The following is a 51,828-nucleotide window of genomic DNA, read 5'->3' as shown; positions in this document are numbered from 1 at the left end:
TATATCATATCTACTATATGTATTCTTATGTTTGCATAAATATTTATTCACAGTTTATTCAGTAATTCATTCAACCAATTGTGAACTCGTTAATTTGTTCATTTGTTTGTACGCTTTTTAATTCATTAATTCCTTTTTTAAACAATTCATTGTTTATCCATCCATTCATTTCTTCATATAGTCTTTGATTGATTGAATCGTTCATTCATTCATTCAATTTTTATTCATTCATTTATTCATTCTTTTGTTTCATTCATTCATTCAATCAGTATAATGTACCTGCTAATTTACACTAAGTATTACATATTTTCATGTTCACAAATACACATATAAAAGCACTTTATTTCAAAATTTGTTAAAAAAATTATTTTTTAATTATAAAACCGTTTAAAACGTAGAACTCAAAAATTTAATAAAATAATCTTTGTCAATAAATCAAATAATTCAAGAATTTAATAAAATCATTCATTATTAAGGTTAACAAAATATGAAAATTTTAAAACCAAGCTAGAGAGCTAGGATACTGGTGGTCCATTATTTTGTAGTGGTTAAAACACACATGCCAGTCTACTAAACCACTTTAAACTTCCTTATGCTTCATGTTTTAGTAAAAAGAATTAAAAATTAAATTAAAATAAAATGATTTATCCATAACTAAAAACGAAAATGTATTTTTTCAACTTATCAAATATAAAATCAATCCCTATCTTCTCCAGTACATATAGGCGATAAATTCCGGGTTATAAATATTCTTCGGAACCTCGTAAAATTTTAGTATAAAAAACATGGATATAAATCTAAATTGTGATTGCATATTTATGTGTGTATATGTGTGTGTGTAGTTGTGTGTGTGTGTGTGCAAATACAATGTTGTTTTGTATGTGTATGTGATTTTTTTTGTGTGTTCAAGTATATCGGGTCATTTTATTTCTATTAAGGTTGGTCATTCATTTATTTAAGATTTCTGTAATATGTCATTATTATTTTAATTCATTCCATTTGTTATTATGCTCTTTATAAACTTATTTGGAATTTCTATTTTAGGTAAATCACTCAGGCCCTAGAAACCAAGCTTATAAATTAAATTCAAATGGAATATTCAAAAAACGGAGATCATCGTCTTCATCATAATAATTCTTTTTCATTTCTTCAACGAATTTGATGCGAATTTTGCGATAACCAACCACTGATAGATTTGACCGCATTAATTCCATTGATTATCCTTTGCTTGGTAGATAGAACCTCGTGCAAACTTAGGTTTTTATATTCCTCAGGTAGGCAATACCACGATTCTTTATTTTCTGATATGCTTGCTAATTTAAAAATATAATTTACTTGTTTTTGAAACCATCTTCATGGAACTTAATTTATAAGTTTGGCTTCGAGGGCCTGATTTATTTAAAATAACACAATACTCTTATTATAACACACACACACACACACACACACACACACATTACACACACATACGAACACCCACACAAACAAACAAACACACACACACACGCCTACACATAGAACAAACATACTAGGTGACATTTGTATGCAAGCGAGAAAAAATTACTACTCAACAGAGATGCTAGGTATGTATGGAATTGTGCCTACGTTAAATAGAATTTATATGACAGCTCCGCGAATGCGTTTGCAGTCTATTCTTCATTTTATCTTTTATTTTTCTTTACTTTTGTTTTGTTTTTCGTTTCGATTTTTCATATTTTTTGTATTGTTTTTCTTCATTTTGTTGCGTTTTTCTCTGTATGGAGAGTGAGGTTTCTTTTTTCTTTGGTAGTAAATAATTTCCAGTTTCAATCAACGTTTGCAATGATGGGTCTTGTTTGTTTTGTATGTTTTAAGGAATAATAACAACAACAAAATGTTTCGTCGTCGTTATGTCTTGTTCATTCCTGATCGATTTTTTATTTTTATTTTTTTAAATTTACTTATTATTATTATTTATTTGTTTGCATTTTATGCTTAGTATGTTAACCAATGTATACTATGTCGTATGTCCGCTCCGTCGACAAAAACCCCGTAGACATCCAGGTAGGGAGGGTTTTGTTGCAACTGTTTGTTGGAACGACTGATTTGACGGTTCAATCGGTTCCAGCGCGAGAAGAAACCAATATTTTAAAGACACTCAGTGGTACTACCTTCGGTCAGGATAAGGAAACTCTTCTACAGACCTACAAACCATCGGCCGTTCAACAATCGAGTATGTCTGTCCTGCTTGGGCATCTCTGACATCAGACTCAAGTTTCTCCAGTCTGCAACGCTCTCAGAATGCTGCACTACGTCTGGTTACTGGTTGCCGTGCCGTCGCATCAGAACGACTCCTGCACTCAGAGTGCCAGATGTTAACCGTAAGCCAGCGTTCAGAGCTAATAGCCTCACAATTCCTCCTCCTATGCCATAACCCAAGCCACCCGTGCCATAATATCATCATACAGCCTCGTCCTCATCGTGACATAAAGACAACCCTCCTCTCAAAATGGTCATCAACAATAACGGCGGTTCTACCATCAACAATCGACCATAACACTCTGAAAACAGCTTTAAAGAGCCTACATACAAACACTGCTAAAACCGCCGCTGAGTCGTACCAGTCGCCGCTATCGCTCGACGGATGGCCTCCTCCAGCACCAATAATAGATCCTTCAGAAGAATCACTTCCAAAGGGCTACCAGACGGACCCTCGCCCAACTCCGATCTGGCCATAGTATTTTTCTAAACAACTACAAAAACAGAATCGACAGTGGGCACATCAACACCTGTCCTTTCTGCACCAATCATACAGATGGTGTTCAACATTCGTTTAGCTGTTCCCAAATCTCCACGGATTTTCATCCAATAGACTTCTGGGGCAACCCTGTTGCAGTGGCGGATTGGCTCCAAACTCGATTGAAATCCTGAAGGCCCCCCGGAAGGGGCAACAACAACTACTACAACAACATGTCGTATGTTATTTTATGTTAATTATGTATATTAATTATGCATATTAATTATGTATATTAATTATGTATATTTGTATACTATGTTTATTTCGTTTATTTAGGCGTTCATTATGTTAATTTTGTGTAATTTGTTGTTGATGGTCTTTTATCAACCTTCCAATTTTATTATCTTTGCATTGCGTGAATTCTTTTGTTGTTTTATTCTCACATATAAAAGCTTCAGGTTAATTGATGTATGCATTCTGTGATGTGAATGAATTTGGAGCGTTGGAAACTATTTTATTTTGGCAGACAGGATCTATACAGTTTTTAAGAACATTTTATGTCATTTATTTTCAAGCGAAACAACAAAGAGTAGATAGTAAACTTGAAAGTTTAAAATAGAATTTAGAATTAAATTAAGGGAGCAATATGAATTGAACTGTAGACAAACTTAGAAAAAAGCTTGAAAAATAACATTAAATTAATTGAAAAATGAGAGATATTTTTAAATGGAAAAATATAAATATATTCTCAATAAAAAGAGAATGAAATACATTTTTACATTTTAATAAAGTTTTGAAAATTTCTGAAAAAAATTCAAACTTCTTCAACGAAAAGTATGAAAAAGAAATAAATCTTTAAAGCATGCAAATACGGTAACGTTCGGACTCCGAAGTGCAATAAATTTACAACAACTTCTACCTCTTCTACTATAACAACATAATAAAATAAACAAGCCATATTAATATTAGTAATAATAACAACATAAGCAAAAGTATTAATAATAATAACAATAATAACAAATTAAAAAAAATAATAAAAAGCATTATCATGAAAAAGGTGCAAAGTATATAAATAAAACAAACAAACAATAAAAACAAACATGAACTTGAAAAAAAATTACTTGCACATCGCTCTTACACACATACACACTCAAACACCATACACACATATATGTACATTCTAACATTGACCCGAAAAACACATAGACCCAAAATAGACAAACACATGTACATACAAAAACACACATTCACACAGACACACACACACGCGAAATGGAAAAAATAGAAAAAGATTTTTCCTGCTCGACCGCATCACAACGCATGGCTGCGCTCCAGTAAATAATTCTGTTATGGCCTTAACACGTTACTACGCCGTATTCCCGGGACTATTTCCTGCTACATTTCATAATAATTTCGTTTTTCTATTTTTCACATCGTTTCTGTCCCTTCGTCACTGTCGTTATCTTTGTTCATGGGTGTGTTTTTGTTTTTGTTATTATGATCTATGGTCTTTTTGTTGTTTTTCTGCTAGTTGACCTAGTTAGCATTTGTTTTGTTACTTTTTATGTTTTTTTGTTTTTCATTGTTTGTTAGTTTGTTGTTATCTGTTGGTATTTTTTAATTCTTTTTATCATTTGTATGTTTATTTGTTTATTCATTCAATTGTTCCTTTGTTTGTATGTATGTATGTATGTATGTAAGTATGAATGTATGTATGTATGTATGAATGAATGTTTGTTTATTCATTCATTTGTTCATTCGTTCATTTATTTATTCATCTATTAATTGATTTAATTAATTAATCATTTATTTGTGAAACCTGTTTCGTGTTGAAATGTGCTTGCTGCTTTTGTCATATGGGTGGTTCCGCCGTGATGTAACGCAAGTCATTGTGGTCGTTGTTTTGTTGTCTCCGTAATGGATCAACTATAATAATTGTTATTTTTATCATTACAACAAATGGCCTTATTATAATTATTATTATCATTTATTATTATTATTTATTATTATCATTTATTATTATTTATATTCTTAATAATATTTTAGTAACACAGTTATAGCTATTATTGTTAGCACTGTTGTTATTTTTCAGAAGTAATAATTCTTGTTATTAAATTGATGCAATGCCGGGGCATTTTTATTAATCGATATTTATTTTATTTTTTTTATAAAATTTGTTTCTTGCCTAAGAATGCGACAGTCCTGGAATCTGGAATCAGACGTTAGAGATTCGGTAAAAAATGATCCCTGACTCCCAAAAGGAGTTTTGTGAAAAAATATTTCAGTTGAATATTTTTAACAACACGCTAAAATGTGAAATCTTGTAAACTTTCTCGAATCATGTGTTTACTTATTTTTTGCACGTGTTTGCAGCCGGATCACGTGATACATCGACGCTGTTAAAATCATGAAGCGCCAATCTGTTAATGTTTTTAGGTGTTGTTTCTAATTTAAAATCAAAAATTATTCATCCCTAAAACTAACAACAACTTACCGCGCAAATAACGGTGAACACTGAAAATATTAGAAGAAAGATTCTCTTAAACGGACAGATTCTCCTCAAAGATATATTTATTCATTTACATAGACGCGTAATTAATTATTGTACAAGTAGCAGATCAAATTTTTTAGCAACACTAAAAATAACATAACGGTATTTTGTAATCGTATATCTGTCGTTAAACTATAATTTTAATCGAAATTCAATTTTAGTTAAATTTGAAAAAATTTGGTTTCTGAGATTTAGTTGAGGATGGAGCTTGACTGAAATAAATTTAATTAATGTGAGCCCGCTTGTACGTTGGATCCGGGTCGGATACCACAAATCTCGATGCTTGAGATCCGTCCATTCCCAATAAGTATCAATTTTTGATTAGTTGTTGCTGCAAAACTATCAAATCATTTCGTGATGGCTTTCGTAATCAACTTTATAATTTACATCATTACATTATTCAAATACTATTAGCGAGACTGGAAGTTTTTTTTGGCAGTAGCACATAATTTGGTATTATTATTTTTAAATTAATGTTGAAGGTAGCTCTTTCTCATTTGCGTATGCTTCAGAGGTTTCAACGACAAATACACACTGCGTATATGAATACGCGTGAAACCCACACATCATACACATTGCATATGATAGGCGGAGATCTTTGTGTTTCTTAAAAATTATAATTATTAATAGTAGTAGTATACCCGCATTGTTTGTAGTAATAATAGTATTAATAGTTGCAATATAAAAAGCTGCTGTAGCAGTAGTAGTAGCAGCAGGAACTGCAGTAGTAGTAGGAATTGTAGTAGTAACCCGACAATAAAAGCGATATTTCGTCGAAGTAATTGAATTTAATGGGAGTTTTCAACGCGTTCGTTCGCTAAAAATGAAATTTTCAAAGCTAGGTTAGCCAATGGAGGATGGTGTTTTGAATAATTCATCGGTGTTTTATTGAATGAGCTTCAAAATCAATTCATTCAATCAATCAATCATTTTTCAAGCTTTAAGCAAAATTTATTCTGTGTTGGTACGTACAATGTTTGTTTGGTTATTGTTGATGTTGATAACGATGATGACGATGATCTCCACAGAGAAATTCTTTATCTTATTGAACACACATGCATGCATGCGTCGTCATCCAGTTGAATAAGTGTGAAGATAATGATGATTATGAGGATGATGTGATGAGGATGATGTGATGAGGATGATGTGATGAGGATGATGTGATGAGGATGATGTGATGAGGATGACAGTAATGATGACAATGATGGCGATGAATATGGTGATGATGAAAATGATGGTTACGAAGACGATGATGATAATTACTTAAATATTTGATCGGATGGTGGAGATAAGCGATGGAATGACGATGAAAATGCTGATGGAAATGATGATTTTGTGATGAACAGATTAGCAAACAAACTAACGTAAAAGTGAAGAAGTTATGTAAATTAAATTGGCAAAAATATATGCACAAAGCTTGTTGACTGACTTTGGTATTATTACATTAGTGTGGGCACTGAGGTCGACCTACGTATAAACAGGTTTTATTGCTTATTGGTCGAATAAGTCCCCATTTCCACTGAGCGTCCTTACATGGTGTCAATTTTACAGAATGAATAAATGACAAACAATAAACAAGACACTGCGAAAATTTTAAAAATATGTAAAAAAATTGTTATATAAAACCATAGTAAAAATGAATATATAAATAATGTATGTATAGATAAATGAACAAATGAATGATTGGTTGAGGAGTTTGTTTTTATAAATAAGTTATAACATAAACATTTTATGTAAAAATTATTATATAAAGCCATTGTAAAATGAATAAATAATTGAATAAATGGATGGATAAATAGAGGAATGAATGAATGAACAAATGAATGATTGGTTGATGGGTTTGTTTTTATAAATAAGTAATAAACCACTTTATAATGGTCACATCATAACCTTTTCATTTCAAAGATCATAGTACAGGTTCAGGTGTTTAAGCATTTTTAATCATTGTAAAATAAATAAAGCATTGTAAATAAATTTAAAATTTTGTTTTTAAATGTATCTTTGGTGAGCCAAACCAAAGATAAATATTTACAATCTTCTAGAATGCTTGTATGTTTGACATGGGTGACATCACATCCCTGTTTTATTTTTAATTTTAAGAACACGTGCAGGAGGGTAAAGATATAACTATCATTGAATCATTGTGGAATAAAATTTTTTTGAAATATTGAAGATGGAAGAGAAGAGTGTTGAAACGAATCAACAATTTGAAATGGAAACCGATGATGCCGTCGATGAACCAGCAAAAATCGCTTTAATTTCCAGTGAAGGCAGTCGCTACGAAGTTGCTAAAGATTTATTACTACAGTTCAGTGATTATTTTCAAGCCCTGACAATCAGTGGAATGAGAGATGCAAACTTTAAAGAACTTACGTTGGAGTGTCTTTCCGATGCAAGTCTACGTGAAGTAAACAACTTTTTGTTGAATTTACAAAGCAACGAGGATCATTTTGGTGCCAGGGACTTGTGCTGTGTGGAAAAAGGTTTGGAGGGCTCATTCTACCTCCAAATTCGAAGCATGACAGATAAATATCTCAATTATTTATCTGGACAATTGAATGAATCAACTTACGAACGCATTTTGCATTTCGCAAAGAAGTTCGCCATGTTTGGAACAATCGAAAAAGTTTTTGCGTTCATTTTTGACAATTTTAGGTGTATTGTTTCAAAATCCGAAATACTATCACTGTCACCAGATGAAATGATACGCTTGGTTGAATCGGATGTTGTAAATGTTGACCGTGAATTTGATATTTTTGATTTGGTTGTAAGATGGACTTCAGCTGACGAATCAAGAAGGCAATACGCAGAACTACTGTTCAGTAAGGTGAGGTACAATTTGATGGCAGTAGACGAAAAAAGGAAGGCCAGTGACCTACTTATTGATTTAAAACTAAAAGTTCAGACAGAATGCTATGGTTTTTGTACAATTGGCACGATAATTGCTTTTGGAGAGCCCACTTTCAAGATAAGTCAATTATTCTTTCATTTATTATCATTTTTTTATTAACAAATATTGTCATTCTACAATTTTTGGCCAATCAATTTGGAGTAAGCAATGTTTATGTAAATTTTTTGAATTTTTATTTTAAAGGATTTATTACGCTCCATGATCCAATCCATCGGGGCCAAAAACTTGTCCGGCGCAAGTATACACCCCTGTCTGACCCTCAGTTGGTCCTGACCACAGTATATTGAAATCAGCAACACACAGTTCACCAGTGCCATGCTATCGAACTTCCTGCCGGCCCATTATGCATATACCGTATCGCGACAAGTCGTTTACCAGGATGGGATCCTTGCACCACCTATTACGCACAGTGAGTAAATGTTTCAAGAGCCGATCCTGGTGGTGTCCCGCAGATCAAGCGGGTTGGCTCCAGCACCGGACCGTAAAGAGGGGTCATAAATAGGGTTGTTCGCCGTAGTCCACTATCACAGCCGGCTGACGATAACCGAGACTGCGAGCTTCTTGTTAACCCGCGCGACGAGTGATGCGGTATGAAGTTTTTTTGGGACGACTCCACGTAGACAATAATTTGGCTGTAGTTGTTCCCAGTTGTTCTCCAGACAAACGTGGGTAGGTAGCAAGCCGAGTAGAGGTTAAAGCAACCATATCGTTTTATTTGCTTGATTTTTTGTTAGGGTTTACTCCCTTAGACTTTCCCTTGAAAGAGTAAAGCAACAAGGCAGCGGAGGTTTGAAATCAAAATTTACCTTCTTCTAGATGGGTAGGTAGCGAACCCCATCAACCCGAAGCGACTAGTTTTTGAGGCGCTAGTTACCCGCCTACGCCCCTTTTTCTGTTAGTTTAAACAGTTTTGCCACGAGAAGGCCAGGAGTTGGACTCTATCCTATCTAAACAAAGGCTATTCTTTTCTTTCTGGTTTGCTGGTTCTCTTACATAAGCGCAACTGCAACAACCTTTTCTTGACAATCCTATATTTTTCTTTTTGTTAATTTTATCTAAGAATGAAATAAAGACAACACACATACATAAATGGATTTTGTATTTTTTTCATAATATTGTAAAATGTTGATTAGTTTATTCAATGGATACAAATGATGAAATTTATTGAATTTAGTTAATAAAATAATGAAATATTTATTTTATAGATGAACGTTGAACAACCCTGGTTTACACTATCTATTTATGACTTATTCAAAACTGTAAACAACGAATCCTTCAAATCTCACGTCATCAATTTCAAAACTAAGCTTCAGGGGCAAAGTTCTCTTTGATTGTTACAGGATATGTACTGTTTGTAACTAAATCTATTTTGCAGGAGGTTATCCCTTAAAGAAAAATTTGTCAGTTTACGAGCCAATCACTTCCAAGTAGTTGCGGGTTTGGCTGATCTTTTCTAAATTTTAAAAATGTTTCTAAACTGGTTCAAAAGTTTTTATAAGTACTAAATTTATTTGAAGAATTAAATCATACCTACAATGCCATTATAAAATTTTCCTAAAAATGTTTTTACCTTTTAAAAATCTGGACTCCAAATTTAAGTACAGAAGTCAAGATTTGGTCAAACTGAGTTTTTGCACAGATTAACTTTGATCGGCTTCTCCCTGCTGACCACTGTTCTTTTAATAAATCCAAGTATTTGATTTACTTTGGCCGCAGCCACAGTACATTGCCTTGATGCTTTTGTGCTTTTATGGACGATGACTACAAGGTCTTTTCTTCTTGCGTTGATTGTAACTAACTGTTCAATTGATAATTGAAGCTTTTTTTTCTTCCCATATGTATAACTGCACATTTATCTGTATTAAACGACATCTGCTAATATTCAGACCATATAATCTTGCCATATCTTGTCATAGTACTTCCGCATCTTTCTCATTATTGGTCTTTGCACACAGCTTCGTGTTGCCAGCAAATTTTGATATATATCTATTGAAATGTAATTCTGATTTTTATTAATAATAATTAAATTGTTGTTAACGATGTGTTATGGTTGGTTTATTGTATGTTTTTGTAAATGTAGCTGGTAAAATTTGTTGTTGTCCATTATTAATATTGACTATTTTCTTATGCACATAAGTTCATTATACTTTATTATATTTCAATTGTATAAATATTTGCTAACAAAATGCTTTTATCAAAAATTTTTATATTCGACACAATTGAAAATTTAGATAAAATAAATAAACAGGATAGTGAAATGTTTGATTGTACAACTGAGCAGTGGACATTCTTATTGAGTATTAAAGTGCCTTTCAACAATCCTCCTTCTACCGTTCTCATCAACAGCTCCCTATATAGTTTTCATTTTGATTACAATAGCTATACTTCACAAAATCATTTGTCTATTCAAACAATCAATTTGAAAAAGTATCTAAATGATAACAAATCCTCATCAAATACACTGTCTGACCTAGCCACGTATGAAAAACTCAAGACTAATGATACTGATGACGAAGGTATTAATAGGAAAGTTGGATACCATATTTGCAAATTTTTTACTCCAAAAGATTTTTTCTTTCACCACGCACGCTGTTTTTATGAATTTTTTGCAATAAAGAATGCCGGCACTAAATGAACTCAATACAACTAATCTAAGAAAAAAAGATGAGACAACTAAACCTCGACTCAATAGGTGCGAAGGCAGTTTTGATCTGTTATGTTTTATTTTAAAACATTATGATCTATGATATACATTTTTTTTTTTTGGACTAAATGTTCTTAACTTCATATTTCCCTTTTCTGCTGTTCCGGTTGATAATAAACAAGTCAAGAACGTTTTTAAATTTATTTTTTTCTTTTAATGTCTTTCAATATTATGTCAATTAATTAAACGATTTACGTGACAAGAAATTTAACAGGTCATGTGACCAGATAACGTTTTTCTTAATTAATTGATTTGACGAAGAAAATTTAGTTAGAATATCAATAAATAAAAAAATATAAAAATAAAATATAATAAATAAATATAATAAATAAATAAAAAGAAGATTTTCTTTGAAAACTGAAGTGAAGAGAAAACACGTTCTTCCTAATTCTTTTAAAGTCGATATTTTGCTTCTAATTAAAAAGGTCAAATTGAAAGACAAAAAAGAAATAGAACTAACAAATGTGCAAATCAAACATCTAGAAGGCAAAAGTAATTGGTTGAACTGGAAATCAAGAGTTTGTATAATAAAACTACGCGGCATTCCTGATGCAATGGACGTAGTAAATGGCAAATTAAAAGGTCCAGCTGAATTAAACGATAACTCAGATTGCCAGGTCACATTGTAAAAAATTGTGAAAATGGCATTCTGTTGGTAAACTAGCAAAACCAAGAAATAACAATCTACGCGATGACATTAAGAGATCACTAGTTGTTATGGAATCAAGTGTTTTTGCAATTGATGAGTCAGCGTACACTGATGAATAGTTTTTTGACTGAAGGAAAGAAACTCATACTTGCACTGTATGTGAGTTGCAGAAACCGATAAAGAAGAACTAAAAAAAATTGAAAGAAACTTAAAGTCAGAGTTCAAGATAGCATCTAAACCTGTAACATATTTTCTTGGATTAGAAATAAATCAAGATGAGAAGGGAAATATTAAAGTCAGTCAGTCATCGTATACAAGAACGATTCTTGAAAAGTTTGGGATGAGCCAGTGTAAACCTTGTACAACTCCGATTACAAAATCTGAGGAGTTCGATGAAAACAAAAATGAACACGAGGAAGAGAAATTTTTTACAGATCAGCAGTTGGTGCATTGATGTACTTGATGACGGGAACAAGACCAGATATTGCATATGCAGTTGGAGTAGCATCTAGAAGTTTGGAAAAACCCAGCAAGCTCAATGTAACACAAGTCAAGCAAATTTTCAGATATTTGCAAGGCACAGCTGATGTCGGTATTGTCAAAACAATACACTTATAGCCTACAGTGATGCAGATCATGGAGGAAATCTAGTGGAAGATCGACATCAGGTGTAATCTGTATGTTTGGAGGAAGCGTGATCAGTTGGTTTAGCCAACGTCAACCCTCAGTTGCGATTTCAACTACCGAAGCAGAAATCGTTGCCGCAAGTGAAGCAGCTCGTGAAGTGATATGGCTTAAACGATTGTTGAACGACATCGTAGATCTAAAGAAAAAGCCAGAAGTTTTTGTCGACAATGAAGCAGCAATTCGTTTAGCACACAATCCAGAACTTCACATAAGAACAAAGCATATCCACATTAGACATTTTTTTTGTCAGAGAAAAGGTTGCAGAAAAAGAAGTTTCAGTTGAGCGAGTTGTGACAGAACTTCAAGTTGCTTATGCTCTGACAAAACCAATGGTAGGACCAAGACTAAAAAATCTGAAGGTGTTATGCTTTATATTTTGTTTTTAAAACATGATATATATCTATTTTTTTGGCTAAATGTTCTTTTGCTTTGTATGTAAATCACTTTCTGTTGTTCCGGTTGATAATCAACGAGTCAAAAACGTTTTTAAGTTTATTTTCTTCTTTTAATGTCTTTCAATATTATATTAATATCAATTAATTGAACGATCTACGTTACAAGAAATTTAACAGTTTATATATATATATAATTGTGGTAGAGAACGATGTCGACGCAACAAGATTTCATCAGTACAGATGCCCTGAAATTTATTGAAGCATCGTTATGTAGCGGTGTGTCGGAATCTTGACTTTCCACTGCAACGCTTAAAATCAGTGCGTCTGTCCAGTCTTGATGCATCCGATATTTTCTTACGACACGGACACGATGTTGGTGCATTACTATGGCTCTGAATTTGTTAAGTGTCCAGTGACGATTGCGCCATTGCACGTAGGCCAGAATAAATAAATAATAAATACACACATAAAAATCAGAGTAGCGAAAAGCTCTGACTCATGAATCTTTATTAGTTCGTCATCAATATTGCGATTAAAACCTTAAGTTAGTTTTCAAATTAGTGGAGTGCATGGCGGGTGATCAACATTGAGACGTCACTAAGATTATTGAATATGATTGGTTGATAACATTACAATCACACACATTGCGTGTGACAAACGAGGATCTCTCTTCGGTCGATCCCGGCCAATGCAACGCAGAACCATAGATGACGGTTTGCAATGATTTAAAGATGACGATAAAATGAAGAAGTATATAATCATAACGATGATGTTATCAGTAATATTTATGATTTTTTAACAGTTTCTAATCATCTTAAAATGTGAATCAAATGGCTTTTAATGTTTTTGTTGTTTTGTAATCCTATTAAGGTGCAGCTGACTGGCTGCTTCAAACAATGTGTTTGTTTCCCATACCATCTGGTGATGGTGACGACGACGACGATGATGGTGGGAATAGTGATGAGGAAGATGATTGTGGAGATTATAATTTATGATGGTGACGATTACGATAGCGATGATTGATAGCTGAAAAAAAATGAAATTAGTGATATTGAAAACTATGACGATGATGAAAAGTATAGCAATGATGATAAGGAAGTAATTGTATCGTACAAATCGTTTCGTTTTTGAATCTTGCTTATACAGCGCTAGCAATAATTTATATGAAAAAGAATTGGAAACACCAGAAATAAAGTATAATTTCAATTCAACGAGATGTGAAACTTGGGAAACACTCCCACTCAACACTTTTTTAAAAGGATCTGCAGAGGCAACATAGTAGGCACACACGGATCACGGACAGGCGCACACACAAACACATTCTTTTATAATACGGTTTCCATCGTTTTTTAGTACAATTGGATTATTATTGAATTTATTTCATTGTTAAAAAATTAGGAATAATTTAAATAAATCAGCAAATTAAATTGTGGTTTGATAATGAAATGAAACAACAAACTGAATGTATGAATAAATGAAAAATGAGAGGACCAAAAAATGTTTGATTGGATAAACTAACTAATGAATTAATTAATAATTATTATTATGTTTATTATTCGTTCTTAAATATTCCACAAAGGTTATGAATTAGATGCTTTATTGAACTAGTGCGTCTTCAATTTTTGTTTAAATTTTTTTACTGGAACAATTTGTCTTGAACACAGCGCAAGATCGTTCCAAATTTTTGGCAAAGCAACCTGCATACATCTATCACCCAGCTTCGTCTTTGTTCTGGAGACTACAATCAATTCAGAGGAGATCGATTGCATGAATAAATGAATGAATGAATGAATAAATGAATGAATGAATGAATGAATGAATGAATGAATGAATGAATGAATGAATGAATGAATGAATGAATGAATGAATGAATGAATGAATGAATGAATGAATGAATGAATGAATGAATGAATGAATGAATGAATGAATGAATGAATGAATGAATGAATGAATGAATGAATGAATGAATGAATGAATGAATGAATGAATGAATGAATGAATGAATGAACTAATAAATAAAACGGAACTAATAAGGAAACAAAACCGGTTCGTAAATACTCATTGATGAAATGGAAGCAGCGCTTTGTATGCATTACAATAAGACACCACACAATGAAATATAAATCATCATGAGTGTTGTTATCGTCATCATCATCAACAACAACAACATTATCATCATCACTATCATTATCATAATCGTCATCATAACTTGAGAGGACCGGCAAATATTTTGGCAGTCTTTGGCCCCCTTCTCAAATTTCAAAATTTTCAAAATTATGGCTCACAGTCAACGTTATCTAGATTAACCCCTGTTATCACAATTACGCTGATGACGATAACGATGATGAAAATTGTGATAAGGAAGATGAAGATGATGCTGATTTCAAGGAAGACGATGATGATGAGGACAATGATTATCGTGATGATGAGGTTGAGGATGGTGATCACAGAAAAAATAAGTGATGCAGTGATGCATGCATGTATACATATTTCAGATAAACTTATATATATATATATATATATATATATATATATATATATATATATATATATATATATCATCTACAAATTCTACCGAATGTTTGGCGTTAATATGTTTGTAGTTCGTAATCAGCCAATTAAGAAACCTGACACCTAATTCGCATCAAAGTTCAATTTTACAACACCAAAGTTAATTTTTACAAGGTCAAAGTTAATCTTGACAAAGTCAATATTTCCCTATATATACAACAAGGAGCACTGACGATGATTCATTCGGGATCGAAATATGGCCTTATTTGCAGCATGAATTCGAAAAATAAGTTTATTTTGAATTTTAATAAACTAAACGTTCACCAAAAAACTTTAGTGAGAAAAATCGAAAAAACGAACTACAAACATATTAACGCCAAACATTCGGTAGAATTTATAGAATATTGTAAAAATTATGACCAACATATATATATATATATATATATATATATATAACAGAATAAAATGGCGTAAAATCGTGGAATAACCAATATATTAAAAAATGAAAGTAAACACACACAAAATTTTCAGCAGAGAAAACAATTAAATTTTTAAATTTAGAAAAAATTTTACGACATTTCAAACATGGGAAGACATTGACTGGTGACAGATGCGTGGATTGAAAAGCGTTAGAAACTGCTCTTTCAACAATCACTCTCCTATCTTCCTCATTTCATCATGTTGCACCCGTATATTCGTTATAAGCTAGTGTTAACCATATATGCGTATAGCCGTACCATGAAGCTAGCCAATATCTAAACTCGCGTACGATTATTTTATTAAACTACAGCTCTTTCTAATTAATATATAGAATTCCGGCATCTTAATATTTAATTTGGCCTTTAGGTAATTAAATTTTTTGGGCCAAATCTCAGTCAATGATAGATAATTATTTTTAGAAAATTTCTCGATGTCGTAAAGATTCCCGACATTTCGATCATTTCTCAACGTTATTCGTGCATTCAAGGCTACTAACTTTATGTCACCAAGTTGTTGTGATTATGTGGTGATGATGATAATAATAGAAATGATATAAACTATAATTTCATATTGTTATAACCGACCCGTTGAACTAGTAGAGTACAGTTACTCCTCTTTACATGGATTCCTGACTACCGACGTAAAACTGCTAATAAAGAGAAAAAATGGATCAATGCAAAGTGAATTTTTGGAAACAATAAAATTGGAACGCGCAGACATATGTATACAAGATACAACCAATAGTAATAACATACTACATTGAAAATAGTAGAGTTACGGAAAAAATACTTTTTATGTATAAGATAAAAATGAATAAAAAATTAGTTTAAAAACTTTGTTTTCTATATCAACAAATCAGTAAAGGATACGATACGACACGATACGAAATATTAAAATTTAAACCTGAAAGTTATCATAGCTGAAAACGCAGTGATATTTCTTAACAATTATAAGATATATTTATAAATATACATGAATGAAAATAATGAGAACCAAAAAATGATTGAATGAATAAAGAAATGAATGAATGGTGTATTTATGTTCAATATATCTCATTTTTCCAAAGATTCCTTCGATCAACCGAGCTCAATTTATTTTTTATCCCGACTACAAAGTTAGCGACGGGTTCCCGCAACTTTGCGGTTCTTGGCCCGGTCGTTTGGAATGGTTTACCTCCTTACTTACGTGACCCTAAGCTATCATATTTACAATTTCGAAGTCAACTTAAAACTTATTTACTTGCACAATGAACGTCTGTCTTATTTGTCTATGATTCAGTAGCGCTTTTGAGTTATAATATATATCCGTAATAATATATATATACATATATATATACAACAAAAAATGACAACCTCACTTCCAACCCGGCGCTTAACCAACAACGAAAACAAAGAAGTAATAAAAACTTGCATCGTAAATAGTGACAAAGAAGAATATGATGCTATCGATGAAGAAAAGGAGACCAAAGAAGATGCCCAGCCAATTAAGAAACCTGACACCTAATTCGCATCAAAGTTCAATTTTACAACACCAAAGTTAATTTTTACAACGTCAAGGTTAATCTTGACAAAGTCAATATTTCCCTATATATACAACAAGGAGCACTGATGATGATTCATTCGGAATCGAAATATGGACTTATTTGTAGCATGAATTCGAAAAATAAGTTTATTTTGAATTTTAATAAACTAAACGTTCACCAAAAAACTTTAGTGAGAAAAATCGAAAAAACGAACTACAAACATATTAACGCCAAACATTCGGTAGAATTTATAGAACATATATATATATATATATAATATATATATATATGTATATAATATATATATATATATATATATAATAGCATGCATACCCTACTACATCACATTATGGGAAAATAGTTCAAAAAACCATCTGAATAATTTAATACTCTCCCACAAAAAAATCAATGCGTTTAATTTTTAACCTCATACCCTCTTCTCATACTAAACCTTTCTTCCTAGCAAAAAAAAATTTACCGCTTAACTTCATCTACCTTTACTGCTCCTTTTTATTCGTTTTTAAATTTATCAACAATTTTCTCCACGTCACTTCATCAACTTCTGCACATTAAGCAACCCCATCCGATCTACAACCACTAGACACACCCCTCTCTTCTAAATCTACAAAACCGCCTTAAATTAATCCAGACAAGAATAAAAAAAGTTGGTCCTAAAATTTGGACAGAACTTGTACCTCCCCATTTAAGAGCCATTATAAACCTACAGCATTTCAAATCAAAATTCCGTGCTTTTTTATTGACACTGGAACTGGACTCCACAACCTATTGCTATATAATGAATATGTGGAAACATATGAAGCGGATGAATAGTATTTATGAATGGTTAAACATTAATATGTTTATACATGTACTGAACAAACATTTATATGATTATATGTTTATATATGCATAACTTGAACATTTATTTATTTATCTTCAATTATCAAATTGCCTCAATTATTTTTCTTATATCGTTTCATTAACTATTCGTTTATCTATGTGCGGTGGCCACCACAAGACATTCAGTCTTATTCGGTCTCCGCATATTCAACCTCATAACTTTTATTCATTTATTTGATATGTTGTTGATTATGAATAAACTTTGAAAATAAAAAATGAAATAGGTTACCGATGCCTTTTTGACCATGTAGATTCAAGTGAACGTTAATGTACTATCATAATTTATAAATATACTATATTTGTCAAATAAAACACTACAGTCTATCATTTTGCACAACGCATATATGGTTAAACGCTTTTTAATCTTTACTATTCAAAAGTAAAGATCTGAATAATTACGACTCCAATTTGTGCATCGTTTCATCGGCTGCTTAGTGTTACAAATGACTGATTTCTTCTATTTGCAAATTTTATAATATTTATGTTTATAGTGCAAAGATGTTCAAGTAATTTAACATTTTAAACATCGTAAAATAAATAAGGCATTGTAAATAAATTTAAAAGAAAATCTTGTAAAGAAAATCTTGTTGTTAAATGTGTCTTTGGGAAAGCTAAAAAAAGATTTACAATCTTTGGGAATGTCTATATAAGGATTCCAACTAACCTGCCAGATTAATGAAGGATATAAATTTGATAAAAATATAAAAAACGGAAGAGATGGATGGTGAAATGAGCAAAAAGCGCAAAATAGAGTCGGTGGAGACGGATGGTGCCGCTGATGACGGGGAGAGTGTTGAAATGAACAAAAAGCTTAAAATGGAGAAAGAAGATGACGTCGATGAATCATCAAAAATAGTTTTAATTTCAAATGAAGGCGGTCGCTTCGAAGTTGATAAAGATTTATTACTTCAGACCAGTGATTATTTTAGAGCCTTGGCGAACAGTGGAATGAGAGATGCACACTCTAAAGAACTTACGTTAGAGTGTCTTTCCGATGCAAGTCTACATGAAGTCAACAATTTTTTATCGAATATACAACTTAATGAAGATTTTTTTTATGCCAGGGACTTGTGTTGTGTGGAAAAAGGTTTAGAGGGCTCATTCTATCTCCAAATTCGGAGCATGACAGATAAATATCTTTTTTTATTCAGTCAACATTTGAATGAATCAACTTACGCAAACATTTTGCAGTTCGCAAACAAGTTCGCCCTGTTTGGAGCAATCGAAAGAGTTTTTGAATTCATTTTTGACAATTTGAAGTGTATTATTTCGAGATCCGAAATACTATCATTGTCGCCAGAAGATATGATTCGCTTGGTTGAATCGGAATTAGTTAATGTTGAACGCGAATTCGATGTTTTTGATATGATTCTAAGGTGGACTTTAGTTGACGAATTGAGAAAACAGTATGCAGAACCACTATTCAGTAAGATAAAGTACAATTTGATGGCGGTGGACAAAAAAAAGAAGGCTAACGACATACTTAATGATTTACAAATAAACCTTCAAACTGAAATCCATGGGTTTCGTACTATTGGCACGATAGTTGCTTTCGGAAAGCCTGATTTCAAAGTATGTCATTTTTCGAATTTTTTCTAATTTTTTATTAATAACAAATATTATCATACTACAATTTCTCCCAATCAAACTGGAGTAAGCAATGTTCCGGTAAATTTTTTAAATTATCATATTAATTGTTTGGTTATGTCTTTTCATGCCAGCGATAGAAATCCATGATTTCAAACAGAAACATCACTTAAGAGTTAAGACAGTTCGTGATGTGGAGTTGTGACAAAACAATCCTCGGATTGTTCATTTCGTCATGCAACTATTACGCATCACTTTTGATATGGTTTTGAATATTTTTGATCAGACAAATTTTTCAGGCACGTGATAGAGACAAAACTTTCACTTACATACATAGAGACTTGACGATTATGATTATGATTATATCATATTGTAATATGTTAACTAATTTATTCTGAGCATAAGTTTGATAGGCTTTGTTAAATTTAATTAATAATTTTGTTAATTATTTCACAGGATAACATACAACAACCTTACTTTTCATCGCTGCCTGTTTACGACTTTTTCAAAACTGTAAACAAGGAAGCCACTGAATCTCCCGTCGTCCATTTCAAAACAACAAATATTCAGCTGCAAAATTTTCGCAAATGGGGTTACAGCGTTTGCACTTTTGATAATGGAATATATTTCGCAGGAGGTTATTGTCCTTTAACCAAAGAAGTTTCAGTGTATAATCCTACCTTTTGCAAGTGGTCACGGGTTAGTCTGATTCATTCGAAATGTTCAAAATGTTTGCAAACTTGTTCAAATGTTATAAATAAAAATCAGGCTTTTGAATCAGTTTAACAAATTTAAGCACACCTACAATTACATTATAAAATTTCAATTCACTTGAATGCGTTGCAAAAGTTTTCATTCATTTATTAAAATTTAACCTTGATGATTACAATTCTTATTAATAAAAATTAAACCATTTATAACAATGGTTTTCACACATCAAACAATATCCAGTTGTCTGATATGCAAGTAGCAAGACATGGTTTCTATTTTGGTGAGATGGGAGGACATTTGTATGCAGTTGCTGGTGAGACTTTTAAAGGCGTGATAACTCGAAAAGTAGAGAGGTACATTCCAGATGAAGACAGATGGTACATAATGGCACCTCTGCCTATTGCTGTCATCATGCTTTCAGGTTTGGTACTTTTGTATTGAAACAACATTTCTTCTCAGTGATAAACAGTTCTAAATAATTTTCATTTGCAGGCACTGCATGCAACGGAATGCTCTATGTCAGTGGGGGGTGGAAAGTACCTGATACTTTAGTCAACCTGGTGTATATGTACAACCCCGCACTTAACCAATGGTCCGAAAAGGCTCCAATGTTGACTGCACGTCATGATCACGTCATGACGTCGGTAGGAAATAAAATTTTCGTCGTGGGAGGGAGATTTTATAAGAACGTAGACGGCGTTATAGTCAGTGAATATGTCATGGTTAGTCCGTTGTTTCGTTTTGTGCATGCGGCTGGTAGCAAGAAGTCGTATATATGCAGTTAAAATTATTTGTTGTTGGTCTCAGGTTTTTTAATGTTGATTGTTACCTCATGCACGTGAGATCGTTATACGTGTTATATTTCAATTTCACAAAAATTTGTTAGACTATTGTTCCCATTAAAATATTTTCAATTTGATTCACTAGAAAATTTGATGAAATATATAAACAGGACGGAGAGATGTTTGATTGCACAACTGATCAGTGGACATCCGTACTGAGAATTAAGGAGCCTTTCAACAAACCTCGTACTAGCGTTCTCATCAACTGCACCCTGTATTGTTTTGGTTTTGATTACGGTAACGAGGGTTCACAAAATTTGTTATCTATACAGGAAATCAATTTGAAAAGGTTTCTGAATGATAACAAGTCATCACCAAATGCACTGTCGGACCTAGCACCGAATGATGAACTCGAGAAAAAAATCTCTAATCGTACTGATGACGAATATATTGATAGTGAAGATTCATGCCATATTCACAAATTTTTTACTTCACACGATCGGTCTATTTACTATGTTGGTCTTATAGACAAGTTGCTTTAAAGTCAAATGAGAGTTATGTCATTAACAAAGATTACTTCGTATATGTTCATCTTCTTTTAATTCATTTCTGTTAATTGCAGAGATTTTTTTACTAATTTAACTTAAGTTTAATTCAAAAAAAGCATGCACGTTGAACATTCACGTGTTATTTTGTACATATCTTGTAAATAAAAATAAATTAATGCATATTTGGTTGCCGACACTTTCAAACGTAATTTATATTTTTATTAAATTCTATAGTTCTTTGTGTGACGAATACATATCTGCCAAAATGTTTTGATTCTGATCTTGCAAAATAAGCCCAAGTGTTTTTATATAGCACGAGATTAAAATTTAAATATTCACAAATTAAACGACAAAAAATAAACATGTTTTCAAATTTAATTGGGAGAGAATTCGCAAATAATAATTAAAAAAACTTCGCCGTAGAGAACATGTGTGATTGTTCTAAAATAATTTGTTGCACCTTGTGTCAAGCTATCATTCTCATCGTCAGCTCTTTGGTTGTGGTCACTTGTCTTATCCTCATGATCATTTTTATACCGAAGGCATTTGCAAGTTCACTTTGCTTTTTTTTGTTCAACTAATGATAAATTATTCAAGTTATATGCAACTCAGTTTTTTAATTTCAACTTTTTTGTTAAATTATTTTAATGAATTAACTGTATTAGTTTTGTAGTTTTCACTCCGAGACCATTTAATATAATTTATTATTCTTTGCTTGATTGACGTCATCGTGTTCAAATTATAACAGCCTAGAACTGCAATAATAATTTGCGGTAGTTATGTGTCCGGCTTGTTACCTGGCAATTACAGCCGCGGTGGTTTTTCTCATCGTCATGATATTCTTCGTCATTATTCCACAAATGTCGCAAACGCGCATGAAAACATGAGCAGAAAAAACCTCGAAATATGAACAACGCAATTTAATCGCGAAAATAAAGAGCGCATCTCAATTTTTGTGTGTGCTGCTTGGCTAGCTTACCAGCCGTTAAAGTTCATTTTAATTAGAATTAATTTTGTTTTTTAGGTAATTTAGTTTTACGCATTTGATTACTTATTTGTGTCGCTAAAAATTTAACGTTTCGTCATTTTTATTATTTGTTATTACATTTTTGTAATTAAAGTAATTATTAAGAAGCTATGGATTCGAAAATGGTGGCATACATGACCTGGGAGCTGTCCAACAAGATTGAGGCCTTAAGTGGCGCTGACGAAATTTATCATTATGACGAAAAACAGCAGAAGGATATTCTGGCCGCCAAACCATGGGAGAAAGAGTTAGTTCCTCTATGTCTAATGCTAATCTGAAGCTTTGTTCACTTTAATAATTAAAAAAATTTCAAGTGTTTTTTGTTTTTTTAATTTTTATTTTTCATTTAATATCTTTTGAATTTTTCAAATTCAAATATAATATTAAATTAAATTTATTTATTGCACAGAAAAATTAATAAGATTTTAGTAAAAAATATTTTACCAAAATAAACTCATCTGAATAAGAAAAAAGTTATCTCCTTTATTAATATTTTAAAATAAATAAATAGTTTATTCTAAGTTTATTCTATTTCAATACACAATGCAGTCCTCACTACTTCAATTCTATAAAAATATCGGCCCTTGCCCTCCTCAAGATGGTGATGCACGCTAGATCCGGGGGCAACCTCGAGGTGATGGGGCTGTTGTTGGGCAAGGTGGACATCAATAACATGATCGTCATGGACAGTTTTGCACTGCCCGTAGAGGGCACAGAAACTCGAGTTAATGCACAGGCACAGGCCTACGAATACATGGCTGCCTACATTGATGCTGCCAAACAAGTAGGCTACAAGATTTCATTCATTTATTTTTCTTTGTATTTATTTTTTGCCATTTTTTTATTTTCATTATCATTTTCTTTTCTTGTCATTGATAATATTGCTATTAATTTATAATTAATTAAGAATGTGTTCTTGTAATAATATAAGGAATATTTTTTTCAATCTTGTTTTTCAAAAAAATTATTTTTTTAAAAAAAGAACGTGCAAACGGTAGCTATAAATTCTATTTTAAAAGTTCAAAACTGAAAATGAAAAATGAATTTTTATTCATATGGAACATTAACAATAAATTTCTAAATAATAGTACAATAATAAACTGTCGTTAATACTAATAACAAATAATGTGAATTATAAGCTTTCAATATATTTCATTTTTTCAAATATATTTTGTCTAATATTTATAAAATAATAAGTTTGCTAAACAGATCTCATTTTTTACTTAATCTCACACACATATATAACATACACATGTACAAACACACGTAACACACACATACACAGGTAGGCAGGTTAGAGAATGCCATAGGCTGGTACCACAGCCATCCAGGTTATGGGTGCTGGCTTTCCGGCATTGATGTAAGCACTCAGATGCTGAACCAACAGTTTCAAGAACCTTTTGTTGCTATCGTTGTTAGTTGCTTGTTCCTCTGTGCGTGCAGTGAAATTAGATGGTAGTGACAGGAATGATTACTTAATTCTTGAATGAATGTTAGTGAGTGACTCTGCTGATGATATGAAGACGAGTTATGGAAACGAGAGGATGCTAATGATAAAAACGATGTCGTTGAAGATGACGATGACTAAAACTCCAGAGGTTGATGTTTATTATAGTGATGGTGAAGATGTTATTATATAGGGTAGGTGAAATGATGGTCACTTTGTTGGAGAAGGGTTAGTGATGATAAATGATGATGATAATGATGATGATGATGATAATGGTGAAAATGAATTCTAAAAATGATGGTGACTTAATTGTACAGATTGACCCAATAAGAACAATTTCAGCTGGCAAGGTGAACCTGGGAGCCTTCAGGACGTATCCAAAGGTTTGGTTCATCGTCAACTTATTTAATGTCTTCTAATACTAATTATTGTTTAATTTGTAATTATCACCGTAATGATTTAATTTTTAAGTCTTTATTAACTGTAATTAGCATTACGTTACTGACAATGATTGCAGTGTTGTACTGAATGATTTCTTCAATTAATTACTGACAGCAGTTTTTTTTTTACTTTGTAACCAATTTTTTGATAATTAATGATTAGTTTTAATAGAAAATTTATAAGGAAATTGCTTCTAATGAACAAAATTCTATAAAATGAATGTTCACAACATTTTGTATGATTGAAAAATATCAACAGGGCTACAAGCCACCTGATGATGGCCCATCCGAGTATCAGTCAATTCCTCTCAACAAGATTGAAGACTTTGGTGTGCACTGCAAACAGTTGGTCACCTACCTATTGCATTAGTTAATTAATTACCATTATTATTTAATTGTAGTGGAAAGCGTTTTCCGCTCGACATGGTTAGGTTGTTATTAACGTTATGTTTGATGTTGATGTAAGGTGTATGGAAGTTTCAAGATGCCTGCCTGTTATATGTGATATTTACTTAATTTTTTTGGGTTTTTGATAATTAATGTCATAATTGTTGATATATTATCTGTGGCGTTTGTTTAGATGGACTGATAACAATTTGATATTCGCATTTGGATTCTCTGCCCATCTTAGGTACTACCCTCTCGATGTATCCTACTTCAAATCCTCTCTGGACAGGCGTTTGTTGGAGATGCTTTGGGACAAGTACTGGGTCAATACGCTGAGTTCCTGCAACCTCCTCACTGTGCGTACTTTTTAAAAATATTTAATTTTTCCATGCATACTACATCTTTTTCTAAATGTCTTTTAGTTATTTTTTAATTTTTGTTAAAAATATCAGTGCTGGCCAGTGTCTAATTATTATCTTCATAGGTTTTATTATCTGTTGTAACTTTCATTCGTTTACATCTTCACTTATTCACCTCCTTATGCACAGAATGCAGATTACACGACAGGTCAGATTTATGATTTGACGGACAAACTGGAGCAGTCGGAGTCATTTCTTGGCAGGGGTCCGTTTGTTGGGGGACCTGAGCAGGTCGCAGCAGATCGCGCAGAAGATAAGTTGACCAAAGCCACTAAGGATAGGTAGGTGGTTTGGATGTCAGAGTGATCTTTAATAAATTTTCGTCAACAACTGAGTGTAACTTTTCAAAATTGGTAAATAATTTATGGTGTTTTTGGTTGTTTGCAGTCAGACAAATGATAACTTTTCATTGAAATATTCTCCATGCAGTTGTAAGAACACCATTGAATCCATACACGGTCTGATGACACAAGTTATCAAAGACAAACTTTTCAACAAGATTAAATTTGTCGATAATTAATTTCTACTGTTATTTAAACGTTTATTCAATAAGTGTCATTTAGATTTCTCCTGTTTTTATTATTATTATCATTATTATTATTATTAGCAAAAAAGTTTGTTCTAAAAATAATTTTTTTTTGTGTTTCTTCTGTTTTATTTACCGTGAAATTGGCGCGTGTCGTGTTCCGTCGTTAAGTCAAGTAAAGGTGCCGTCATTACACGATGGCATGGTTCGAATACTGTCCAAAGCCGTGAGAGTTAGTATACATGTAAGTAGTTCTGGGGTTATAAAAATTAAAAAAATAGCACGAGTGAAATCCACCTCAGTACTCTGTTCTGGTCGCTGGAGCAGGGTCAACCCATTAAGGGATAATTTTTAACATGTCCCAATGGCTGCATCTGATATGTAAGCATTGTTTGATCTTGTCATACCTGACTATTTTATCAATCAATCGATCAATTAGCTTATAAAGCGCTATTTCCGTGATGTTCAACAGCGCTCCTCCATGAATTTTGAAAACAGATGGGTCTTGAGATCCGCTCTGAACTTCGCAAGTGATGGATAAGTAGTCAGAGAAGTAGGTAGAGAGTTCCAAAGAAAAGGACCAGAAAAAGCAAAAGCAGATTTGGCAAAAGAGTGTTTAACACGAGTTAAGAAAAAGCGAGAAGAAGAAGACGATCGTAAACCGGGGCGTTTCGGTTCAATTAATATACCTGATAAATACTTAGGAAATAATTTAGATTGAGACTTATACATGAACGTGCAAATTTTAAAAATTATTCTTTATTTTATAGGTAGCCAGTGCAAGAGAGCAAGATATGGAGATATATGAGAAAAGAAAGGGGCACGAGCAGCAGAGTTAAAAGCTTTACTTAAAGGATAGAGTATAGAGTCAGGAAGACCATAGTAGAGCGAGTTACAATAATCAATCCTAGATAAGACTAACGAAGTAACAAGAAGGAAAAGAGTAGGATCATCAAGAAAAGGCAAAAGTTTTTTTATTCTACGTAGATGAAAGTAAGAGCTTCTAGCAACACTATTAATCTGAGAAGAGAGAGACATAGTAGAATCAAAGATAAAACCTAGACTACGAAACTTATGAGAGACATGAAGAGTTTTATAATCTGGTAAGATAATAGGAGGAATAGTAATAGAGTGTTTAGATTTATTAAAACAAATTAATTCAAACTTAGAAGGATTAAGTTTAAGTTTATTCAGCTTCAAAGATAATTTTGGCAGAACTCCGGGACAAAAATTTGTAAATAATTATTTTCTATTTGATACTTTAATTATGTATGAGGGTAAGGTGTATATTTCCTATGTTTTATTCTATATGTGTGGTTTTATACATACATAATTATATATATAAATATATATATAATCCAATATATATATTCATAAATATATATTTATACATACAATGAATAAAAACAAAGAACTCATAATTTTAAATTAAAATATTGCTTATACTTTTGTCTTTAAATAGCTTTTATATCATCGTTACTAAATTGATTTGTTGATTAAAACAATCATATCTGTGTCGACGATAGTTCGATATTTTATGTTCTAATTTGTTTTTTTCATTTTTTATTTATTTCAACAACGACGATGCATTCGACGAATCGTCAAGATTCGGGCAAATCGACTTTTCCTCAGATCATGGTTTTCCACCCAACAGAAGAGGAGTTCAGTGATTTCGGCAAGTACATTCAGTACATGGAGTCAGTGGGCGCTCACAAGGCTGGCATTGCTAAGGTTGGTTTGGCAGGCGTTGAATTTGTTCGTTTACAATGGGTTTTACTTTTATTTAATTTGTATTTTGAAATTTGATTAAATTTATAATTATAATATATCTGATGCTGATCTAATCTTGATCTCAGATCTGCATCTGCTACTGCTGATTGCCAAATTAAAATAAATTGTGTGCTGTGCTAGTTGCCAGTGCATTTTTGCCAGGAGCCATGTTATAATGTCTATTATAATAATCAATTCAAATCAATGCACTTGGCATCACAATAATTTTTGTTGATGTTATTTATAATCAATAAAATAAATGGCTCAAGTCAAATAATGCTCAATGAATGGTCTAATCTATTGGATCTGGTTTATTTGAAGTTTGGATGTTATAAGTTAAATGTTACTTGAAATAAAAGTTGGCTTTGCAATTCTGATCGTTCATTAATTTTAATTAGATCTCTAAGATAAAATAGTTAATAAAAATAACATTCTTATATCACCATTAAATACAAAAATTGATTTTTCCAACTTCAGGTTGTACCACCAGCCAGTTGGATACCAAGAAGATCAGGCTATGACGACATCGATGTGATGATACCTGGCCCGTTGAAGCAGATCATTAAGGGCGGCCAGGGAAAGTATCAGTGCTCGAACATCAAGCAAGACTCAATGCACGTGAAAGATTTCAAGGCCATGGCTAACAGCAAAAAGTTATTTATTCATTTGTTGTTTTCTTCCATTAGATAGACTTACAACAACAACACACATTTAGACTACATTTTTCCTGAGATTGGGGTTGTTGTTTGGCTATCTATGATGAAACCGAAATACCCTTCGACGCCATTCACATCTGTCACTTGCCTCAGTATCATGCTACCCTGCTTTCACTATGTCCTTCTCCACCTGCTCTCTCTATCCCAATGGCGGACGACCCCTTCCTATCACTCCTTCAACCTCGAACTCCAACACTCGCCTAATCCCTTCCATTAGATAGATTTAGCGACAGAATTGAATTTTTAATTGTTCTGTTTTATTGCAGTTGTTTTTTTTTATTAATCTTATATGCCAATTTAATTAATTTATTCAGGCATGTTATTTAAATGTAATTTTTTTCAATAACTCCTAGATACAGACCTCCAGATTGTGACGGTGACATGGAATCGATTGAAAGAAAATACTGGAAGAATGTGACATTCAACCCTGCCATCTATGGAGCAGACGTATCAGACTCACTGTACGACAAAGACCAGGAACTTTGGAATCCTGCAAAGTTGAAAACCATCTTGGATCATGTTGAAGAGGATTACAATACAACCATCGAAGGTTTGTGTATTGCTGTTGTGGGTGGTTGATGTTGCTGGTCTGCTGTTAACTTCTGTGTTACTTGTATTGTCAATTTTATTTTGTTATGTATTATTATCATCGTAAAATATTATTATTTTTTATTGATTTTATTTGGTGTTGTTTTTTTCTTCTTGGCGGTCGTTCATATTGGCTGCATATTGAAATTTTTAATGGTGGGGCATAAGAATAAGTGACCAGTGAGATTTTTATCATATGTAATCCCTGTTCATATGCTTGGTTTATTAATTTTTTTTATCAAGTTGTTTTTTATTTTCATCATTGTTTCACTTGGAAATTTACATTGAAAATTTCACGTTATTTTTTTTAAAGTTGGGACAAACAACTTTGGATATAATTTATAGGCTGCCAACTACTAAGATTTGACTAACTCTTTCTTACAACTTTAAGATTTATAGGCTGTAATGTAAATGTAAAATGATGAGATGTAACCAAATTGTGAGATATAATTATTGGACTCATGATTGAACGTAAGAAATTATATTGGAACCTTCTCAATCCCAGGTGTGACTTCAACTTACCTGTACTTTGGCATGTGGAAGAGTACATTTGCCTGGCACACTGAAGACATGGATCTCTACTCGATCAATGTTCTCCACTTTGGCGCACCCAAGTTTTGGTACTCCATCCCAACTGAACATGGCAGGAAGCTGGAGAGACTAGCTGCTTGTGAGTTGACTGTGTGATTCTGATGCGGTTCTGATGTTGGGTTTGCTGGGATGTTGATGAAGTAGTTAGTTCTGATGGGGCAATGTTCCTGTTACATATAAGTTGTTAATAGTTATGGTTTACATGATGGCATGTTTATTGTTGTAGTTTAGTGTTTATATTGCATTAATATGGTGAAGTTGTTGGGCAGTTGTTAGTGTTCAACCATGCCAATGTGTTGATGTTGGCAAGAAGTGCTTGCCTGCTTATCTCTGCTTACTAAGGCATTGCTTTGTTTGACTGACATAGTTATGTTGTAGTTGTAGCTTAACTTGATTCACTATTTATAATTATTGCATTTTATTCATTATCTAATTTTTTTATCTTTATTATTGTTATTGCATTTTGTGTAAAGAAAACACACATACACATACACACAAATACACATACATATATGCACATACACTCACAAATACACACACTCTATGCAATCTCTCTAGCATACTTCCCGGACGATGCCAACACATGTGCCAACTTCTTGAGACACAAGTCTACACTCATCTCTCCAACGGCTCTCAGACTCAACAACATACCATATAACAAGGTTGGTTGTTTGTTATAATGAGGTTGTTTGTTATAATGAGGTTGTTTATTATAATGAGGTTGTTTGTTATAATGAGGTTGTTTGTTATAATGAGGTTGTTTGTTATAATGAGGTTGTTTGTTATAATGAGGTTGTTTGTTATAATGAGGTTGTTCTTTATAATGAGGTTGTTTGTTATAATGAGGTTGTTTGTTATAATGAGGTTGTTTGTTATAATGAGGTTGTTCTTTATAATGAGGTTGTTTGTTATAATGAGGTTGTTTGTTATAATGAGGTTGTTCTTTATAATGAGGTTGTTCTTTATAATGAGGTTGATTGTTAAACGAGGCTTTTAGTATACCATGTTTGTTTAATATGACATGTTTGTTTGAGGTGAGGTCATTATTGCCTGATTGGACGTGGTTGTTTTTTTTATAAACGATGCTTTTTCAAATGAGGAGATGTTTAGTATAAAAAAAGGAAATTATTGCATTATACATACACACATTTCTACTCCATTCACATTGGGTATACACACACACACATCCATACACATGCATTCACACATCCTCTTTTATAATGTACGTAAGTAACTCCACGATGACGTCATTATGTTGACACATCCAACAGATACAGCAAGGACCCAGAGATATCATCATCAGTTTTCCATTTGCTTATCACGCTGGGTTCAACACCGGTCAGTAAGGTGTGGTTTGGTGTGGTGTGGTTTAGTGTGGTGTGGTGTGGTGTAGTGAAAAGATGTTTGTTAATGTTTCTTCATTTGAAAATTATGCATTAATATGATGACTATATTTATAATATTTATAATTCTCATCATCATACTTTAACCTCCTGCTTATTCAATTGGCAGCAATGTTAATTAGTTGAAGTAATAATTTTGCTATAACAATTTAAAATGAGAAAATTATTTCAAATTGTTATTATTTCATATTTATATAAGTTGAATGGATAAATTCCAATAAATATGAAAAGATCACTTCGTATTTTTTTTAGAATTTTATTTATTCAAACTCAACTGTTAAGTTGTTTCATTGCCAGTTGTTAAGAGGAGATTTCCCATTAAAATAAAATATAAATTCATCCAGTCTGCTTGCTCAATGTTTGTTTTTCCGAATGACAACCAAACTGATATTTTTGTTAGGATTTTTAGTGGGGTTTTTCCAACGGTACGATTTATCGTATTCCATCGTATAACATATTTTTTCCAATTAAAAAAAAATTTATAATGAAAATGTTACTTATTTAATGGTGATAATGGTGATTACTTAGGCACTGATCACTATAAAAATTTGTAATTAGTAATGTTAATTCTGTAAGTATTATAATGATGATTATTTAAAATGAACCAGGCTTCAACTGCGCAGAATCGACAAACTTTGCATCTCTCAGATGGATAGAGTACGGAAAGCGAGCTATTCAGGTTCGTACGTTTAAAAACTCCAGTGGAACTATAAACAATATATAGAAGATGTTTTTTAACTTTTGTTTTCGGTGATGCTAAATTTAGAAAAAAAATATATGAACCTAATAATTTTCATGAAAACGCGAAATAAAAAATTTTATAAAGATGTCTGTGTAAGAATTTTAAAATTGTAAATGTGAAGGAGCACAAAACGTTGAAAGAAGCACTGTCACAATGGAAAATTGTTATAAAAATTATTAGATTGTGTAACTGGTAGGAAAGTTATTGGACAAGAGTTTTGTATCGCGTTGAAGAAATTAATAAAGCAAACTTCAACTTTAAAAACTTTTAAAAATAAATCTCGTTCTAAACATGGGCATAATTTTTAAATGGATAAATGATATTCTCTTCAATTCATCTACTCTTTTATTTAAATTTGATTTTTTTTTTGGCGGAGTTAATTAATTTATTGATTTGGATATTCATATGCGAATGTCTCGGTAACATGAGTCGAGTCGGTAACAGTATTCATCATTACTGATGATGCATTAATCCACTCAATCAAAATTATCAGCTTAACTGATATATTGAAATTTATTGATTAAGATATATTAGAATTTATAAAAATATATTTTAATATGTCCTGATAAATTTGCAATCTTCATATTTTATGTTATAATGTACTGCATTGTATTGTATTGTACTGTATTGTATTTTATTGCATTGTATTGTATTGTATTGTTTTGTATTGTATTGTATAATAATGTAATGTAATCTTTGTGACAATTAGAGTTACATACAATTGAAGAATATAGGTTTTGCTACCTGCTCTCATAATGATTTTTATGTTTTGTAATGTTAATGTTATGTTAATGTTACGTTAATGTTATGTTAATGTTACGTTAATGTTATGTTAATGTTATGTTAACGTTACGTTAATGTTATGTTAATGTTATGTATTGTGCTACGTTACATTACTACGTTCACCGGCACAGTGTGACTGTCGTCCGCACATGGTCCGATTCAGCATGAAGTGCTTCGTGAGGAGGTACCAGCCGGATAAGTGGGAACTCTTCCAGAACAACCTTGATATTGCCCCCCACCCGGAAGATGCATTCTGTAATACCAAGAGGTCAGGGGTCAGAGGGATTGCTCTGCAGACCTACGCTGATCCCGATTATATTATAACTGAGTGAGTTCTGTCTTCATTTGCAGGTTGAATTTTATTTTTCGTCATGTGATGAAGTGATCAATGTTCAAGTTAATGAAATTTTTTAGCCCATTAGAGACCCGTGCATATTTCTATTGTGATCACACCGACAAAACTAACCTAAATTAATTTTATACTTTAGAAGGAATAAAAAATCAAAATTCAGAAGCTTTTTTCAGGAATTTTTGTAACTTTTTTTAAATAGGCTGTGCAAACGTACGTACAAACACACACACACACACACACACCACACATACACACTAACGTATGTATGTATACATGAATACAAGTACATACACACATGTGTCTATCTTAATAATAATTTAAATATTTATGTTTCATTTCAAGTGACGAAGAGATGAAAATGAGGAGGATGACCTCCTCTAGAATTCCTTCCAGCAGAATCGATGATGAAGCTGCTGCTGCTGATTATGATGATGATGATGGCGAAGATTTTTATGATGACGATGATTGTGATGACGACGACGATGATGACGTCGATGATGACGACAGCTGTGATGACACTTACACGGGGGAGGGCTACAAATGTAAATCTGCGGCACGTACAAGGAAGAAAGTCTTTGCGTCAAAAAGGCAGAGTGCTGCCAAGATTAATGATAAACATGATAAGGACTGCAATGATGGCGATGAGGCTGCTGATGATGACGACGATGATGAAACTGCAAGTTATAATGACATCTGTGATGATATAGATGGTTTCAACGAAGCCGCGGGGCAGACCACTAACTCCAAGTCATCTGCCATCAATGATGTCTCTAAAGATGATGATGACAGAGATATTATGGATAATAATGGAGATAGGAGGGGCAGGTCTAATGACACGGCGGCTGAACTTTTGGAAAGCAACGTGAATGTCGTGGAATGTAAATCTTCAATTGTGGTGGAACATGGAGTGAAGCGGGAGTCTGCTACTGCTGCTGCTGCTGCTGCTGCTTCTCTTAATGTTGCTTCCGCTGGCAATGTTGCAGCTACTGGGACTGTAAAAAGAAAAATGGAAAGAAAAAAGTCTCTAGGGAAACGTGACCCGATGGAGGAAGATAAGTTTGAGGGCGGTGGTGGTTTCGTTTGTGATGTTCCTGTCCTTCCTTTTTCTTACCATTGTCGCGACGTTCACGTGATAAAGAAGCAAAAAATAACCGTAAATGATAAAGAAATGAAGTCTGCCTACAAAGATACTGCAACCTCGTCTTCCGCTAAGAAGATGACGTCATCGGTCAATGAATATTCACCTCCAGCTGTTGAGACCAAGAAAAAGAATAAATCAACTGCAAAATCTGCCAACAGAAATTTTAACACTCAGGAGGTTGTGACGTCATCACCTGGTTTGAAACAATCATCGGCAAGCAAGTACAAACGTAAGACGCCAATCAGTAAGGCAGCAAAATCACCAACATCAGGCACCACATTTGCAGCTGCTGAGTCAGCGACAACGGAATCAATCTCCAAGGTGACGTGCACAACTTCAAACATTTTTGCTTCAGCTGCAGCAACGACAACAACATCAGCAACAACTACATTACCAACATTAACAACAACAGCTTCAACTCCAGCCACAAACACGTTCAGCAAGAAGCAAACTGCAACAGCTGTATCGTTCCTCAGCTCGTTTGCAACTTTCTTGCAGCAGCAGAAGAGGAGTGACAACAACAACGCCAACAGTAGTAGCAGTAGTAGTAGTTGTCGTGGCACTCATTCATTGTCGTCATCCAGTAATGTCACCACATCTCACGATGTCATAACCAACAACATCAACAACTTTACCTACAACAACAATAATAATAACAACAACAGTACCTACAACAATAACAACAACAGCAACAACACTACCTACAACAACAACAGGAACAATAATAACAACAACAGTAAAATTATTAACAGCTATGTTATCAAAAACATTTCAACTATTACAAATACTAATAGTTCTGCTAATAAAATCAATAACCCCGTCGTTAATAAAAATAATAATGATAATATCACGGTAATTGTCGACCATGGAAAGGGCTCAACTTCAAACTTGCAAAAGGAGAGTAAGGACGTAAAAAATGTCTTCTCCCTGCTTGCCGCCCCATCACCATCTTCATCTTCTTCATCATTTGCTTCTAACTTATTCTTCATTCCCAACGCCAATCTCTCGTTGCTGTCGTCACCATCGTCATCATCTTCAGTAGGTTTGGTGTCATTTTCGTCATCACCATTATCGTTGTCGCTACCCACTCCGCCGCTATTCAGCTCCCCAAAAAAGACGACGTCGTCGTTGTCGTCAACATCACCATCAGTGACGTCACCGTCGCTACCACCACCATCATCGTCGTCGTCGTCATCAATTTATTTGAAGCCATCGCTTTTAGGTAAAATAGCCAAATAGATGGATGAATATAAATAATGCTGTTTACATACTACTGCATAGTATATAATATATAATATAATGCTATATAATATAATAGTATACAATATATAATATAATACTACATAGTGAATAATACTAAGTCCGGCCCATATCTGACGGAGACTATAAGTTATAAGCGAGGATTGATTGATTGATTGATTGATTGATTGATTGATTGATTGATTGATTGATTGATTGATTGATTGATTGATTGATTGATTGATTGATTGATTGATTGATTGATTGATTGATTGATTGATTGATTGATTGATCGATCGATTGATTGATTGATCTATCGATTGATTGATTGATTGATTGATTGATTGATTGATAGTGTGTAATACTGGCTACTGATATTAATACTACTAGTACGTGTGAATGTTTATTATGATATTATTATTATTATTTTCGTTACACTACCATTATTACTATAATTGTTTTTCATCTCAATAAAAATTGTCACCATTATTTTTATTATTATTATTATTATTACCACTGCTGCAGTTGTCTATTACTACAACATTTCAAATCAATCAATCCTATCCAATCAATCAATCAATCAATGAGAATATATATATATATATATATATATATTTATATATATATATATATATATTTATATATATATATATATATATATTGTGTATATATGTTATATATTGTGTATAATGTGTATATATATATATATATATATATATATATATATATATATATATCTATATATATATATGTATGTATTATTTTGGGCATAATTTATGTATGTATCTTGGCGGGGAACTTAAATGATTGTATTTGTGTCAAATGTAGTTTGATGAAAAAACACATAAATGCATGTGTGTGTTTCGTGTGTTTTAAAAAACTTAAATTTTTTTATTTATGTACGTGTGTGTGTGCGTGAGTGTGTGTGTGTGTGTTTGTGTTATTTGCGCGCGCAATGTGTACGTCTTAATGGAATTTTTGTTCATATAAATATATTTAGTATATTTACCATTCAGGCAGGCACTTCATTCTGTCTATATGTATAGATATATATGAGTTTACCTATCATCGTACACAATGATTTCATCATCAGTTAGGATTTTTGAGTTTTCGTTTGTTAATTCGCGTTAATCTCATTCAATCGTCATTGTCCTAGTTCAATAAAAAAATAATTTGCTGAGACGTGCATGGTTTTTTTAGTTAGAATAATTATTTTTTCATTGTTTTTCAATTAAATTTGCTCCTAACGTTCTCTTATCCTTACCGTATCGAGTATTTTCTAATTAAATTTTTACTACATATATTTTCAGAACCTAAGCTGTCAAGTCGTCACTTATGATTCTTCGGCGAACCCGTAAATTCTGAAAAATATTGTAGTACGATTTTATATTGGGGCATGGTTTTACACAATATAGAAATCAGTTTATTCTCTTAAGATTGTTCTGTTCATTCGTTAGTTTGTTCATTAATTTAATTAAAATTAAATTATTTACATTTTAGTAAAATATTTTTACCGAATTAGAGTTTTTTTTGCAGAAAAATCAACGAATGAATTTGAATGACACACTACACTGTTATTTTTTATAATGTCTTGATGTGCACGATGTTTATTGTATGTCGGGTTTACAGTTAAGAATACTTCACACAATATCAATTTTAATACAGTAATAAATAAATTTTCAACAATTAAATAAAATTTTCTTGCATGGTAGCTTAAAATCGTTTGGTTGGTTTTTGTCTTTTGGAAATTTAAATATAAGAATTTGTTTTTAATCTTTTCATATAATTCAATAATGATGAATTTTGTAGTAATTGTCGATTCTACGTTCTTACGTTTATTGTTGAACAGTTTTTAGACTATCATGTTTCCATGTTTGTTTTTTATCAATTAGTAATAAATCGAACTTTCATCTTCATATTTGTTCATATTGACGTGTATACATTTAGTTTATTTAGTTTATTGTTTATCGGTGTACGTTGTAATATCGTACATTAATTTACAATGATACATCGCGTCATGTTTGGCGGTTAGACGATACTCGTTCGAATATTTTTTGAAGAATTCATGATATTAAACCGATTGATATGCTTGGAAACAACCGATGTAAAACGTAAAGAAAATAGTTCATCTGTATCTTTATTCAAAGATTCGGAAATACTCTCCAACTGGTGAAAACAGCTGTCGGTCGATATGAATTCTTGCGGAATAACAATCTCCTCAGCTTATGGTTTGGATTTTGTTCCTAGATGTTTTAAATACTGTTGATCAGTGTTAATGGAACATTTTTGTTTTGGTTTACCAGACCTTGAAATTATTAGCGATGGATAATTTGATTGCTTTGATTGCTTGAACACAGTTTGTGTTTTTCTGCAATCACCGTTTTCTAACAAAAAAATTTATTTGGTTTTTTTGTGTATCGATGAACTTTTTCTAGTTCGCGAGTAGATCTATTTATTTCATAGCAATCGATGTCAAACCATGGTTTAGAACGAACTTGTTTTGTTGGCTGACGGGGAATTTTTCAAGTTTTAATTTCATAGTATATCAGCAATTATTGAATTCCAACTCGCTGCTATCATTGGTTTGACACAATTTAATGATTTTTTAGGTTTTTTATTTATTTCATTTTATATATTCAAAATTTATTTAAAACCAGGCTAATACAAATAGAGAAAAGAGCAATTAAATGTATTTCGGAGACCAAATAAGAAAAACTACTTGTAAAGGCCATTGTGTTAACATTAACCGTACATGAGGAAAGTAATTCAGAGTGGTTTTCAGAATGTCAACATTTGTTTACAAGTCAATCCACGGTCTAGCTCCATCATATTTGTCTGATGAGTTCAAAAAAAGATTTTCAAAAACACCTGGAGCACATTTATATCTGATGTTTCAAACCTGCTGTTAATCGCGATCATAAGGCCATTAAAATATATTCAATCTTGGAAGAAGCACAAATAAAAATATTTGACTCCGGCCATTGAAAACAACGTCGGTTCCTAGTCCTTTTCCGGTGAAAACCTTGAACCTCTGAATTAATCTACATGACTCCGTATAGACATTCACGTGACCGACAAATTTCAGCGTGGTACGCTCGGGTGGTTGTGCCATATCGTTTTTACGAAATCATATGTGCATCACTCAAGAGATTCATTTTATGAATGATATATGACCAACTTTCATAGACGGCAAAAGCTTTATCGCCTCCAAAAACCCACTGAATTTAAAGTATAACTTATAACGATTGAAACCCCCATAGGTCTATCATCAACCGGAGCGTCAGCGTCGTAGGGATTAAGTAACGACAATGTAGAGGTTACGGACAAATTTTCTTAAAGGTCTAAAGATATATTGGTTTTCTTAATTGAAATATACAAATCTTAAATGTTCGTATAAAAAATATTATAGAAATTGATTACATTACACGAGTTTGAACAAGTCACAAATTACTTGATAAAAGATATTTCATAGAATAATAGACCAAACAGACCATACAACATATAATTTATCGTAAATTGTCAAATATTTAACTACAAGCAATAAATCAATTCCCCTTCAAATGCATAACGAGACAGACTAGTAGGTAACATATTTGAATGTGTGAATTTTATACATAATTCTAATGTAACTGTCAAAATTTTATGCTAAAGCATTCTCATAAAACAACGGGTGTGATCACTGGCTTTTGGTGCAAAGACCAGACATTGTAGCTTTCCTAGAATCCAAGCCTGTTCCTACAACCAATGGTCGTTTGAAATGATTACGAAAAATTAAGACGGATGGGTTATTTCTATTTTGTTGCTTCCAAATATCTGACCCATATTTTTGTCAATTTTAAATTAGCTTGTCACCAGTGGAACTTGTCTGTGTGGAGGCTTAAAATTGTTACAAAAAAAGATGGTGATAAATTAGTTTTTGTTATCAAACAATTTTTAGCAAATTTTGCATTGAAAGCCCGTAGTTCTACGCAGTGGCGCAACTGGGGGGGGGCATTGGAGGCAATTGCTTTCCAGAAATATAAAAAAAATTATTAAAAGATTCGGTCAAGGGTTAAAAATTAGTTCAAAATATATATAAAATGAATTTATTAAAAAAAAAACGGTTTTTTGCAACTATTACAAACGTACGTTCTTTGTAATTATAAAGATAAATATTCTTAGTAGGCTGGGTAAGTATAGTATAGTTACCATTAATTGATTATCTTTCATGATTTTCAAGACGCAAGTAACACAGAAAAACATACAAAATTAAAATTTATTTACACTGTTTTTGGAAACCTATCCAAGATCACAAACGTTAATATCAGTCGTATCATCAGAACTGTATAAAAGTTTCAAAATATTTTTTGAGGCATTATGAGCAAAGGTCTAGTGGTATTGAAAAGCAATTGCATAATGGGTGGCAAAAGCAGATTGAAGAAAGCCGCAGACGGTTAATACCTATTGTAGAAACAGTGCATCATTGTGGAAAGCAAGAAATTGCTTTACATGGTCATCGCGATTCAGGACCACTTTCCACCGAAGAGAAGAAACAGATGAGAACGATGGAAATTTCAGAGCATGCCTAAGGCTACGTTTATTAGCTGGCGATGGAAATCTAAAATGGCATCTGCAAACAAATTCAAGTTTACAAACCTATCTAAGTTGGAAGATATAAAATGAAATTATAGGAACAACTCATTATTTAATGAGGAAAATTTTGTAAATAACGTCAATGCTGCTGGATTTTTTTTTGCTCTGTGATGGAACTACTGATTTTTCTAATGGAGAACAGATGACAATTATTTTAAGATTTGTCAAAGATGACTGTATTCATGAATGCTTTATTGGTTTTCAAGAAATTCAAAATACCACAGGTGAAGGCATTGCTAAGATTTTGATTGTAACATTGAAAGAAGCAGGGATTTATATTGAAAAGATGAGAGGTCAAGGATATGACGGATGTGGTTCAATGGCAGGAAAAATAAATGGAGTGCAAGCCCATGTAAGAAACATGTACCCAAAAGCTCTGTACACACATTGTGCATCCAATGATCTAAATCTAGTAATAGCACATGCATCCAAAATTTAAGAAATCGCAAATTGTATAAGTACAATCAAACAGACATTTAACTTTATTCGTGAATAATCAAAGAAAGTTCACGTTTTTCAAAGTAACTATCAGAAACTAATAGAATTATGTGACACACGATGGGTGGAACGTCATAAAGCCACAATAAAATTTATTTATTTATTTGATTTGAAGGATGACCAAAAAAGATAAACTTGTGGATAGGCCACCCTTAACTAAAATTTCTAACTATAGATGTAACAGAAATGTCATGAAATACATACACATAAACTCACGCTCACACATACTTACAAACATGCACCATACTACAATTCATATCACAATACTGTTATACAGAACTGAAGAAACAGAATCGATGAAATGAAATGATCTGGAAACCAAACATACGCTCACTTACACACTCAAATAAATAGACACATAAATAAATATGGCCACACACCGTACACATATAGGGCGTGGCCACATGTCTCAGGGAACATCCTAGTGAATGGACATCTTACACATAGACATGTGCCCCTCCACATACACCCCCGCTGTACCCTGGTTAACGCTCCTAGAATACAATATTTATATACATATATACACATATCTACACATACACATGCACACACTCACACACATAGACACACTCACACACACATAAACACGCACACTCACCCAAACAAACTCACGCACACTTACCCACACACACTCTCACGCAAGCACTCCCGCTCACACACAAACACACACACACACACGCACTCACGCACCTATACCCACCCTTAGACACACACACACACACACACACACACACATACATATTTCGTCGAACTTGATCGAATCTCACAGATTGTTAACGACCCGGCAGACCCAACCAAGCCCAACATAATTCATATTCCTAAAACACGCTGCCCGAATACACAGATACATACATACCTATAAAAATTCATAATGATTTAAATATGAAGTATATTTACTACAATTACGTATTAAAAATATCATTTATGGAAACATATGAAAACCGTATACACATGATAAGTTGGCCAAATGATAAGAAATTCTTGTTCTAGTAAATAATAAATGTAAATAAATGTTGTTCAAGAAAAGGTGACTATGATACATACAAACACAAACACACCCAACACACACCTGACACACACACTCACCCACGCACACACACATACATACAAAATATGATTGCCTTTTTGATATCAAGTTAAAAAAAAAGTATTTTGCTCAATCAAAAATTTTTTGACTTTGTTTTTAAATAAATGTTTTTGACATATATTTTTAATTTCTGTGTTAATAATTTCATCCCAAACTTTTGGACCAGAAATTTTTAAGCTATTATTTATTATTTTCAATCTAGAATGACTGGGATAAAAAGTTGATGCATTCCTTAATACTTTAGTTTGGATCGAGCTTCTTAAGTTGAAGAAATGTTTAAAAAACAACGGGAGTTCACAGTGTACATATTTATACATAAAAAGAGCTAAGGTATACAAGTGGATATTTTTAACATTCATAATTTGTAAAATATTGTAATAATTAGAAATATGGCAGCGAGGATGAAGATTGAAAAAGAGACGAATGAAACGGTTTTGGCTAACGGAAATATGTTGCAAGTGTAAATTTGGACTGTTTCCCCACAGCAAATTACAATACGTTAGGTTTGGGTAAATAAGGGTATAATATAATTCTAATAATACACTTTTTGTTATTTTATTTTTAATTTTATATAATATACCTATTGTTTATTTATTTTTTTGGAAATAAATTAATGTGCGTGTCCCAGGATAAGTTATCGTTGATGAAGATACCTAAAAATTTTGTTGAGCTCGATCGATGTATGGGATTACCATTGATTTGTATATTTAAGTCTGTGATACAATTGGTTAGTATTCTTGGTCCAAATATCATATATGTGCACTTTGTATAGTTTATTATTAAATCATTAAAGGTAAACCAATTGGCGATGGATTGAATTTCATTGTTGATAAAATTTAAATCTTTGTTAGGTTCTTTAGTATGAAAGTATATAGTCGTGTCATCAGCAAATAATAAAAATTTAGCTGATGTAGTTATGTGGCATAGATCATTTATAAATAAGGTAAAAAGTATTGGTCCTAATATGGAGCCTTGTGGGACTCCGCAGTTAATCTGGAGCCTTTCTGATTCATAGGTTTCGATTGAGACATATTGTTTTCTTTCTCCAAGGTAAGAGGAAAACCATTTATATGCAACTCCTCTTATACCGTATGAATAGAGTTTTCTTAACAGTTTTTCATGGTTTATTAGATCAAATGCCTTTGATAGATCTATAAAAATTCCTAGTGTGAAGATCTTTTCATTCAATTTTTCCATCACTCTCTGCGAAAATTCTACTATAGCAAGCTCCGTTGAGTGGTCTGCTCGAAATCCATACTGACTTTCATGAATAATATTTTTAAACTGTATAAAAGATTTTAATCTCTGGCACATCAATTGTTCTATAATTTTTGAAATAGACGAGAGAAGAGAAACAGGGCGGTAGTTAGATATATCTAACCGATCTCCTTTTTTGTAAACTGGTATTACTTTAGCGGTCTTAAAGCATTGAGGAAAGTAGCCCTGTGAGAAAGAAAGTTTGCATATGTATGTTAAAGGCTTTATTATTTCATTAATCATCTGTTTGATTAAGTAATTACTTAAGTTATCCTGAGAAATACTTGTTTTGTTTTTCATATTTTTAACTATATTTAAAATTTCTATTTCATCAACTGGTCTTAAAAAGATGGATTGACATATTGAATTTGCAATTTTAAATTTCTCATGATAATGTTTGGGTTTATTTTGATTATCCAATAAAGTTTTGGCAATGTTGATGTAGTAGTTGTTAAATTCATCACATATTTCTTTTTTATTTTCTATTAAATTATTATCAATTTTTATGCTACTTATGCTAAATGTATTCTTTTTTCTATTAAGTATATTGTTTATAATATTCCATTTTTTCTTTGCATCATTTTTGGCGTCTAGGAACTTTTTGTTAAAATATTTATTTTCGTTATGTCGTTTAAATGTTGTAAATTTGTTTCTGAACAGTTTATATTTATTTAAATTTTCAGTTGTCGGATTAAGTAGATATTTCTTGTACAATTTATACTGTTTATTCGACATTTTTAAAATATCAATTGTTATCCATGATTTTTTGTTTCTAGGTTTATAAGTTTGGAAAGGAGCAAACAGTTCAAGTGAGTTATTAATTATGTTGTAGAAGGATAAGCAAGCATTATCGAGATTACGATCATTCATTAAAGGAGTCCAGTCAGCTGCTGCAAGATGGGTTTTAATTTGATTTACAGTTTTTTTACTTAAATTTCGCTTATTAAGAAGTTGATGAGAACGGTTTAGCAGATTTGGATTATTAGATATTGAGTATATAAGAAAGTGATCGGAGAAGTCTGAGATGATTACTCCACTATTAAAAGATTCAGACGAATTTGTGAATATATTGTCAATTAGTGACGCTGTAGAAGGAGTTACACGAGTAAGAGATTCTATTAGCGGAATATAACCATAAGAGGACAATAAATTTTCAAACATTATTATGTTTTGTGAGTTTACGTTTAGCAAGTCAGTGTTAAAGTCGCCAACAATATAAGATTGTTGAGTTGGCTTTAGCACACCCAAAACCAGTTCAAGTTTATTTAAAAAATAATTAAAATTAATGTCTGGCGGACGATACAAGGCAATCACATTTGTTGACTTGTAGAAAAAATTTGATTTTATATTTATGCATAACATGTCTACATATTCATCACTAAGTACATTATCATCACAAACAGAGCAATCAAAACCACTTTTTACAAATATACCAACTCCACCACCCTGTCCAACATCTCTATTTTTATATATAAATTTATAATCAGGTAAGTTTATGCAATCAGCCGTATTTTCATTCAACCAAGTTTCACTTATCACAATAATATTAAAAAAGTTATAAAATTGATCAGATAATATGTTAAGTGCTGACATTTTATTAACTAAGCTACGCGCATTTATATGCAAAATCGATATATTGTTTTGAACTAAATGTAATTGAGGTTTGATTAAGTTATTGATAATAATTTCAGATGTAAAATACTTATAATCTTTAAAAACAGAGTTTAATGGATAGTTATCAGCTGTTGCCTCCATGATTGATGTTGATTGTTGTTGGCCGAAAGTTTCCATCTTTCTTCTTACTTGCTGACATGTGTAATCCCACTCGCGCAAGAACGTGTGCATGGGCCATATGTCAGGATTAACCAGTTTCTCACGTTCATTCAAAGGTATTATAATTTTGAAAGCCGTCGATTCCGTAGTTTGACTTTTCTCTACCAAAGGATCATCCGGATTTTTCTTACGGAGTACAGGAAAGCATTGTAAAAAAAAGCTATGTTTTGTTTCAGATGGTCCTCAATTATATTTTTGTTGCATGTACTGACATTTCCGATATAATAGGTAATTTTTTCCTCTATTATTTTCGACGCTTTCAATGGACAGCTGATGCCAGTACCGTAGGTTTTCATTTGTTTTGAAGTTGGTTTTGACGCAGGTTTTGGGGATGCCAGTTGTGGAGAGGTTGACGATTTTTTTCGTTTCTTACTTCTCACCACTTGAAAACCATCGTCGCCGATAATTTCATCACACGACTCACTTTGCGACGTGTAGCGTTTAGCGGTTCTGTCGGCCCAAGATTTTTTACTAGCGCAGTTGTCAACATTATCACCTGAAAGAAGGCTTGCGCTGTTTACACTTTCAATACGTTGCAAACGATCTTTACCGTTATTGCTTTGTTGTTCACATGTGTTACACGTTCGTGCACTATCGCTTCTATTATTCAATTGTTTAGCTAATTGCACAATCAATTGTTTATTTTTCTCTATTTTATCATTTAATTTTATTAAATTATCATTAATATTTTTGCTATTATCTCTCGCTAGTCTTAAAGGTATTCGGTATATATTATATATTGTAAATGTAGGTAACAGGTCCATCAAATTATTATCAAAACATAATTTAATAAGTTCCAAAAGTTCACTAACTTTATCATATTTGGTATTACCACGAGCCTTTAACTTAATTTTATCTTTTTTTAAACCTTCTATTTCAGTTAATAAAATTTTTTTACCATTAAGTATTTCATCATTAGTATAGAATTCTACAACTTCCAATTTAAAACCCTCGTCATTTAAATTTTCTTGATTATTTAACAAAAACCATAAAATTTCCGCAATACAAACACGCTTAGCCGCCATTGAAAAATATATCTTGTAATTTGTTGAATTATATCCGACAATCAAAGTCACACTGGAAGAAATCAATAATTGGAAGGATGCAAATGCTGCTAGTAAAGCAGAATAGCTTTTGGTCGCTATTAATCAATCAAAATTTGTAATATTTTTGTGTATATCTGCTCGTTTCAATACGTTAGTTTTACCTATTTCAAAAGTTCTTCAGAATCCGCATGTAGATACTCTTCAGTATATTGAAAAAGTTTCTGACATGGCGCTAATTTTAAACCATTATCGACATAATGACAATAATGTCTTTCACAACATTTTTGTGAAAGCTGAAAATCTACTATTGTTCGAAATAATACCTGGTCTGGAAAATTAACTTGTCTTGTTTTTGAACGAGTGCTTGCTGTGTCTTACGCTGCTACATAAGTATTTTATTTGCCCCCCCCCCACTCTGAAAGTTTGTCCAATTGAGCCACTGGTTCTATGCCAAATTTAACTTTGTGGAGAGAGCTTAAATAGTTGTAGTTCACATTTCTACATAATTATAAAAGTGCTAAAACATTTATATAATTGTCTAGTGTTTGCTAAATTACAACACCAATTTTGAACATTATACCGTTTAATCAAAATTTTATGAATTAATAGTTTATACAGATTAAATCATAAATTAGTTGTAGTGCTAAATTGGACTAGTTGCAAAGTGTTAATTAGAGTGACATTGCTGTAAAGTAGTTCAATTGAAATTGGTTGTAGCTGTTTTTTATTCAAAAAATTAGAGTATAATATTTATCACGTAATTTCGGCAATAAAATCTAAAAATCGTATAGTTTGTTCAAAATAAGCTTTACAAAATGACAATAAAGATTTCTGTGTCTTCCTAATAAACTGATAGTCATTTTTGTAAAATAAACCTTTGCTAATTAGACCCAAGTAACATTTTATGGTTGTTCATTGATTGAAGGTGAGGGAGGTTAGATTGAAGGTGAAGGAGGTTGGATTGAAGGTTAGGGAGGTTGGATTGAAGGTGAGGGAGGTTGGTCATCAACTGTTCTGATCGAGGATTGGTTATCCGACGTCGATAGCCTAGATTCTTTTAAAATGGAAAAGATCATTTTATTTATTTTTGAATATTGCAATTAAAAATTAAATTCAGCGTTATAAAATTTGTTAAACAACATGGAAGAAACATTACAAGCGCTATTATTAAATGTTTAATTTATTTCTACAGGTTAAATTAATCTATAAAATAATTTAAACTGTGACACAACATTTATTAATATAGCTGTACAATGCAAGTATAAAGTATAACGATGTATGAAATGAAACACCTTTCAGCCGGTGCTTTCGAGCGAGGAAAAAGGCTACAACAGATCCCACTGCAATTAGTAGGAGAACAACTATGGCTGCCCACAGCGGTCCAAAATGGATTGTGCATAAGTAACGTTCTTTCCTTTTTTTTCGTGACTGGATTTAATTATTCAACTGATCGTTAAAAAATGTTTCAGAAATTTATTATTAGCACCGTCTTAGTTGTCAAACAGTAGACTGCAGTGTGCTGCTTCCACAAAATACGGCAGTTCATTTTTCAACCATCGTGTGGATTGTGGGTGATGTCATCAATTTAGCAAGTTATTAGGCAGAGTTAGAAAGTTATCAATCATAACAAAAAATTAGGAAGTTATCAATCATAATCATTGGATAGCTTGTCTAAGTTAAATTTTAGTTTTGACAATTACACAACTGAAAAATATGAATTGCATTTAAAAATAAAACCAATTTTTATTACCAACACAAAAGGATTGTTTATTTTTGACGTAGCCGGGTTTGCAAAGACATTCGGCGATTAACCTAGCGCCTATCTTACTCTGTATACACACCATGTCATTACAATCACCGTTACCAGCTTTGCAATCTGTTTTAAATTAAATAACAAAGTGCTAAAAAAACATGCTTAAACTTAGTAGATATCAAAAAATGTATTTTTTAACAAACCTTTTGTGTTGTAGGCTAAACCTTTCCAGCCTATATCACATTGCTCAGATTCACAGGTTCCCTTTTCTGTTAACTCTGAGCCGTTTGAACAGTGAGGTTTTGGTAAGTCGTTTGGATTATCTGGGTTTGTTGCTTGGAAATAAAAAAATAAATTTCTCTTGAGATAAGGATGTCGTGAAATGTTGAATTAAAATAACATTGTAGAAATATAATCGATCAAAAAACATGAAAAGTAGTTGAGCAGCATACTTGAATTCATTCATCCATATAAAAAGATTTCCGGTTAACAAATTATTTTAATTAAATAATTATTTAAATTGTCAAGTGTTTTTATAAAGTTTTTTTGTTCTTTGTGATTTTAGTCAAACTGAAAAACAGCAAAATATTTTAGTATCTGTTGTCATCTTAGAATGTACTTTCGATCAACAGCTCCAGCTGACGATCTAGCGGAAAAGTATTGTTGGACCGCATGCACAATCGCCCATCCCTATTTTAGGCTTTTAGGCACGCGGCGATTAGCTATATAAACCAGCAAGCAACAACGAGGCAACTTTCGTTGTTTAATGTTAATTCGCGCCAGTCAAGACCAGAAGAATTTGTTGTCTATGACGACCAAAATGGAGCACCTGAGAACTAATTTGAACGCTTGATATTTTGTATATTTTTTTGAAAATAAAAATAAGTGTTTAACAAAAGCAGCTCCGTTGTTAAAAATTATCGATTTTCAATTTGAAAGTGTTTCGTACTCACAATAGCTTTTCAACAGTTTAATCGAAAAGAGCTTACTCTCGTAAACGTTTGTGGTATTTTTTCCGCCACATTTTTTGGTTCTGTAGTCAAGGCACAATTCACTGCATTCATTCTCTGAGGCACTCTTTAGCTTACCGTAAGTATTGCCACGGAAACAGTAACTTCCAGACTTTAAATTTCGTTTATCAATTTTAAAAACATGTTTTTGAGTTACAGTATTTTTGTAAACATTTGATAAAATTAAAGTTGTAATATTGTGTAAATGAAACGGTGTTTTAAAATCAACAGAACAGTAAACATAAAAAAATGAAAAACAGCAGAATAAAAAGTGGCACTTAAAAACCATCGTACAACAAAGAGAGATGCACACAAACAAATAAAACCAATATGCCGGCATATCTGAAATTTTTTTCGTAACACACAGTCAAGCAACTCTTTAAAGTCAACTTTGTGTCACTCAGAACTTCGTACGGCCAGTCACTCGTGACGTCCTCAATCTTGAAACACTCAACACTCATGCCAGGTGGAGAATCAACTGTTCGGAATTTTATGCATTGAAAAATTGAAATCGTTTTTGAAAGATTTTTGTAAGTTTTAACTTTGTTAAATTTTTTTTGTATCTTAATGTGTTTCATTTTCACTTTTATTTTTTCAAAATTCATTTCGTCTAAGTAACTGTGCTTAAATTTAATTTATTCTATATTTATTTAATCTTACGTGCGTTTTTTTTCATGTGCATTTTCTTCAACTCATTCTGTCTAAAATCCATTTTGTTCAAATTTATTTTGTCTAAATATATTTTTTCTTGCTCTCCTTTTGTCTAAAATAACACGGTCTATAGATATTTAACAAAAGTTCCATCAATCAGACATTGTTTATATTAAATTAAAAGTCAAGTGTACATAATAATAGCATTATTTCCAGGAGCTTACTCTCCTAAACAAAACATCGGCAACTTGCAAACGAAATTTAATCGAGTGGTTATTTTTAATTTGAGAAATTGACACATTGATACAACAAAAATTTAATCCATCAGTTAACTAAATATTGTAAATAATAAATTAAACATTGGTCACTCAGTCTCAGTTAATTTGTAAAAAAAATTCACGCTCGGCCATTTTTATTGCAATATTATTATGGAAATCTAGTTTTAGAAAAATTCAAAATTTATTGAAGTATCTATTGATTTTTACAAAACCTATGAGCTTTTTTTACACCGATTTGTTGAAAGTTGCGTGTGTTCACGCAGTATGTTAAGATTCGTTTGATTTACTAATCTATTTTAGCAATTTTAATTGCTAAACACTTAAAATGAGTTTTTTATGATGAATATTTTTTTAGAGATAGATATCAAAAAAGGTAAATTTTATACGTAGCCTACAAATTTTATTCTTCAAGACATTCACCCACGTCTCTTTGGATCTTTGGACAACGACTATTGGTCATAGAAATTCCCATAATCCAGATAAAGGTCTGAACTAAACAAACCCATAACAATACCAAGCTTATTGCTTCTAGGCCGTCATGTTATAGATATATTCAACGTGAAAAAAAAATCTATAGCAGGAAGGCCCATGCACATATTTAAAACTATACACAGTGCGTTTTTCTAGTGTTTATTAACACCGCTGAACGTTTCAAAAACGGCGCTCTATAAATTACAAACGTTAAGTGACTGGTCATGAATACAGCTAAGTTTCGAGAAGTTTTGTCAAGTCGAAGCTAAAATCATTATTTCGCAAAACAATTTTTTGAGATGTCTTTGGATATATTATGAATTTATTTTTGCTATCTTTAAAAAATCTGACAGACGAAGAAACTGTTACAACAAATAATACACGGCAGAAGTAATTCACTAACCTTTGATTCTATCCACCCCATCAGCGGTGCTTTTTTGTCACAAAATTCGAAGCATTTTTCTTTGGTTTTGGTAATTGTTTGGTGGTTTGCATGAAATCCTCGTAGCAGCCTTTGTACCTTTTATCAAAATCTTTTGCTTCTGTTTTGATGTGATTATTTAAAATTTCTTAATCAAATCCAATTGTGATCGAAATTTTTTTAAAAATAAATTTGTGAATAAAATTTTTTTAAATAAATTAAATTAATTTGTTGGTGATATGGTTAATTTATTAATCGCCATTTATTTATAATAATAATAGTATTAGTAGTAGTAGTAATAATAATGTCACTTAAAAAGCAACATGGAAAGCGGCTGAAGAAAGCGGCTCAAAACTGATAAATTCTTTGAATTTTGAAAAAACTTTTCGGAAGTAGAATGACCTTAAGTTAAATTTGAGATTGTTACAGTTTTTGATGTTTGGTGGAAGCGAGTTGCAGATAATAACTGGAGTAGCATGTCAAAAAACTCGCTTTTCACTGTTGTTCTCTGCTCTAGAAAATGTGGAACGTTAGTCGTTGTTGCTTGCATGTGGTAGCTGTGAACGAGTAGAACGCAATTTCGAAGAGATGCCAAAATGAAAAGAAAGCCAATGAAGTTTAGCTAAGTTTGACAAGGTTATGCTGGTGTGTCAACGTTGGGTGCGACTCTATGTCTTATCTGATATATGCCAGATATCATTGAATTGCAGTTATAAAATTCTGATAATATAATACAAATTACTGGCAAGCTCAGTTGATAAAATTTTTTTGACGTGTCGTATTTTTTCTACGTGGTTGTTAAAAATTTGTACTATTGGTGTGATGCAGTTTGAAAACAATTTTTTTTAATTATAGTTATTCCAAACGTTTTGAATAGAGTAGCCTTAGATAAAATAAACTCCTCAGCTCTTTAGAATAATTAATGTCTGACTGTCTTTTCAACCAAATGCGGTTTTTATTTTTTCTTTAATTCATTACAATTCAATCAAATTAACAATTCAGTTTTTGATTTTTTTATGTTGACTCTTTCTACTTTTTGCAAAAGTATTACAATGAAACTAACATTTTCACAAAATGAGATTTCTGTTAGCTAATTTAACAAAATTTCAAATTCACCTTGTTGAGTATTTTAGTAAAATTTTAGTAACATTAACCCTTCGCGTAAACTTCTGTTTCACAAAAGGCAAGGTGTGCTCTTTCTGAACCGATTTCATTTTCTTGAAAAATAACATACTGAAATTTTAGTTTTCTGGCAGACAATCTCCATAGCAACTCCTGGTGGTCCAGCGTTGCCCGGGTACACTCCACAAATGTGGTATTTATGTCTCATTACCTCTTCTTTCAACAGTTCATTGTCTTTCATTAACCCAACTATGAAATCTTTCATTTGAGCATCTAGTTCCAACGTTGCAAAATATAAAAAAAACTAGCCAATCAGAAAATTATTTCCAGAAGGAGATTAATATTACAATATATTAAAAATCGGTTAATTGAATAACTGGTTATTTGGACCAGTCGCTTATTATAACAGGCTAATCTTTTGAAAGGGAATAGAATCTTATTTTTCAAGTTTTATTTGATTGATATATGAAATTTACAAACAACTGTTTGATTGGACCGCAAATTTGACAATAAAAATCACCCACTTTTATTTCTAGTTCGTCTT

At 32.2% G+C, this 51,828-nt stretch overlaps 7 protein-coding genes across 7 annotated transcripts; 5 read left to right on the top strand and 2 right to left on the bottom strand.

Annotated features, from left to right (window-relative positions):
- Positions 1-7,440: 7,440 nt before the first annotated feature.
- Positions 7,441-13,064, top strand: HELRODRAFT_164831 (hypothetical protein; the record flags this gene model as incomplete). The annotated part of the gene is made up of 5 exons (XM_009030789.1): positions 7,441-8,239; positions 8,482-8,587; positions 8,913-8,965; positions 10,410-10,708; positions 12,933-13,064. 5 exons carry the CDS (start codon positions 7,441-7,443, stop codon positions 13,062-13,064), a joined length of 1,389 nt encoding a protein of 462 aa, XP_009029037.1.
- A 5,624-nt stretch (positions 13,065-18,688) lies between these two features.
- On the top strand, positions 18,689-22,015 carry HELRODRAFT_189594 (hypothetical protein). The gene is made up of 5 exons (XM_009030788.1): positions 18,689-19,598; positions 20,070-20,312; positions 20,565-20,745; positions 20,817-21,046; positions 21,277-22,015. Exons 1-5 carry the CDS (start codon positions 18,744-18,746, stop codon positions 21,646-21,648), a joined length of 1,881 nt encoding a protein of 626 aa, XP_009029036.1. The 5' UTR covers positions 18,689-18,743; the 3' UTR covers positions 21,649-22,015.
- Positions 22,016-22,231: 216 nt separating this feature from the next.
- Positions 22,232-26,017, top strand: HELRODRAFT_185158 (hypothetical protein). Its single transcript, XM_009030787.1, has 8 exons — positions 22,232-22,928; positions 23,231-23,465; positions 23,967-24,095; positions 24,446-24,511; positions 24,828-24,913; positions 25,200-25,311; positions 25,504-25,655; positions 25,804-26,017. The coding sequence occupies exons 1-8, from the start codon at positions 22,792-22,794 to the stop codon at positions 25,892-25,894; spliced, it is 1,008 nt and encodes a 335-aa protein (XP_009029035.1). The 5' UTR covers positions 22,232-22,791; the 3' UTR covers positions 25,895-26,017.
- A 1,512-nt stretch (positions 26,018-27,529) lies between these two features.
- On the top strand, positions 27,530-32,720 carry HELRODRAFT_132346 (hypothetical protein; the record flags this gene model as incomplete). The annotated part of the gene is made up of 8 exons (XM_009030786.1): positions 27,530-27,631; positions 28,148-28,323; positions 28,740-28,936; positions 29,480-29,644; positions 30,124-30,227; positions 30,837-30,903; positions 31,577-31,647; positions 32,625-32,720. Coding segments are annotated over 8 exons (978 nt in total), but the record flags the coding sequence as incomplete, so codon positions are not given.
- Positions 32,721-33,197: 477 nt separating this feature from the next.
- Positions 33,198-35,616, top strand: HELRODRAFT_189592 (hypothetical protein; the record flags this gene model as incomplete). The annotated part of the gene is made up of 2 exons (XM_009030785.1): positions 33,198-35,444; positions 35,565-35,616. The coding sequence occupies one exon, from the start codon at positions 33,198-33,200 to the stop codon at positions 35,223-35,225; it is 2,028 nt and encodes a 675-aa protein (XP_009029033.1). The 3' UTR covers positions 35,226-35,444; positions 35,565-35,616.
- An 8,699-nt stretch (positions 35,617-44,315) lies between these two features.
- HELRODRAFT_164826 (hypothetical protein) lies at positions 44,316-45,557 on the bottom strand (the record flags this gene model as incomplete). Its single annotated transcript, XM_009030784.1, has 3 exons — positions 44,316-44,345; positions 44,503-44,658; positions 44,745-45,557. 3 exons carry the CDS (start codon positions 45,555-45,557, stop codon positions 44,316-44,318), a joined length of 999 nt encoding a protein of 332 aa, XP_009029032.1.
- A 1,745-nt stretch (positions 45,558-47,302) lies between these two features.
- Positions 47,303-49,053, bottom strand: HELRODRAFT_164825 (hypothetical protein; the record flags this gene model as incomplete). The annotated part of the gene is made up of 4 exons (XM_009030783.1): positions 47,303-47,454; positions 47,535-47,691; positions 48,707-48,819; positions 49,002-49,053. The coding sequence occupies 4 exons, from the start codon at positions 49,051-49,053 to the stop codon at positions 47,303-47,305; spliced, it is 474 nt and encodes a 157-aa protein (XP_009029031.1).
- Positions 49,054-51,828: the final 2,775 nt, after the last annotated feature.

This window comes from Helobdella robusta (genome assembly GCF_000326865.2).
Source record: "Helobdella robusta unplaced genomic scaffold HELROscaffold_7, whole genome shotgun sequence".
NCBI lineage: Eukaryota > Metazoa > Annelida > Clitellata > Rhynchobdellida > Glossiphoniidae > Helobdella > Helobdella robusta.
Note: the sequence above shows the minus strand (reverse complement) of the source record. Positions and strands in the feature narration are given on the sequence as shown.

Bases quoted from the DNA above. Each gene is read 5' to 3' on its own strand.
- HELRODRAFT_189594 (XM_009030788.1), top strand. From the start codon at position 18,744: ATGGATGGTGAAATGAGCAAAAAGCGCAAAATAGAGTCGGTGGAGACG. The intron at 19,599-20,069 runs GTATGTCATTTT...ATTATTTCACAG, and splicing joins TCGGAAAGCCTGATTTCAAA to GATAACATACAACAACCTTA. The intron at 20,746-20,816 runs GTTTGGTACTTT...TTTCATTTGCAG, and splicing joins TGCTGTCATCATGCTTTCAG to GCACTGCATGCAACGGAATG.
- HELRODRAFT_185158 (XM_009030787.1), top strand. From the start codon at position 22,792: ATGGATTCGAAAATGGTGGCATACATGACCTGGGAGCTGTCCAACAAG. The intron at 24,096-24,445 runs GTTAGTTGCTTG...TTAATTGTACAG, and splicing joins AACCTTTTGTTGCTATCGTT to ATTGACCCAATAAGAACAAT. The intron at 25,312-25,503 runs GTGCGTACTTTT...CCTTATGCACAG, and splicing joins GTTCCTGCAACCTCCTCACT to AATGCAGATTACACGACAGG.